The 72089-nt window shown below is 39.1% G+C and overlaps 2 protein-coding genes and 2 pseudogenes across 2 annotated transcripts; 1 reads left to right on the forward strand and 3 right to left on the reverse strand.

Moving 5' to 3' along the window:
* Nucleotides 1-16932: 16932 nt before the first annotated feature.
* LOC140759967 (cytochrome P450 71A9-like) lies at nt 16933-19134 on the reverse strand (annotated as a pseudogene).
* Nucleotides 19135-19198: 64 nt separating this feature from the next.
* LOC140759971 (small ribosomal subunit protein uS4y-like) lies at nt 19199-20325 on the reverse strand (annotated as a pseudogene).
* Nucleotides 20326-34150: 13825 nt separating this feature from the next.
* On the forward strand, nt 34151-35423 carry LOC140761939 (uncharacterized). The gene is made up of 2 exons (XM_073099486.1): nt 34151-34322; nt 34812-35423. Exons 1-2 carry the CDS (start codon nt 34211-34213, stop codon nt 35255-35257), a joined length of 558 nt encoding a protein of 185 aa, XP_072955587.1. The 5' UTR covers nt 34151-34210; the 3' UTR covers nt 35258-35423.
* An 868-nt stretch (nt 35424-36291) lies between these two features.
* On the reverse strand, nt 36292-38524 carry LOC140760984 (pentatricopeptide repeat-containing protein At5g66520-like). Its single transcript, XM_073098128.1, has one exon. The coding sequence runs from the start codon at nt 38491-38493 to the stop codon at nt 36406-36408; it is 2088 nt and encodes a 695-aa protein (XP_072954229.1). The 5' UTR covers nt 38494-38524; the 3' UTR covers nt 36292-36405.
* Between the last annotated feature and the right edge of the window lie 33565 nt (nt 38525-72089).

Genomic DNA, 72089 nt, shown 5'->3' on the forward strand with positions numbered 1-72089 from the left:
CCCCCCTATTTGAGACCCCGTGGACTTAGCTATTGAGGCTTGATTGTTGTCGTAACAGCGTGAACGAGTAGTTATTTGGTATTTGCAGTGGCGGTGAGTAGTCTTATCCCCTAGACGCCTTTATCAAATTAGGTTATATTATATATTATTGTACATGCATGTTTTGGCCTCCAGCATGATTATATGACTTTATCTAGATATGATTACAGTCGAGCATATTTTTATTATGCATCTAATTAGGTTGATATTGGATATGAGTATGATGATGATAAATAGAGATGATGAGAGATGATTATACTGTTATGATGTTATGTTCAGATGATCTTTAGCATAAGTATGCGTCTGATAGACTAGCATGAGTATGCATATAATAGATGTATGATTCGAGATTGCATTGCATTATTTTTTCTCTTGATTCCTATTCCACCTAAATTTTTATTATGCATTGACTTGTTATCTTATTGAATATATGCATATGATCTGTCATTTAGAAGGAAAGCATGAAATATAATTGATAGGATAGTTGATAGAAAGCTTGAGGATGCCCGAGTGGGCACAAGGGTTAGGACGCGCTTGGTGGATGATTGAGATATTGAGAAATTGCATATGATTGCATTATCATCTGATTACCTGATTATCGAGTGGTCAATATACATCATATATTGTTGCATTGATATCATAACATGGTCATGGTCGGCATGCATCATATGTCATATTTGAGAGAGAGTTATAATGATAGTATGTTATGGACATTTGTTTACTAATTATCAAGGATTATATACTTTTATCAGTTATGACATGTTATCTACTTTTCATTTATATATTATTGAGGATATATTCATTCATGACATAATGCTCTTTCTGATTCATATTATCTAATACATGATTTACTCTTTGTTTGGCATCACTAATTCGGGTAAGGCCTATTCACTGAGCCTTTTGCTCATGACTTTATTTATTTCTTTTCTAACCCCTTTAGACATGTGGTACGTGATAGCGACTTGAGATATCTTGAGGAGATATTATAGAGCGAGGATGAGGTGAGCTATAGATGTGAGATGGTATAAAAGATAGTTTAACCAGATATTGAGTTGTACCATTATTTGATATTTGTACTTTATTGTATCAGATGATGATTTGTATAGTCCATGTCAGATTATAATGCACTTGTGTAACAGTTGTTTAATTATATCTTGATGGTTTGTTGTGGCCTGTGTGGGTCCTGCCAGATTCGGTAGTGGTCTAGTGTATATCATTATGGACTTGGATATTCATATTTTAATAGATTTGTTTGGTTGATAATATGATATATTTGGTATTAGATTATGTGAGTATGAATGTGTTAGTAGGTATTATTTGATAATGTCATAATTGTATGTGCACAGAAGTGTATCTGTGCATGACGGGCCCCGCCTGTCCTGTCGCGTGCGCCGCGCGTGCTGTGTGGGCACGTGGGCGTGCACGTGCCCGTGCTAGGCGGGGGCATTACAAGAAGACCACTCCGCCCACAGTAAGAACTCCAACCATCGTCTCGGTATCTCTCCAACAAAGCATCTCAAATACTGCTCAATGCCTCGATTGACCACCTCGGTTTTTTAATCGAGTCCCCTACAATCTAAAAAACTCAGTCCAAAAGTCACTCATAAATATACGATCACAATCGAAGATAATCGTGCGTGGCATGCCATGTAATCGAGCAGCATATCTAACAAAAATTTCAGTCACCGACTTGGTTGAAAACGGATGTGACAATGCCGAAAAATGCGCATACTTGCTAAATCTATCAACCACTACAAAGATAACGGAATAACCACGTACCAGTGGAAGACCCTCTATGAAATCTATCGAAATGTCCTCCCAAACATGATCCAGTATAGGTAAAGGCTATATTAATCCAACTGGTTTCAATGTGGTTGCCTTAGCCCTTTGACAGACTTCGTAAGCACGGACAAAACTCCTCACATCCCGCCTCAATCCTAGCCATGTGCGACTCTGAGATATCCTCCTATAAGTCCTCAAGACACCTTTATGACTAGCCTCTAGAGTTTGGTGAAAGTGCTCCAATAATTTCTGTCGCAATCCATCATTTGCAGGCACCCGAATGCATCCGCGATCCAACAGCAAACCGTCTCGATTCTCCAACTCTGGATGGCGCTCCAAATCATCCATCACCTCCTACAATAATCTCAAAATATCTGGATCAGATGTACATGCATACCTCAGCTCCTCAAGGAAGGGAAAGGTAGGAGAAGAATAAGCTGCAAGCTCGGCGGTATCGGGTTAGCGCGATAGTGCATCCGCTGTTCTATTTTCCATTCCTTTCTTGTATTAAATTTCATAATCATATCCCAGCAATTTTATGACCCATCTTTGCTATGCCGGAGTGTGTATACGCTGTCCCATTAAGTATGGAAGGCCCCTTTGATCAGTTCGGATAATGAATCGTCTATCGATCAAATAAGGTCTTCACTTTGTTATCGCATGTAAAATTGCCAACATCTCTCTCTCATAAGTTGGCAATTGCTGAGATTTTTTAGATAAAGCCTTACTAAGATAGACAATGGGATGTCCTTCTTGCATTAATACAGCTCCTATGCTAACACTCGACGCATCACATTCTACAATAAACTCTTTAGTGAAGTCCGGTAGCGCTAAAATGGGTGCTGTCGTCATTGTTATTTTTAGTTTTTCAAAGGTTGTAGTGGCTTCATCCGTCCATCTAAAAAAGTCTTTCTTCAACAAATAAGTGAGAGGAGCAACGATCTTGCCATATCAGGCGTTGAATCGACGAAAATATCCGGTCAGCCTTAAAAATCCTCTCAATTATATGGTAGTAGTATGAATTGGCCAAGCAGTCATACATGCAACCTTTTGAGGATCCGCCGCTACATCATCCGCTAAAATGATGTGGCCTAAATATTCCACTTTTGGTACTCCCCATAGGCACTTGGACTTCTTGATCTTTAATTAGTTTTGCTTCAACAAATTCAGCACATCCTCCAAATGCTGCTAATGCTCCAATTCATTCCTACTATACACCAAAATGTCGTCAAAAATATAATAAGACATACCTTCGCAATAGAGGACAAAATATATCATTCATGAGGCCCTGAAAGGTAGCTAGAACATTAGTGAGACAAAAAGGCATCACCCGAAATTTGTAATGCCCATCCAGAGTTCGAAATGCAGTTTTATGCACATTTGCCGGGTGAACTCTAATTTAATGATACCCGACTCTCAAGTCAAGTTTGCTGAATATGATCACCCCTGCTAGCTCGTCCAACAGCTCCTTTATAACCGGAATGGGATACCGGTCCTTGACAATAATAGCATTTAGTGCCCGATAGTCGATACAAAAACGCCATGTCCCGTCTTTTTTTCGCACCAATAGCACGGGAGATGAGTACGAGCTATGAATGAGGCCTTGCTCCAACATCTCGGTTACCATCTATGAGATAATTTCTTTTTGCACATATGGATACCGATATCGCCTCACATTCGTCGATGCAGCCCCGGGTACAATCTTTATGCGATGGTTCGCCGCTCTCCTCGGTGGTGACTTCTGTGGCTCCTTTAATAGTCCAGAAAAGTTATCTAATAAATTAGACAATTCAACTCCTACTGGTCCTAATTGAAGAAGATATGCCAAATCATATGCACAAGGCAGCCCCATCATAGGCTGCATCACAGGAATCAGCGAAGACCGAACACCATCAAGCCGCACATCTTTGTTTCCTTGTTTATATTCCATTCATATGCTTCGAAAATCAAATGTGATGGGTCCCAAACTATGTAACCACTGAACACAAAGTACAATGTCTGCTCCTCGCAACGCCAACGGATACAAGTCCATAATGATGTCGTGTCCCTGTACTCGTATACTAACCCGACAACACAAGCTCTCCGCCTTTAGCTTTGTGCCGTCTCCAATAGCAACGTCAAATCCCATGTTTGGTTCGGCATCCAAACCCAATCTCCTCACTAACCTCTCGTCTAGAAAGTTATGTGTACTCTCTAAATCAATGAGGATGTGCACACAATGCTTTGTAACGAGTTCATCTACCCGTAACGTCCTCGGCATAGAAATATCTAAATATGCATGCATCGATATTTCAGCTTAGATATCTTCCTCCACGCCCTCCTCAATAGCCTCCTCTGGACACTCTCCATCATCAACAACCTCATCATTCTTCTCAAGACCGTCAATAAGTATCACACTCCTGATCGGTTTAGAACACTGATGACTGAGGGTGAAACGCTCATCACATCGAGAGCAAAGGCCCTTCGTTCTTCGCTCCTCCACTAGTGCAGGTGTGAGAGTTCAAACGGGGGATCTAGTGCCTCCTCTAACATCAAAAGAAGGTCTCAAAGGTGGTCACGATCTAGTGTTCGCAGCTACTATTTTTGAACCCGTATAATTTTTAGCTGGTGTTCTAGGTGCAAACCGCCATCTCAGTTGCCCCAATTAGTTTTCACTGCCATCTTTAGAGCCCTATACTTTTGTTCCATTCTCACGGCCTTCTCAAAAGCTTTCTCAAGATTAGTAGGACAGAGAGCACAAACATCCGCTTGTATCTCATCCCGCAGCCCTAAAATAAATGTGTTCATCAATGTCTATTCGGGCCAATGTGGCTCACAACGACTAATAACTCTTTCAAACTCAGCTTGGTACTCTGATACGATCGTCCTCTAAACCATCTTGCTTAATATGGCAGCAAAATCTTCATATGCCGTCGTACCAAATCTGCGTGTAATCCTCTTACAAAAATCAGCCCATCTGGTAAATTTACCACCATGAATAATCGATCTATACTAATGCAATGCCGTTCCTTGGTGGTGAAAACTTGCCATTTGGACCTTTGCATCTTCCGCTGTACCTTGATAATCAAAATATTGTTCAACTTGAAATACCCAATCCGTTGGATCACCACCTTAGAATTTCAAAAAGTCCAAACATACGGTTCTCTCTCGAATAGCGTTGTCGAGTTCGCAAAATATCCTTGGTTCAAGTCTAAACTTTTATGCATGTTGATCACCTTCTCTAAATCCTCGAGCACGTCCATCACCATCTCCAAAGGGATCAACCTCATTCTTAAAGTGCCAATCCTCCTCATCGACGAAGCACACTGGTGTTGCATGCCTCTCGGGTTCCACCATCGCCGATCTTTGGTTTTGTAATGGAGGTGGGGGATGATGTGTAGGCATAGGTAAGACGGGATCATTAACACTCACATGTCGCACCTTGACCTGTGGGGTATTAGTTCGATGAGGTCCCAATGCTGGTCCTTCTTGAAACTCCTATCGTCGTCGAGGAGAAGATGAACCCAATCAGTTCATGATATATTTCTTAAATTCATTGTGATCCTTTTGCATTATGTCAACTCTATGCAACAATGTTTAGAACATGCCCTTAAGTTCATCCATCACCCATGGATGTTGGTTGATTCGGTCCTACCGTGGCCGCTCCAAAGAAATCGGCCTCATGGTTAGCATCATTGTGGATTGAGTTTTTTCTTATCGATGTGCTCTCTATAGGTCTCCTTGTTGATATCATCTTTTTTTGTTTGAATCATTAATGGAGATCTGAGGTTCGCCTGACTCTAATACCAAATTGATGAGTTCTCATAGCAAAGATAGGCTACGCAATGATTCTTTCAAGATCTGGATGTATTATATGAATTAGTCTACGCAACTGTGGGAAAATATTCGTCAGATATTCTTTAGTAGTAAGAAAATTACGAAACTTAACCATTTCTGTCTTTGATGGGCCTTCACAAGCTCCAAAAGGAAGAAATAAAAAAAGAAGGACTAACAAAATTTGTTTGATAAGTTTGGAACCCCACAAATAAATTATGTTAGGGTAATTCGCCACACTCAAGACGGAGAAGAAGGTGAGTGATAAGAATTGATAGATTCGCCACTAAACCAAGTTTTAGATGAGAATTTTGTAACTCTTAAGCAACAGAATTTCTGAACTCATTTCATGTCCATTCCATTTCCAAAACAAGCCTTTTCAAGGCCAAACAAATTACACTTCCCAAAAGATAATATATGGCCACTAAACAATAATAAATGGCTAGCACACTTACAAAGTCAAAGAAACTAAAAAGACACTAAAACATGAAAAAAAAATGGAAACTTAATCCATATTCTTCTGATCCTAAAATGGGCTAAATCATGCACAAATGTAACCCAAGTTAGTTACTCTTAGAAATGAGCAAAGTGGTCCCTTTATACTTAATCTCTTATTTGTTCTTTGCCAAGTCTTCTATACCGTCCATTTTCTCTACAAGGAGTTGTTCAAGAGTAGTTTGGAAAGCCTTGGACTTAGAACGAGTAATTGGCCCAAAACTAGGAGCCAATGACCCAACATGAGGCACATGAGTCTTGAGATGAGTTTGTGTCTGCCCTATGTACTCGATTCAGTCTAACTGAGTATGAAGACTTTCAAGCAATCTTGACTAAGCTAACTCAATGGACCACAGTCCTAGCTTATCAAGAAGAGTTTGAGAGAATTTGCAACTGCATACCGGGTTGGTCATCCTCAGCCCTCCATAGCACCTTCATTAGTGGACTTAGGTTCGACATACAAACGGAGGTCAAGGCCATAAGGCCTAAGCGATACGATTCGGACTTCACCGATGTCATCTCGAGCATGGATACACTTTAGGAGTATCTTTGTTTCTTGCTTTAATGTTTAATTTCTAAGAAAATAAGTTTTCTGTAAGTCACATTTGAACGCGGGTGGAGTGTGTTCGAACACGGTTGTAAATGCGATTGTGAACGTGGTTGTGAGAGTGTGCATTATGCGTTCGAACGCCACGTTCAAATGCACTGTGAACGCTTGCATCGCGTTCACAAATCTAGAGAAATGGAAAACAGGCGTGTTCGAACACCTGTATCGCATTCGCAAATCCAGAGAAAAGTGAACTCGGTGCGTTTGAACGCAGTCGAGCACGTTTGAAATTGTATTATTTAGAGTTAATTTTGATTTATTTGGTTAGCCTCTAAAAAGGATGTGGATGGCAACCAGAGGTCATTATTGAAGAATTGAGTTTTGCCTTGCCTCCTTCATCTTCTTCGCTCTCGTTCTCTCAATTCCCGGTGACGCCGCTTCTAATCTCCCTTGACCGGCCAATCACCCTAGACCTTTAGGGGTGGCCCTCTCCTCCCCCTACTCCCAATCTATTCAACACTTGCCATAACCCTTCCATCAACCATAACCTCTCCACCACCACTTTTCATCGATGCCACCCCATAAACGCCGACCCGCCTCCAACCACCACCCTGATATTTGTCCACTAATAGGATGATATCTTGAGATCCCCACATCCGATTCGCCTGAAACTTGATTTATTGGAAAGATCTTTTCTTGGGCTAAAACATATACAAATTTCACGTCGATCCAACGGCAGAATATTTTGGGATCTTATTATAAAGTTCCATGCCAAATCTAGTCCAGATCAGAGAATTGGAAGAGATCGAACCTTAGCCTAAGGGGAGATCATATCACTAGGACATTATTGGAGGCCTTTTTTTACAGCGACCATGATGGAGGAGAAGGTCAGGGAGCTACAAAGAATCCCAACCGGCTCCATTGAGCAATGCTGGATTTGGTCTCGCCACTCGACCTCAAGAGAGGAAGTCCCTACCACCTAGTGCTCCTCTCACCGACTTTGGAGAGCAATGAAAGAGCTTCTCTCGACGGCTAACCACAATACAAATCGAGGAAAGGATGACCAAGGGTTTGTGCTTCTATTGCGATGAGAAGTTTGCTCTAGGCTACAAGTGTGGAAAACAACCTGCCACAATCATGTTCCTTGGAGGAGGTGAGGAGGATGAAATGGAGCCGTGGGACAATGAGAAGGAGGTAGCGAATATGGAGGCCACGAACCACGAGGATGAGGTGCATGCCGAGTTGAGCTTACATACCTATTTGGGCTCGCGAGCACTTTGAACCATATGGGTAGAGGTTTCGATCAAGAAGCACCGAGTTAAGATACTAATTGACTCAGGTAGCACACATAATTTTCATGGATGCGAAGTTCGTGGGACAAATTGGGTTGGGGTGACTCCAACCATCGGATTCGATGTAGCCATCGAAGATGGCACAGTCTTGCAAACCAATAGTAGGTGTGATGGAGTTGTGGTGCAGATCCAAGGTGAGATATTTCAGTTAGACCTACACCCATTGGCGCTCAAGAGGGCCGACTTGCTCTTAGGAGTTCAATGGCTTTAGGGTTTAGGCTCAATCCTAGTTGATCTTGGCATGATGCGGATGGACTTCGAGTATGAGGGGAGACCAATTTGACTCGAAGGGTTGTGGTCGAACCCTAGGGATAGCCATCAAGCCCTAACTAGGTTACCACAAGCTGACTACCATGGCTTGTTGATGCGGTTGGTCTCAACCACGGAGGAACCAAACACAAGTAACATAATAGCTGCAAATTTGGACTCACTTCTCCAAGGGTTTGATCAACTCTTCAAATAGCCGCATAGATTATCGTCGATTCGAGACCCCAATCATCAGATCAAGATCACACCGAGAGTCGGTCCAGCGAATGTGAGGCCTTACCAGTATCCACATGCCCAAAAGGATGAGATCACAAGGCTAGTACTAGAGATGTTAGACCAAGGCATCATCCAGCCAAGCCATAGCACCTACTCTTCGTCGGTGCTACTAGTGTGGAAGAATGACAACTCATGGCGATTCTGCATGGATTACCGAACACTAAATACCATCATCAAGTTCCGGTATTTGATATCAATTATCGAGGAATTATTGGACAAGTTAGCTAGTACCACCATCTTCACCAAGCTAGATTTGCGAGCCGGCTATCACCAAATCAGGGTCCGGGTAGCCGACATTCACAAGATAGCCTTTAGAACCCATGACGAGCATTACAAGTTCCTTGTAATGCCCTTTAGCCTAACCAATGCCCTAGCAACTTTTCAAGGGTTGATGAACGATGTATTTTACCCACTCCTTTGACGGTACGTTTTGGTGCTTTTTGACGACGTCCTCGTTTATAGTCGATCGAGAGTGGAGCACCTACACTACCTATAGACAGTCATAGAGATATTACAGGTGCACGGGCTAAAGGTGAAGAAAAGCAAGTGCCTTTCGGGGTAGCCACGAGTTGAGTACCTAGGGCACTTCATTTCTTCCGCAGGTGTGGAGGCTGATCCTACAAAGGTAACTAGCATGGTGCGCTGGCTCCACTGACCGCCCTACTCCATAAAAGTGGGTTCGAGTGGGATGACAAGGCAGAATGCACATTTGAAGAACTTAAGCAAGCCATGACTGAGGCGCCCATTTAGCCCTACTAGATTTCACCAAGACCTTTGTTATCGAGTGTGATGCATCTAAGTCAGGGATCGGCGCAATTTTGATGCAAGAAGGGCAACCCATAGCCTACATGAGCAAGGCCCTCTCACAATGGTCGCGCCAATTGTCGACATACGAGCGAGAGATGTTAGTCATGGTCCACACTGTTAGCAAGTGGCGCCTATACCTGATCGAAAAGCGGTTCATAGTGTGCACCAATCAAAGAAGTTTGCCCTACTTACTTGGGCAAAGGATCCACACTCCAATGCAAAAAAGGTGGCTCTCCAAGTTGCTCGGGTATGATTATGACTTGGTTTAAAAAAAGGGTTCAAAGAACGGTGCAGTCGATGCACTATCGCGCCAACCTGACGCTGCTGAGCTAGCCACCCTATCAATTCCAACCCTCCCCTTGTTGGACTGAATCAGGGATGCCACACCTTGAAGGACCTAAGCCTAGTGAAACTTGTGGCTCAGGTGACTGAAGATCCATCAAGTCAGATAGAGTACAGCACGAGTGGGCCACGAGGGCATCTTTCGGACTCACAAGCGACTATGCCTCAATTGCTGGTGGACCTGCACGAAGAAAGATCTGTGCAACTACATCCGCACCAAAGCAGATTCGAGTCGACCAGCTGGCCTTCTCCAACCCCTCCTCGTGCCCGAGTAGATCTAGGAAGATATTTCAATGGACTTCATTAAAGGCCTACCAACCATCCAAGGGCGATCGGTTGACATGGTGGTGGTCGACCTCCTCTCCAAGTATGTGCACTTCTCAGTGCTCACCCACCCCTACATCTCACAGAAGGTCGCGGAGGTGTTGCTATCACGATCTATTGTGTTTGACCGAGATCTAGTGTTCACTAATTAGTTATGGTAAGAATTCTTTCGTCTACAGGGCACGACGTTCTAGATGAGCTCGACATACCATCCACAGACGGACAAGCAGATAGAGGTCTTGAACTGGTGTTTGGAGTAATACCTACGGTGCTACACCAGAGAGCAGCTAAGGCGGTGGCTCCACTTTTTCCCATGGGCAGAGTGGGCCTACAACACTGCCCACCACTCAGGCATAGACACCACACCGTTTAAGGTAATTTATGGTAGGCCGCCACCTACCTTGGTGTCCTACACACTGACTCGAAGGATGAAATGCACGAACATCAAGGAAACCCTTATGGATAGGGATGCTCAGATCTGACGGCTAAAGGCTAACTTGGCAGTTGCACAGAACCGGATGAAGCAGATCTACAATCGACGACACCAAGATCGAACGATCGCAATAGGAGATTGGGTACATCAAACTCCAGCTCTACCGCTAGACATCGATTCGACCCATCATGAACCAAAAGCTGGCACATAGGTACTTTGGGCCATACCAAGTGATTGAATAGGTAGGCAAGGTGGCCTATTGACTTGATCTTCCAGATGACTCGCAGGTGCACCTAGTGTTCCATATTTTAGCTTTGTGAACCCGAGTTGTAGCTGAGACAGTTGTTGTGACCAACATACTCGATCCAGCCACACATGACCAAGAGCCCTTGCCATTTTGGGTTCTAGCCAAGAGAAGGATTCGAGTAGATGGAAGATTAATCACATAAGTACAAGTGGAGTGGTCCAATAGACCAACGGGAGATTCGACTTGTTAGTCTGAGTTCGAGTTGATGCAGCGCTTCCCAAACTCCTCACCTTGAGGACAAGGTGGTCAGAAGCACAGTGTTGTGATGTGATTTAGGTCCAATTGGATAAATTCATAGGGACATTGGGCTTGATCGATCAAGTCTATTTATTTTTTAATTATTTTATGATATAAGTCTTTTAGGCAAGTCTAGTTTAGTCATGTGAGCTATTAAGGCAAGTCCAAATAAGTCATACCAGCTCTTAATATAAGTCTAGTTAAGTCAAGTAAGCTTTTAAGACAAGTCCAATTAAATTATGTAAGCCTTTAAGGCAAATCCTAATTCGTGTTGTGTCAACCTTTAGGACTAGTCCTAGTGGGACTCGTTGTAACCAATCTCTATATATAGATGGGCTAAGCTCCTTTATTAAGTATCTAAATATTGAGAAAGTATTCTAGCCTTGAGTTTATCTTACGAGTAAGAGTAAGATAACCTAGGAGTAGAAGTAAATTAATCTCCTTTCATCATAGCTATCACTACCTATCATCTTCTTCACCATCACCATCGCCATCATCCCTCCTTCCACCCTCTCTATCTACCATCATTCAGCCTAATCAAAGCTGACACTTATTGCGAATCATCTCTAGTATAGTAGTCCATAACATTATGGCTCACATTTGAGATCTCAACATGTTAATCAAAGATAATTAGCAACCGTTTTGTTAAGCGATAGGCAATTTACTATCAATCAGTGAGAGTCATACTCTTTAGGGTATTTAAGTAAGAAAGAGAAGGATAAGATGACATAGACCTAGTGGTACTCGATAATGCAAGGTGCAGGCATCCATGAGCAATGGCTCATGAGTTTCGCATGGTGGTTTGGAGTCGAGGGTTTGGATGGTAGTAGTGATATATGATATTTACTCATAGTATGGGGCTTATGATTGATGTCCTTAGTCTATAATAGCGGATAATTGATCATGCTGTTCATTAGGTGATGGGTAGATGATTCTCTCACTAGGGTTTACCCTCTTTTGGGAGTATTTGTTTGGTTGTGTATGGGTATTGATGTGGCCTATGAACTTGAGCTTAAGTAAAAGACTTGATAGTCTAAAATAGTATTTATTCTATTGTTTGTTGTTGACATGGCCTATGGCCGTTGCTCAATATGAGCTCGAGTTTGAGGACATGGTAGTTTGGATTGATGCAACCCATATTGGATTACTAATACATGTGCGCATTCGATAAACATGATGAGTATGTGGTATTGATGCATTGATTTTGATCATGATGTGCATATTTATATATTATCTATTAATGCATCTTTGTTTATACTGCTTTCAGACTATAGAAGTGGACATTTGCTAGGCTTTTATGCTCCCAATCTTTTGGTAGAAATACTTTTAGATCTGTAGATGGACCCGAGTTCGTAGAAAAGTTGATTGATGTGATTCGGACTAGATTGGATCATCTCGAAAGATATTGGGCTTAATAAATCAAGTCTAGTTATCTTATTTATTATTCTTATGTGGTTTAGTCAAAGTCTTAGTATGTCGGGATTTTATTTAATTAGCTAAATCTAGGTTTGTCCAATTTTGGAAAAAATATTCGCTAAATATTCTACAGATATCTGAATAATATCAAACTAGTTGGATAAGATCACCAACCTCCAGATGTATAACTTTGGTATTCACGACTTCTCCAGATTCGAAATATATTTGTGACAAAATGAAGGTTTAATCCGAGAAGATAAAGAAGATTGGTTTAGTTAAATTTGTTTTAGACTTTTTGATTTAATCTCTATAAATAGGGTCTTATGGCTTGTATCTTAGGCATGCTTGGAATGAAAGATTAATTGGATGTTGCCCTGGCATCTCTCTCAATTAGGCCATTGGCCTCTACATCTCCCTCTTTTCTCTTCACTAACTAGTGTCATCTCTTCTGTTGGCAAGGTCTCATCTAGCTTCTAATCTCCCTCTGCCACCGATTCCCCTAGTCCTGTAGGGCAAGCCCACTTCTCCCCCTTCGTCTTTCTATTTTAACTGTCTCTATCTCTCGTACAGTTTTTACCATAGTTGTAGGCCAATCATAGCTTTCAACCATCTATTGCCATCGCATCCACAAACCACCACCACCATCATCTATTGCCGAGCCACCTTCATCAACTAAGCCTCCACTCCATCATCACATCCATCCTATACCTAGGAATCCCTGCCTCCACCCACGGATTCCTAATCTCGTATAGATCCAAATGTCAACCACTACGAATCAGATCAAGCCGGTTCGTAACAATTGGTATCAGAGCATGTCTTCCTCGAACCAGATGCTGACCACAAGAAAGGCAACACCAAAACATCATTAAGGCAATTTCGAGGATACTAAAGAGATGCCATTTCATAGACGAGGACTACTTCTCTCCTTGAGGACAAGGTGAACGAAAGCTTGGTGGAATGATGTGATTTGGACTAGATCGGATCACCTCAAAAGACATTGGGCTTGATAGATCAAGTCTAGTTATCTTATTTATTATTCTTATGTGGTTTAGTCAACGTCTTTGTATGTTAAGATTTTATCAAGTCTAGTTATCCCAGTGGCTCTAGAGCATCTTCCTAATGATGTTCGACTTCTTACACATGCGGTTGACCTTTTAGATAGACGAACACTTGATGAGATTAGATGGAGTCCAAATGTAGTCATACCTCACGTTGCAGCCACTAATTGGTGTACTAAGCACTGAAGAGCTCTCCTACTTCCTATAGCTGGCACTGATTGTACCTAAGGCCGGTTCAAGCTCAAGTAAACCTGTTGATTTGGTTCAATTATTAACTGACTTTTCTAGACTATTCGAGGCCTCGATTGGGCTACCTCCTGCTAGGCCTACTGACCACCAAATTGAGATTGTGCCAAGGGCCAAACCGAACAATATTTTGCCCTACTAGTTACTCACATGTACAGAAGAAGGAGATCTCAAGGCTAATTGTTGAGATGTTGGAGTAGGGTATCATCTAGCTGAGTTAAGGTGCATATTCTTTAGTGGTCTTACTAGTGAGGAAGAAGGATCGGAGTTGGCATTTCTATCTAGACTAAAGGATCAGTACCCTATAATGGTTATTGAGGAGCTACTAGATGAGTTGACCGGGGCATCATACTTTAGTAAGCTCAACCTTCGTGTTGGGTACCATCAGATCTGAGTCTGAGTGGAGGATGTTCATAAGACAGCATTCCGGATCTATGACAGGCAATACAAGTTCAAGTCATGCCTTAGGTTGACGAACCCACTGGCGACGTTCTAGGGCCTGATAAACGATATATTCTGACCACTCCTCCGACGGTATGTATTAGTATTCTTTGATGATATTCTTGTGTATAGTAGGACCTTGTTACGAACCAGATGTAGAATGATCTAGATGTAAGAAAATTATGAAAATTTATACGAAGGTAGCCTTGGAAGTTAGGGTTCTAATGAATCTAATTTCATGAGAAATTGATGTCTAGATGAAATGATATTAATAAAATAATAGAGAAAAGTCAAATAGGGTAGAATAGTAATTAACTGACGTTGCAGTGGTCGTCAAAGGGTGGTGGACGACCATAAGATAAGATGGCTGCTTGTGGTGGAAGGTGGCTAGAGTCTAGAAGATCGGGATGCTTCTACGGCTATGATATACTCTTAGAAAGATAAAGGCGATCTAACGGCTACGATAAAAAGTAAGGACAAAAATAATAACTTGGCTAAACTCAGATTACTTCAATAATAATTATCAACATATGTCCACTCCTATTTATTGGAGTAAAAATCCCTAGCAGATCAGATACACATGCGGGTTATCCAATTTATTTGAAATTTAAACAATAAGATAAAATTCACTAACTAACTTGACTCAAGTCGACTTGACTCGACTTAACCCATGTGGTCGGATCATAATAATCCACCATGCTTCCAACACCTCATCTTCAAGGTGACTAGTCTCTCACGTCCTTATACTTGTACAACTTGTTATGCCAATTAGTGGATTCGGGTTCATCTTCCTTGAATACGCCTAGGAACATGACGTCGGCTGGCTGGCGCTTGCATTTATGATTGGGGGTAAATCGGTCATTATAGTAAAAACACAAGACTTTTCTTCGGTGCTCTTCCAAGTCATTAGGTACAAAGTGGCATAAGATCATCTATTGGTTAGGCTGAGTCGGGGTAGATGCCGTCTCTAGTGGATTGTGGGCTTGGGTCATCTTTCTTCTCTCCTCCTTATGGAGAGCGCTGGATGGAGTACCTCAATCATATTATTTTAGCCGAGAGGTGATAGCCGACTCGGGCAAGGTTGCTTGCATGATTAGTTGGCCACGACCGAGGACCCTCCAAGAGCTACGCAATTTTTTTGGCTTGACAAGCTGCTATTGTCGGTTCGTGGTAGGAAACAGCAAGATAGCAGCTCCACTCACATCATTGCTAAGTAAAGACGCCTCTGAGTGGTTTGAAGAGCCAACCCAGGCCTTCGAGGAGCTGAAAGCCATCGTGACCCTTGTGTTAGCATTGCCCAATTTTACAAAACAGTTCATGATTGAGTGTGATGCCTCCTAGACGGGGATCTGCGTCGTCCTATGCAGAAGGGAAGACCTATAGCTTATATCAACAAGGCCTTATCTGAGATATCATAGCAGTTTCCACTTACGAGTGTGAGATGCTTACCATTCTACTACAGTGACCAAGTGGCGACCTTATCTGATTAGACGGTGGTCTATGAGTCGGATAGATCAATGGAGCCTCTCCTATTTCATGAGTCAATATATATGTACTCCGACACAACAAAGAAGGGTCACAAAATTCTTAGAGTATGACTATGAGCTATAGTAGAAGAAGGGGGCAGAGAATTAGGCAATGAATGCACTATCCTACCAACTGGGTTTTTCATTTCTTGAGAACCTCCAAAAGCAAGTACAGCTAATCAGGAGATGTTGAGGTTATTGTAGGAGTTGGCAAACAACCCAACAAGCCTATCAAACTAAAATTTCTACACCACTAGGCTCACCTGATCTTGAGAAAAAGCCAACAAAATTGAGGTTAGCCCAACTAAGTGGATGGTGTGCCACATCAAATCATGGGACTTGTAGAGTTAGATTTCTTTGGATCGATAGAAAGTCCTTCAAAATATTTGTGAGTTAAATTCTGGGATTTATCCCAAACATTTTTGAGTGGTTCTCATTCACAGTAGACTGAATACAACATTGTTTTTTCTTTTTTGATGTAACGACTGAATACAACATTGATCCGTCTTTTTTCATATTAACCACTGTAGCACCGCAAGGAGGGCCTAAAGAATGGCTCAACGATAAGATCACCATCTTCATGAGCCCTCTCAGCATGATCCTAAATATGCAGGTTTTGAATATTTGAAATCTCTTTGTGATCAAAGTCCACATTGAAGTGGAAAATTGTATTGGTAAAAAAAATATGGAAAGCGATTAATAAATATGCACGCCATCAAGGAATAGACAGTCTTGGTGGTGAAGAAGCTACTTCAAAGAAAAGATTATGGCAAAAAGATTTTCAATGCCCAAGTTAATAATAGAGCACATTTGTGAGAGAGCAGCATAGTTTTAACTATGTAACTTGCTTTCAACTCTAAAACAATGAGAAAATTATCGACATACATTAACCGCCAAACTATATAATCATTATAAATTGTGAAAAACATTACATAATTCTTAATAATAGAACTCTAAAAAAATAATATCAGATGCAATAATAAATAGACGAGAAGATCATAAGGTGCCTCCTTGTGTATTCCCCGCTATCCATTAAACCAATAAGAACACTAGTCTTCTGGCTAACTGAAGGAAATTGCACATACTGAGAGGAGGCCACATGAATGTTATTTTCCCACTTCTAATGCCTATCGCACATGATTATGGCATCATTATTTTCCATGAACGAACTAGTGATACAGTTTAGAATTAAATGCATACACACACACTTTCATGTGCATAAGTCTAATGCAGCCAAGGTTTAGCTGTCAGGTAAAGAGGGTTCTTCCTATGCACTGTGATACCCACTTCCTCCTCTAAATCCAAGTTTTCCTTTCTCATACCGAATGGCAACTCCCAGTCAAAACAATACAAAAGATTAGCCAACACCAATTCAACTATAGCTACTCCAAAATTAATGCCTGGGCAAATCCTTCGACCAACTCCAAATGACACAAACCTAAAATCATGCCCTTTAAAATCCACGTCATTGTCTACGAATCTCTCAGGCCAAAAATATGTTGGATTTCTCCATGCATTTGGATCCATTCCAATGGCCTTCGCATTGATGAAGACTGTTGTCTTACTAAGGATTGTGTGTCCTTTAATCATGCAATTCTCTGTGGTTTCTCGTGGAAGTAGCAGTGGAGCTGGTGGATGCAATCTTAAGACCTCTTTGACGACTAGCTTCAAGTAGTTAAGATGTTTGAGGTCATCTTCTTCTACTTTCCCTTTATTGCCAATAATACTTCTCACTTCTTGTTGTGCTTTGGCCATCACCTCTGGATATCTCATGAGCTCGGTCATTGTCCATTATAGTGTTGCGGACGATGTATCAGTTCCACCAAGAAAAAGAAAAATATTCTGCAGTTGGAATGAATTGTAATGGTCTTTCTTTCATCTAAGCCACTATATATTTTTCAAACTTCACGAAATTGGTGGACCCAAAATAACTACAATCATCTAAGATACCTTACTTACAAGAGTTCTTTGTTTTGTGTTAAAGTAAAACTGTAGTTGATGTTGTCAATTCAAATAAAAATTGCTATTCATGCATAATTTGGAATTTGTACGTTAACAAAACGAAAGCAACTTATATGCATTGAAATACCTAAGACTAATTGTAAGTTTGTATCTGTTAGAGAGTTTTTGACTGTTCTAAATTACTTTTTTTCCGTAGTGATACATGTAGAAAGGATTACAACACCATATATATACACCAGTAAGTATTATTTCACATATATTGGAAAGTTTATCCAATTCTATATTTAGTTTTATATCTAAATAATACTTTCAGTTTAAATATAAAAATAAGTAGGTAAAGTAAAACAAAAAAAAAAACTAGGGGTAAAGTTAATTTAGGTTTAGGGTGTAAAATATAATTTCCCGTAATTATAAACATGTGAACTAAAAACAGCAATACATGCTGCAGTACAGTCTAGGAAACGATGCGCATGATTCACTCACCTCAAATCGTTAAGTATGCTATCAGAAACCTAATCCTAGTCACATGAAACTAAAATTTAAGAGAGCAGAATGAGAGAGCCATACCGATAGTATACCCTTGATGTGATTCCTGCTGCTGATGGTTTTCCCATATATTGGATCCTTGTGTAGCCTAAGTAAAACATGAATAAAATCGTCTTTCTGAGTCTCCCCCACCCTACTTGTCTTACTATGCTCCTCAATTACTTGATCATAGAACTCATCCAACTCTTTAAAGTTCCTCTCCAACCTCCCTCTCATACCACTCACTGCATCTATCCACCCTAACCAAGGGAAGTCATCTGCTGCCCAGAATCCTCCCAACAACTTCTGCATCTCTGTTAGTATCCTATTGAATCTTCTATCACTTCCGTCGTAATCTCCGAACGCAATGCGCAGTATTATTTTACTCGTCAGAGATATCAGCATCTCACTGAAGTCGAAGGGAGCGTTCGAACAAGACATTCTTGTGATGTTGGTGACTAGCAACGCGACTTCGTCTTCCCTTATGGCACGAAAAGATTGTACTGATTTCAAGCTGAGCAATTCCGAGATGCATATCTTTCGTGCTTGCCTCCAATACTCGCCGTAGTTTGCGAAAGCTATGTCTAGGGAGCTGTAGGTGATCTTCGATGCGGCATACAGTGCGGGCCGCCCGGAGAATGCGATATCGTGGGACTTGAAGACCTCGCGAACTGCATCGCTGGAGGAGATGACAAGAGATGGGATGGAGCCGAGTTGGAGAAACATGAGATCGGCATGCTTGATGGCGAGCTCATGGAGAGAGTGGAGAGGATGAGAACCGAGTTGGTGGAGGTTTCCAATAAGGGGAAGCCTCCTTGGGCCTGGGAATGGGGATGAATTTTTTCTCTCACTAGCTAGCTTTCTAGAGAGAGAAAGAAGAAGAACAACAAAGAATAACAGCAGAAATATGGGCAAGAAGAAAGAACTTTGGAGAGTCATTTGTGGTTATGGGTCGGATGGTCCGAAGGAGTTGTAGTAAGAGAAAGAACGGAGAAGAGAAAGATTAAATAAGACGAGGTCTGCAGCCTGTAGGGAAGGATAAGAGAGAATAAAAGAAGAGATAATCATATCTCAAGGTGGGAAGTGCAATACTTTTCTTTTCTATTGGATTATAAATTTATTCAAACATATAATCATATGGGAAGTGCCATACTTTTCTTTCCTATAGGCTATGTCCATCAGCAATAACCAGAACGCAAGCAAGTGGGACTCAATTTGGGTCCACTTTTCACTGAGCTAGTTCTGATCTTGTGACACTAACCGGTAGAAAACATTGTATATTTTCAGTGCGTCTATACTATATGTATAACCTAAGCAAAACCAAGCCTATCGAGTCACGTCGGTTGATCAATGTATGGTAGTAAAAGGTGGAAATAAAGGATATTATTAAAAAAGTGGTGCTTGAAAATGGGAAATTGACAATTGGTGATTGATGGGAAAGAAAAGAAGTAATTGGCTGTAATTATGAGGCTATATCTAGTACCAGATGCTCGCTCCTCATCTTCTTGGTCACCCTCACCACCTGCTGCCTTCTTGGCTGCAGCCTTCTGGTTCTTTCACTTCACTCTTTCGGGACGACCTCCATCACGAGGACTTGAGAGAGAAAAGTCTAAGTGCTTCTCAGAATCAACTCTGGAATGTTCACAACTTGGCCCCCACCCTAATGTGGCGCTGCCTAATAAGCACCCTAGCATGGTGAATAGACTTCGCCATCCCGGGCTTGAACACCTGGGTTTGGAGACGGCGCTCGAGGAAGTTCTTAATGATGAGGGCAAGAACGTAATCGAGCTTGTTCTGTTCCTTATTGAGAAGTCCTTAACGATTCATGCGCCACAGCAGAGCCTCTCCCTCAAAGATACGACGAGGATTCTTCTCGTCGAAGGTGAGAAGCTCCCTCGCGGCATTACGGATGTGGCTTAGAGCATATTGGACTCTCCACAACTCGCGCTTGCATCATAGTTCATACTCTCCAACTAGCTTTAACTCAGCGTCGAGCCATTCCTTCTCGTATGGGCGACGAGGCTTCTTGAAGGTCTTCCCATAGTTGCGGTAGAAGCTAACATGCACCATGGCTAGCTACGCCGCCGTCTCTTTTCCTCTTCCTCCTCCTCTCCGATGCAAGAGAGATTAGAGGAGATTGGAGGTGTTAAGTATTTAAGGGGGTTGTCCTCTTAGCCTATCGAATATATATATATATATAATTTTGAGCTTCTCGAGCCAAGCCAGAGCGAGCGGCTCTAGCTCAGACTTAGCTTGATATTATTTTTGAGCTTCAGTCGAACCGAGCTTGAGCCAAGCCTGAGCTGCTCATCAAGCTTGATAGCCCTAGTAACACTCGCTCCTAGCAAATGTGATATCTGTGACATGACAAATGGACATTAACATAAAAAAAAACTTATACTCAAAATAATTCATCTCAAGAGTAAATCATGTTATAATTCAATTTTAGCATATAAATATCTAAATTTACACTAACAATACTAGATAACTATATAATATAACAAGATCCACATGGCACGAAAAACCACTAAGTTTACGACTAATATATGAATAAAAATATAATTAAACCTATTTAATATTTCTTGGTATACAAATAAAGTATAATTTAATATAATTGATATAAATATATAATATCAGTATAACTCAACTCCCATATAAATTATCACGTATACCACTTACTTATAGCTAATTTTCTCTTTGTTATGAATTGTCTGGTTACGATTTCTAACTTGCTACTAGATATCACACCTCTAAGATTTAGCAACATAAATAGAGGCATGACATAAGTACTTTATTTACCTAAGCTTTTAAATAATTATTAAAATGATTAGTTATCTAATCCACTGCAATATTTAAATTAAAGGGAATAAAAGAAAATTAACTAAATAAGGAAATAAAGAAAAAGAAGCAAAGACTATACAATGTTAGGTTCGGCCTAGTGCTGTAGCCAGCAGCCCAAAAGAGAGGAAGGAGAAAGAAAAAGTGAGGAGGAGGAGGAGGAAGCTGGGCCGTGGCGGCTGCCTAGCAATGCGACGGCACAGTAGCTGGAGGAGGAAAGGAAAAGAAAGGTAAGAAAGAAGGAAGAAAGGTGGCCGAGGTGAGGAGAGATAGGGAGAGAGATAGATAAGTGAACAGAGGGGAAGAAGAGGGTTGAAGGTGGCGCTGGGTGGAGCTGTGGTGGTGTCGGTGAGAGGAGGTGGTGGGTGATGGTGATGGAAGGTTTAAGTAAAGGAAGAGAGAGAAACTAAGAAAGAGGGAGAGATAGAGGGTAGTACGAGAGAGGGATAGAAAGGAGAGAGAGGGAGATCGAAGGAGAAAGAGAGTGAGAGTGGGAGGTCTCAACTACTATCTAATTATATATACTACCATCCTTTTAGTTATAGATTGACAGGCAAAGAACACATTGCCTTTTTCTTCATCGATCTGATGCACATAGTTAGCTTGCTGCTCCTTTTTCATATGCCCAAATTTATTACAGCTTCTCAGCTTTGGTTTACCTTTTAATCAACATACACCAGAATGAGGTTTGCCACAAATTTGGTAGATTGTTTTAGGTGTATCAGTGGACTATTTTAAAGCAATACCTACCATCTTTATCTTCCCATTTCTTTTTTTCCTATTTTGATAAATAAATTATTTCAAGCTAGCATATTAGAGTATAGAAAGAAAGAAGAAAAGGAAAAAGATGAGTGGCAGAAGAAAGACGATAAGTAGACGAAGAGTATGATAACATTTCTTTATGTTCCTAATAGTTAATTTGATAAAAAGAAAAGATAGAAGAACCTGACTTGTAACGAAAAGTTTAAGTGGGCTCAAAGTGATAAAAATCAAAACCGCATGTGTATTTCATGCAAATCACCCTTCTAATTTTTTTTTGCGGCTATTAATAAATAATAACAATTTATATTCCTTGGATCTAAAACTGTGGTGTAGAAACCTAATTAAAGGTAAAAATGACAATTTTTTTAATAATATAAATTGGACAATTAAATCAATCCTCCTAAGAAACAGGTTATAATGGGGCTAAACATTGCGCCTATAATAGCCTATTTAGAAAAAAATTTAACCTCAGCTTTCCTTAATCTCAGAGAGTACAATGGTCTTGGCTTCCTAAAAGTAAAACACTAAGAAATTCAGAGTTTTAGTGTCATAAATAAAGGCTGAACTTGTCGATGTTTAATTTAAATACAAAAAATACTAAATTCTTCAACATTTAATGTTATCTACGAAAAAAGTTAAGTTATTTTGAAATTAAATATGAGGTGCGATCCATTTTAGTACATAAATATTAGGAGATTCCTAGATTAGTTAAAACTCTACTTTTGTTGAAGAAAAATGTTTGTATATAATTACAATTTAGGGATTGAAAAATAATACTCATATGGTATGTTATGATACCAATTAAAAAACATAATAAACGCCCTAGAAGATAAGATCTATCATACTATCGATAATAATATGCGAATAATAAAGCATGAAAAGACAATCACAAACACAAAAAAATTTGTGTAGAAAAATTTCAAACCGGATAAAAAATCACGAATCTAAACCTAAATCGTAGCTAATTCTCACAACTTAATCTGTACTAACCTTACTTGCTAGACCCTACAATACACTATTTCTTGTGATAGGTTTTCAAACATTAGTGATGCTCAAGATTAATCCTTCTGTCTTAGTGACCCTCGAGATGTAATTCTTTTAAATCTGATGTAGATGTGCTGCGTTGAACGATTCAGCATGTTTCTAACACACTTTGTTAGAGTATCTTCTTATTATATTAGTTATTTATTTTTATTAAAATAAATTTTTTAAAGGTCGCATTCGGACGCGGAAAGAGGCACATTCGAACGCCTTTACGAACGTTTGCATTAGTTTACAAAATCAGAGAACGCGAAAAGTGCGTTTGAATGCAGTCGGGCCCGTGCGAATGCCTTCATCAGTTAGCATCTATAAAGAACGTTTTTTGTGCATTCAAATACGGTCGAGCACGTTCAAACGCGATCGGCGGGAATCGACTAGAATTAGGATTAATAATTATTATTTTGACTTATTAGCTAGCCTCTATAAAAATATAAATGGTAGCCAAAATCATAAGAAAGAGATAAATACATTGTTATTTCTTCTTTGACTTGACCGTTTCCTAAGGAAAAGATAAATACAACAATTATGAATTTTGGTGTGGATAAAGCTCTGGGCTTCGGCCATTTTCCTATAATGGCAATAAATCGCTATGTTTTTCTAAAACAATAAGAAAAACTCCCATGCATTGAAACACATTGAACTGAATAACCTATCAGTTCAAGACTAGATCAAAAGCAACGACTTAACAATTGAACATGTTGGTACAAAATCAAACGAGAGGAATTAGACCCGTGACTTGAAGCATGTTGATATAGGTAGATCTTTTGATGTACTTGATTTGTTAGAGTTTATTTTATTACTAATATAGTATTAATATAGTTTCAATTTTATCATTGCTATGTTTGTGATATATCCATTTCTGATATTCTATGTTAGTAGCTAGTATTGGTAATATCATTTAGTATTATATGTGCACATCAAACTATGACACGTCATATTATGCAAAATCTTAAGATATGATGTCTATTTAAGTATGACTATTTTGTTAATGGTGTATACTTTTATTGACATTATTATAGACAATCTCGAGATATGTTTAGAGGCATACTAGGTTATTATTGATGTTGGTGTGGTTTTTCAAACTTATTGTTTGAAGCATATTGTGAAAAAGAAATTATTTTGAGGATCGATAATGAAAATAATGTAATTGAATATCACAATTTGTAATGCTATTTTCTTGCTACACTACCACATCTCGATCCATGTCGATAGAAATTATTATCTTTATAATCATGAATTGTCCTATATCGATTATGAAAAAAAAATTATCATGATTCGCAGATAATGACTATATTAGATCGGATTGTATCTAAAGTGCTATTTCCTAATCATGCTCTTTTTAACTATGGCCACATTTAGGTTTTTTTAATAAAAAAAATGTTTAACATGAGATTTTATTTTATTATTTATTTCTTCTTTTTTAAATCAATACTAATACTATTACTATAGTTTGTTAATTACAATTGATGACACTCAAATGGGAGAATGTTAGAATTTCATAGCAAATCTCGTCATTCATTAGAGCTTAGTGGTTGTTAAATGCTGAAATTACTATTGAAGTGATAGTGTGCTAGTGTTTTATATATATATATATATATATATATACATCTTATTCAACAATATAACAAAACTGTAGAGAGGATGATATAATGGGAATATTATATTTCTATCCCATTAGTTGATATAAATATGGATTTGGAAAACATGGTTGAACAAAATTGATTTTTAAGACATATGATTAAGCAATATTATTAAGTGATATCTAATTAGGCTTATGAGCACTTATTATTCTCTAATATGGTTGAGTGACACAATGTAAGTCTTATCCAATACAAACTCATAATAGGTTAACTAATTAGTTTATTATACAACCATACATATATACATATATATTAACTCCAAAACTTTCATTTGCTTGCCCCATTGAAAGTCATCAGTTGAGAGAAAGAGGTACTTGATCTCTTCTTCTTTTTTTCTTGAAGATCGGAAAGAATTAAAGATGAAAAATACAAGTATGATTCCTATTTTCTTAGTATTCTAAATCTTATACATAGATCAATATAGCTTTTATTCAATAATATGTTCAGGTAGACTTTCAGAATCATTGAATTTATAGCTAAACGTCTTTGTTGAGATAGAATCTATTTCATATCTTTCTATACTACATGTACACCAACTTCATCGTTGACAACTATCTTCATCAGTCCAATATAATTTTTAATCCTTTCTCCATGGTGATTATTAGGATCAGCGCAAAAAGATTAAAATCCCTTCTAAATATAAATTAGCAACAAATCCCAATTTTGGTGGCCAATTTTGAAGAAACGTAATATGAGGATCTTCAACAGAAAAAACGGTTCAAATACTATCTCAAATAAATACAGCTCAAGTGAGAATGTTTTACCCACTTTTATAAAATAGATTTTTTTACTCAACTCTATATTTAATTTTTTATCTTGTACATATACTTATATATTTCATTTTCTTAATGAACCGTAGTTAGAGAAAAATTTTAGCTTATGAAAGTTTTAGTTCTTCGAGTTTTGTTAGTTTAAAATTTTGAAATTAACAAGGTAAAGAAATTTTAAAACTTCAATTATATATAATCTTAAAATTTTAATTATTGTATTAAAATAGTCATGACAATTATATTCTAAATAAATGTAAAGAATGATTTTTCTAGGAGGTAATGTAGAGATGATATAACTTGAGCATGTTTTGATCTAAGATGGTATGCGCTAGTCAGTATGAGCACATGCCACATGTACGCCAACAAACTATTGTACACATTAAATGACTTCAATCACACCTCAAAGGGAATACAAAAGTTGTAGAATGCAAGCAAGATCAATAAAAATCATCATATGTACACAATTAATGTATTAGCACATATCATGTGCTCAGACCAACTCATGATGTACACAATTAATATATTAGCACATAACGTGTGTTTAGACCAACTCATGTGTGGTCGACCGATACCGAATCTTAACTTGATTTTACACCCTAAACACCCAAAAATACTTAATAGCTGAAGGTTGAATATGAATATAACAAAAATAAATAAGCTATCCGGTGATAAACACCTCTCTAATTCTTTCCCACCTAACGAAAACTTTCTATTTTGATCAAATAGGAATAATGCCATTCTTACTAAGCAGTGTCAATAGACTTTGTATAAATCAATCAACAATACATGAAAAAGCAAGATGGCAAGGGTCAAAAAGGTCAAGAGAAGACCTTCCACTCTTGGAAGGGCTTTGGATAAAGAAGAATAGGCCTTTTCAACATATGGCTTGGAACTGTCGAGGGAGTGGAGGCTCCTCGATAGTTCATAATCTCTTGGCTATCCTCTATAACACCCATGCCTCTATTGCATTTCTCTCCAAGACAAAATGTAATCAAGCGAAAGAAGATTATGTCCTCTCTTCCCCTCAAAATCCATCATATTGTCAGCTTTCAAGGAAGAGCCGACGGGCTCTAGCTGTTATGGGACGACAATACGTCGCAAATATTTTAGAGGACTCTAGCTCCTTCATTTTTGCAGTTATCAAAGGATAGTCTGTGTAACAACCTGTCCTAAATAATAATAATAATAATAATAATAATAATAATAATAATAAAAATTAATTAATTAATTAAAATATTTTGGGCACGACGTGTGAGGCTGGCCTCGTGCCCATGCAAGCTGCATGAGCAACTTGCGTGGAGGGTGCCATGTGCCTTAGCTATCGTTGCCGCAGCCAATCGGCTTTGGCCAGCTGGCCAGGGCGGCCCCCCGTAGTCGTTGCCCATTTTCTCCATTGCCTCTCTCTCTATCTATCTCTCCCTCTCCTCTCTCTCTCCCTCTCAAATGCTCTCTCTCTCTCTCTCTCTCGTTCTTCTCTCATAAGCTTCCCTATCTCGGTATGCCAACGCCGGCCACTTCGGACCACCGCCGTCACTTCCACCGTTGTGCTATCGACACCGGTGAGCCTCCTCCTCCTTCATCCTCTTCCTTCTTCTCTTTCTCTCTCTCTCCCTCTCTCTTTTTCTGTTTCTCTCTATTTCTCTCCCTTTCTCTCTCCCTACTACCATCGCCTTCGACCACTCGACCCGTAGCCGAGAAGCAACCGATGGTCCCTCATCCCCTCCCTTCTCCTCTCTCCCTCTCTCTCTCCCTCTTTTTTTTTCTCTCTCTCTCTCATTCTCTCACTTAGGCTCAGATTCGCCAGAGCAGAGCCGCCGGTGAGAGATCAGTCGCTGGCTAGCCACCAACGGCCGATACCCTCCTCACCAGCCCGAATCGGACCTTCCTTCCTTTCTCTCCTTCCCCTTCCCTTCTTCTTCTTCTTCTTCTCTTCTCCTCTTTCTCTCTCTCTCTCTTCTTCTTCTTCTTCTTCTTCTTCTTCTTCCTCAGCTTCTTCTCCTTTTTCTCATTCTTCTTCCTCAGCTTCTTCTCCTTTTTCTCATTCTCTTTCTGCAACAGTGCTGGTCTCATCCAATACTGGGCCGAGCCCAACATTGGTAACATTGCTTTTATTATTTATTTTATTTTATGTTTGTTTATTTATTTAGTTAGGTATTGCTTTCTTAATTAATGCAGATAAATTATTTTCATAATAATATATATTCTTCAACATGATGATTATTAATTATAATTAATATAATTAATGACTAATTAGGTTATAACTACTGTGCATAAATATAGGTAATACTTATATTTATTTATTTATTTATATTAGATTTATGTACTAATATTCATAATACATGCATTTTAAGTAATTTTAACAATTTATTGTATACTATCGTGTGTAGAATAAGATACAAGTCTTATTAATTAATTAATTAATTTATTTATTATTTTGCATAATTAAGTAATTACTATATACTTTTTGATTAATCAAGATAGAGTAAGAATTATAAAATTTATTATCAAATAGATTTTATCTATATTTATATCTTATTTATAATTATTTAGCTTTTACTTTATAATTATATATTTAGAATTTTTAAATAAAAAGAAACAAACCTTTCTCCTTATGTTATAACTAGCATTTTATGATAATAGTATGTTTTGGTATTTGAATCATACCTATAATGTAAATCTGGTTATGTACAAAATAAAAGAAGTGATTCCAAATCTAACAAACCTTTAAATTCTATTTGAACTAATTCTAATCGGATAAATGACTAACTAATGCGACTTAAATATTTTTAAACTCCGAACCTCCTTATTTGAGACCACGCAGACCTTGTTAGCGATGAGTTGTCACTCAGTTGATTAACGGATATGAGGGATACATGGTTTGCGTTTTCTAATCTAAAATGAGTAGTCTTATCCCCTAGATGTCTTTCTCAAAATATGTTATATTATATATTATGTACATACATGTTTTGACCTCTAATATGATTATGTGACTTTATCTACAAATGATTGCAATCGAGTATATTTTATCTTGCATGTAATTAGGCTGATCTTAGATATAAGTATGATGATAATAAATAGAGATGATTAGAGATGACTATACTATTATAATTTTATGTCCAATTGATCTGTAGCATGAGTATGCATGTAATAGATTAGCATGGGTATGCATGTGTTGACTACATGGTTGAAGACTACATCGCATTATTTTTCTCTTAATTCATATTCCATCTAAATTCCTGTTATACATTGACTTGTTATTATATTAGATATATGCATATGATATGTCATGTAAAAGGAATGCATGAAATATGATTGATAGGATAGTTGATAGAAAGTGTGAGGATATCCGAGTGGGCACAAGAGTTAGGACGCGCTTAGTGGATGATTGATCGCTCGACATATTCGTGATTCTATGGCCTTACGTCTGAGGTTGTTAGCCTATGTGCGCAGTAGATATTCGGACACATGTCGTTCACTAGGACATATGTGGTGAGTTATCCTCACGTATTTCTATCAACTCTAGAAGGGTGCCCGGTCTGGATGGATGTTGATACCCTAGCAGGTCGCAGAATATGGTTATATTTGAGATATACTCCTTGCTAGTGACAAAGTATACTCTGAGCCTTCGGGCATGATGTTGAGACCAAGTATCGGGTATTGACTATGCATAGTGGTCTAGTATGATGATAGCATACAGAGATGACATTGATGACTAAGATGTTGAGAAATATATATAATTTTATTATCATCTGATTACTTAATTATCGAGTAGTCAATATACATTATATATGGTTGCATTTGATATCATAGTATGATTATAGTCGGTATGCATCATGTGTTATATTTAAGAGAGAGTTATGACATGAAGATTTGTTTATACATTGTCGAGAATTATTTACTTTGATCAGTTATGATATAATATCTACTATATATTTATATATTATTGATGATACATTCATATACTCATTCATGACATGATGTTCTTATGTGATTCATATTATCCAGTATATGATTTATTCTCTGTTTCTGTTTGACATCACTAATTCGGGAATAAGGTCTACTTACTGAGCTTTTTGCTCATGACTCTTTTTATTTTTTTTCTAACCCCCTCAGATATGTGGTACGTGATACCGACTTGAGATATTTTGATTAGATATTTTAGAGCGATGACGAGGTGAGCTATAGATGCAAGATGGTATAGATGATAGTTTATATAGAAATTGAGTTGTACTAGTATTTAATATTTGTACTCCTTTATATTAGATGATGATTTGTATAATATAGGACGAATCATAGTATACTTTTGTATTAGTTATTTTAGTTGTATTTTCATGGTTTGTCGTGGCCTGTATAGATCCTGCCAGATTATGTAGTGGTTTAGTGTATATTATTGTGGATATTCATATGTTAACAAGTTTATTTAGTTAATAGTATGATTTGTCTGGTGATAGATTATGTGAACATAGATATGTTAGCAAGTTTTATTTGATGATGTCATAATTATATGTGCACAGGAGTGTATCTTTGAGAGACAGGCCTCGCCCGACCTATCACATGCGTCGCGCATGCCATATGGGCGTGTGGGCATGCACGTGCCTATGTCGGGTGGGGGCGTTATAGTCTGGCAACAACAATTGGTTCTTAGACAGTATTTACAGTAATCCCCACCTTAAAAGGCAACCTCTCTCTATCTCTCAGGCATAGAATCAACTTCCTCACAAATAGGGACCTTCCTCTCTATGCAAACAATTGCATTAGTAGTCCCTCCAAAAATGAGGGTGGGTCTGCCAATTGCCATTCTCAACTCAAAAGATTTGCTAATCACATCGCCAAGGCAGACCTCATCGATCTAGGTTTCTCATGGCTAGCTTAGACTTAGTCCAATAGAAGAGCTTGTAATTCTCTCATCCAGGAGTGGCTAGACCTTGCCCTAGCTACTCTCACCTAGTCCTGCCTCTTCCCCTTGGCTCGAATCCTCCACCTTCCAGCAGTGTCCTCAGATCATAACCCATTATTAATGGAAACTCTCCTATCTTTTAAACCTTCCACTAGAAGGTTTAGAGTGGAAAATTGGTAGTTCAGGGTTGAATCTTATCAAGCATTCTATAGAAGTTCTTGGAGAAAATTTTTTAACCCAACTACCACCCTCTTAGGCAACCTAGACAAGTTAGCAAACCATATCCGCAGCTAGGCAAAAAAAGATGTCGGTTATCTCTCCTCTCAAATCAAAGGATTAGAGCATAAACTCCTTAGTCTTCAATTGGGTCTGACTACCATTGACAAGCTAAGGAAAAGGGCCTCAGTTCCCTCCTTGAGGACCTTTACCTCAAGGAGGAAATCTTTTGGAAAAAAAAGCCAGAACTGAATCGCTAAAATGCAGAGATCGTAAAACTAAATTCTTTCATGCTTCTACTTCAACCAAGCGTTGCAAAAACTTAATCTCAAGTCTCAAGCTAGCCTCAAGTGATTGGGTCTACACCCCTGATGGCATAACAAAGGCTTTTGTCGATTATTTTAAGAAAATCTTTACTTTCTCAAACCCAATTGAGTTGAACACTATACAAACTTCCCCACTGAGATCAAAAAAATCCCTAAAGAGGCCATTGATGAGCTCGCGGCCTACTTTTCTAATGAAGAAATAGAAGCCATTCTTATGAGTTTTGGGCCTGATAAAGCCCTAGGACTAGACGACTTTAATGCTAGATTTTTTTTCGTTTTCTTATGATGTTATGAAACTGGCCTTCTATATTTCTGTAAAAAAATTCTTCAACTCTGAGGGCTTGGATCAAGGAATAAACCATTCATCCATAGTACTAATTGCAAAAAGAGCTGACACAACTTTTGTGAGAGATTTCACTCTATTAGTCTTTATAATGTCTTTTATAAGACTATTGTGAAAATCTTGGCTGGCAAGATGAAAAAATTGCTCCCACCCAAACTGCTTTTGTGCTTGGAAGACAAATAGTTGACAATCACATCATTGTTCAAGAGGTGGTTAACTTTTTAAAGACCTCGAAGAGTAAAGCATTCGATAGAATGGAATGGAGCTTCCTTGAGGACCATCTCAAGTTTCATGGGTTTCTTACTCAATTCAATCGTCTGATCATGGGGTGCATCACTTTGGCAACCTTTGAGGTCATCGTCAATGGCAAACCAAGTTGCAGCTTCACTCCTGCCCGGAGATTGCGACAAGGATGTTCCCTCTCGCCATTCTTCTTTATTATCGGATCTGATATGATTTCAATTCTTCTCAAAGAGGCTTATAACCTCAAAAGATATACAGGGATCAAACTTGCCCAAGGCGTTCCTGCTTTAACCCATCTTTTTTAATGCAAACAACTTCCTCATCTTCGATAAAGCTAATGCTACCAAGGCTGAGCAATTGAGTAGCATCCTTGATAGGTATGGTGTTGTGTCAGGCCAAGAGGTCAAAACGAGGTGAATCAAAACCTAAGAGCACGAACTCTTCTCTTGGGACACAAACATTTGGGTAATCCCCTCTAGGCTCATAGATCAAAGTACAACTTTGTGATTGAGAAAGTCCTTGTGAAGCTAGTTGATTGGAAGTTTAAGATCCTCTCTCAAGCTAGAAGAACAATCCTAGTGAAGTTTCTACTAGGCTCCATCCTAGTTTACTATATGGCAGCAACAAGATATCCTAGAGCTCTTTTAAAGAATGATCCTAATGAAGTATGTGCTAAGCTCCATCCCGAACTGCTCCTTCTAGGAGGCCAAAAATCACAACGCTCGACTTGGTCTTGGTCGGCCATCTTAAGTCTCAGATCTCAATTTAGGAAGAATGTGATATAGGATATTGAAAAAGGAGACTCTATTCATCCTCGTTTTGATCCTTGGCTCTAATTTCCGACATGCCAACTTCACCCTTCTATCTTAGTGAGTCTAACAGTCAATGATCTAATCTTTGGAAATGAGTGGAACTCGCACCCAGTCAACTCGCTCTTTTTCCTATAAGAGATAACCTTGATCTATAGAACCTTACTAGTATCTTCGTGGACAAGAAGGACCGCCTTATCTGGAAGCCATTGCCCAAAGGGAATTTCACCTCTAAATATGCTTACTATTCTCTCTCTAACGGAAGTTGGTTGAGCTTCTCCTCCTTGACACGTGCACAAAGTCTTCCAAAGCTAATATGGAACAACAAAGCTACCCTGCTGAGAGTGAAGATGTTCATCTAGAAATGCTTGGTTGGGGCCCTTTCGGTCAGACAGACTCTTCACCGCAGAAGCAAGGAAATCGACTATACTTGTCTGTTCTATTCTAGTGAACCTGAATCTTTAGAGCATGTTTCCTCCAATGCAACTTTGCAAGGGTGGTGTGGTTTATTAGCATACTAGGTCTGAGATCAAGCAATGCTACCATTCCATTTGAAGATTGGATTACTATTATTACATCAACGTTGAACGACTACAAAGTCATTGCTTACTATTTCAATATTCTTTGGAGCATTTGGATGTCAAGGAACAAGCTTACTTTTGGAGGCGAAAAACCTTGTCCTCGACACGTTATCACTACGGTAGATTCTACTCAAACAGAGGCTCCATCACTACTGAATACATCGGATCCCTCAATGCAGTCTATTGCCTCCACCTCCTCTATGGATGGTCGGACGCTGCATGGAGGGGCTCAAACGAGGGTGGCATCGGCTCTACCCTTTTGGTTTTCCCCTTGGACATTCGCCTAGGGAAAGCTCTCTTCTTGGAAAATTGTCACAGTACTTTGCATGGTGGAGCATAGATGCTTCACTCATTAATCAAAAAATCTCTCACGAGGGCAAATGGGAGAACGATCTGGTTATTTGGTGACTATCTCAATCTGATAAACATGATTAATGGTAGGGATGAATAATAGATAGACTGGGTAATTTCCCCTCTCACTAATGACTACCTTAAGTGGATTAGAGAATCTACTTCTATTAAGATCTGTTATGCTAGTAAATGTAACAATCTTGTGGCAAACAACTTAGCTGGTTGTGCTTCAACCAATTGGGTTTGTAAGGAGTGGATTGATCCACCTCCTGACTTCTCTTGTAATCTGCTTTAAGCTCAATGAAAAGGTCTCATGACCTATTTTTCAAAAAAAAAAAAAAAGAAAAAGAAAAAACAAAAAACATATGACTCCGAGCTTGATTTACCTTCCCTTAGTAGCGTGAATTTTAGTAAACGAATAATAGAGCTAAAAAAGCTAGCCAATGAGAAAGGAATTAAAGAACTAGATTATGGGTTGCACCTTAGAGAAAAGATATATGAAATACTAAGAACTTAACATTTCATTAGGGTAACAGTGCTTAGGTATATCTTATATGAGCTGAGGTTCCTATCTCTTTTTTTTTTTTTTTTTTAATCTTTTCTTTATTATAAATATAGCTATTGTGATATACGCTTTCTCTTCTTAGCATTTCTGAAAAACTAGATCTGATGCACAACTTAAACAAACATTTAATTCAAATATTTAGACAATTTCCATGAAAGGAGAAAGGGATGAAGTCACAGCCATGCTTAAATGTTGCGTGGAGCTTCTGCAATCAGATTTATTTGCTTCCGTAGGCATTGATAGAAATACTGCCATAGAAGTCCATAATTATCCTAAATCACATCTTTCCAAGTTCCATGCATTAGTAAGTCCTACTGAATTGTTAATTGTAGTTACGTGAAGCAATTTAACTGCTTTTTAGTTGTACAGCCACGACAAAGTTGCGTCTAAGTCATCGCATAGGGTTTAATCAGTAAATAAATTGCTGGAACACATTAAGTGAAACAATAACACTGGCACTCAATTGCAGATGACCAATCATTAGATAGACTTTACTTATATTAAGTTGAGCTGCGAGCCAACACACACAATTAACGTTGATTACAAGGCATTTAAAGAAGACTTGGAGATGAGAAGGCTTGACACTAAGATTGGAACTCCTCTCAAGTCTCTCAACTACTCCCCACTTCAGACATGGAGCTCTCTTTTTCCCTTCTGCTGCTGATGCTCCTATTCTCCAATCTCCTACTGCACACTTCGACAGCCCTTTCCATGCAATCCAAGGAAGAACTCAAACAATTCAAAGGCACTCTTTCCTTCTACTTCGTCTTGTTTTATATATCTGTTGGAATTGCTCTGTATTTTGATTTGCAGAAGCTTTTAGAAACATGTAAAACTTCATCTCTGATTGGGATATAATTCTTGGATATAAGGCAATAACATCTACCTATTATTGCTTACCTTGCAGCTCTTTCATTTTCAGGTAAATTTCACTTAAAGGATTGACCTGAGAGGAAAAGAAAAAGATAAATTCAGTACATGCTTGCCTAATTATACAGAACAAAGCTCTTAATAAGTGTCTATATATTCTATTTGATAAAGAAAAAAATGTGTCCTGCTCTCCTAGGGATGATTTGTTCCACTGACTCTGTTAAAAGTGCTAGTTCCAGCTCTATTGTTTATCTCTTACCTATTTTTTTAAAGAGATCCTGCATCATTAGCATAGGAAACTTGATATGGAAGATGATGTAGCAATCTATGTAATTTAATGATATACTTAATGTCGAAATTGCAGAGGAAAATGACCTTTATCGTACCAGCCAACGCAATGAGATCTTCCATCCCTTGACCGGTTTATGTGTCTTGAGGAAGGCACTCACAGATCCACTGAAGCTGGGTCCTTGTGCAAGATCAGATGCATGGAGTTACACTCCCCAGAACTACTTGGTGGTCAAAGGCACATATTACTGCGTGCAATCCATTGGGGTCGGCCAACCGGTGAAGCTGAGCATCATATGTACACCATCGGACTCACAGTGGTTCATGAAAACCTACTCAGAGAAGACACACCTTTCGACAGTGCTGCCTGATGGAACTAAGGTGTGCTTGGACATCGATGGCGATGGTATGGTTGTCTCCAATCCATGTAACGGCTTTGGTAGCTCTGGAGCTAGTGATGCAGATAGCCAATGGTTTGAATTGGTCACTGAATACAAAAGAACCCCTTTAGGAATGGAGTAAGAGTGACAAAGTTGTAGTTGTAATATATGGCAGTCAAGGAAGGGAGGAGAGCAATTGCGAGATGTAAAAGTATGTACATATGTTTGGACTTTGGAGATGATGTGAATATGCATGTAATGGGGATAAGCATGTATGAAATAAATTGGCATGTGGGATCTAGTACGAATGACATCTAGTATTTGAGCAATGAACTCTAGATATTATAAAGTTTGCTGCACCTAGGACAAGTAACAATCGGAGGAGGATTAAGGCTTCATTAGGAATTAAGATAATGCTGATCTAATGATAAATCCTATGCTGAAGCTCAAAATATCCAGGGATTAGTTCATCCTTGCTTAAGAAACAAAATGGGTAGTCACCTGTTGGACATCCTCCTATATATAAAAAGTACATTACTTGATGAAATCAGATGACATCAAAAAATCACAAACGTAACTATGAAATCAGATCATTAAATTTAGAACTACCAGAAAGCATCTCTAAAAGAACAAAAATAATTACACCATTTCATTCTGATGTACAGAATGTATCATACCATTTTAGCCTCTTGTTTCCAAGCTTCCCTGTGAAGGAAGAAGCAAATAGAGAATTTTCCCTGTGCTCCATCCCACATAAGAATTCATCTTCTGGAGAAAGTAACCTCTGTTTCCATTTAAAGGAATTAAAAGACCATCTAGATGAAGTCACAAAAGGAGAACTAAGCTGAAGAAAGCTCTTCCACATCAGTGTTGCCCGAGTTCTGGTGGAGAGCTGCGGAAGAGCTGAGAAGCATTGTAGCAGAAGCTAATTATTCTAGAAAAGGTTAGAAAGAAACAAGCTCGGGTATATTGCAGCTTCATGGAGATCATAAATCTACAGATAGTGACCTAGATATCTTTCTTCAAACCAAATTCATCAAATGAATAGTTTTCTTCTGAAGCAGGTTACATCGGTTTATACTGTTCTTTTAACAGTTTGAGTTGTTAAAGCAGATAGATACCTTATGTTATCAATAATAACAACAATTTGCCAAATATGAGAAAAGTACAGAGATCAACGGCCAGCTTGATATATTGCTTGTTTATATGGTCAATTTAGTTACAGATTAACCACCTATGATGTAGTAACACTATTATCATTTTAACATCAACAAAAACCTTTTCATGGTTTCACCAATAATCATTGCAGGAGCAAGACCCATCTTTAAAATGATGGAATCTGTTTCGATCCCGGACAACAATCTCTCTCGCATAAACCTTGGAGATCAACTTAGTTGCTATATGGCAATCCATACATACTCTAAGGTTCTTTGACAACCTAATAGTAGCTCCAGGAGGAGATTTTATAAGACCAAAAGCAATTGCTAGCTTCTCACTATGATGGGACACTGACACTTCCTTCTCATCTTCCTCGGCATCTAGTCTTGCATCAGCATTATTAGGAATATATCCAACGACCTTAATTTTTGTAATAATCTCGTTTACTTTATCATATATCTCCTTTGACTGAGGGTGTGCACTGTCTTCGGCAAAGAATTCAAAGATCGTACCATCCAGCTCAATTAAACTGCATCCTGGAATTTTCTTTATTCCCTTTTCCTTCATTAGGTTCCTCACCCTAATTGCCTCCTCCAATTTCCCAACTGATGCATAAATGTTCGAGAGAAGTATATAATCTCCACTATGTCGGGGATCCAATCTAACAATTTCCTTCAAGGATTCCTCCCCAATTTCAATATTTTTGTGAATTTTACAAGAAGCCAGCAATGTTCTCCAGACAACAGCATTCGGCTCAATAGGCATGCACTTGATAAATTGATATGCCTCATGAATAAAACCAGCTCGACCAAGAATATCAACCATGCAACCATAGTGTTCAATCTTTGGCTCAATATCATATTCTCTACTCATGCTATCAAAAAATTGGCGGCCCTCTTCAACTAGACCTGCATGACTACAGGCTGATAGAACACCAATAAAAGTCACCTCTGTTGGCCTCAAATTATCTTTAAGCATCGAAGAGAATAAATCAAGAGCTTCTCTTCCTCTCCCATTATTTGCTAGTCCCCGTATTAGCACAGTCCAGGTCCATGCATTTCGCATCTGCATCTTGTCAAAGGCCTCAAATGCATTCTCTATGCATCCGCACTTTGCATAAAAATCTACTACAGCAGTGCCAAGAGTTACAGTCATATGCAACCTCTTTCTCTTTATGTAGGAATGCACCCACTTGCCTGTCTCAAGAGCCCCCAAAACAGCACAAGATGAAAGAACACTGACCATAGTGATTTCATTGGGATCCACTTCAGCAACCTGCATTTCGTGGAAAAGAGCAAGAGCTTCCCGGCACTGATTCGACTGGGTATAACATGAAATCATTGCGCTCCAAGCAACCACATCCCTATAAGGCATTTCATCAAACAAATTCCGCGCCTTCTCAACCTCCCCACATTTTCCATACATGTCCACCAGTGATGTGACCAAATTCTGATTACCCTTCAACCCATTTTCTTCCACATACCTACAAATCCACTCCCCTAAATCCAACACCCCTAACCGACCACATGCCGTCAGTACACTAATCAATGTAACCTCATCAAAAGCAGCCCCCAGCTCTAACATATAACGAAACAACTCAACAACCTCCGTCCAGTCTCCAGCTCTGAAATACCCTGCGAACATGGCATTCCATGTAACAATTCCCCGCCCCGGCATTTCATCAAACAGGCGCCGCGCAACAGAGACCTCCCCACAACTCGCGTACATATGAATCAAGCTATTCAACACAAACTCCTCGGACCCAAATCCACATTTCAAGACATGGGTATGGATCTGCTGGCCATGTCTAAGAGAATTGAGCCTAGAGCAAGTTTTTAGGAGGCAGGATAATGTGTGACGATCGGGCGGGACGGAGTGGTCGAGCATGTGGAGGAAGAGGACGAAGACGTCGTCATGGGAACGGGAGCGGAGGAAGGCGCGGATCAATATGTTATAGAATTGGGAGTTGCGGCGAGGATTGTGGCGGAAAAGCTTGAGGGCGTAGCCGAGGGAGTCGGGGAGGACGAGGGCGGAGGACTCGAGGAGGTTTTCGGCAATGGAAGGATGGCCGGAAGAGCCGGTCTTGATGAGGTGGCCGTGGATTTGGCGGAGTTCGTGTTGGGTTTTGCAGCGGTGGAGGAGGAGGGTCTTGGGATTTGCTGGGAGGGGGGAGACGGGCGGGAAAGAGGGAGCGGGAAGGGTTGTAGCGATGACGGCCATTTGGTTTCTTGCTCGATTTTGAGTCCGTTGTAGATTTAACTTAGATGACTCGGATGCTTACACTTTGTTGGGGTTTTGACCAAATTAGTCCTCTCCCAATTTTTTTTTTTTTCATTAGTCAAGATGACGAATGCTAGAGTTGGACCAAAGGTTAAATATGTAACACCCAAACGCTAAATATGTGCATTGCATGAGCCCACATAGCACATGTATTGTATGAGCCTACATAGTACATGCAAGACACTTGACAACTTGATTAATTGTCAAAATTAAATAAATTTATATCAACACTATAATTTATCCATAATATCTATAATAAAAATAACTCATCTATGAATATCAACAACATACTAATAACCCAAATAGGGCCTCATAGGCCACAACATATCATCAAGAGCATCTCACTATTACATATATACAACAATAATATATACATAATACATTAAATACAAAGTTACGTGTTTATAATAACAATAAGAATAAATACGTCATTTTGAAGGTCAACTGATACATCATATAACATGACTTATCTAGTATACAAAACTAACTACACTCTACTTCTCAATTGCAGGTAAGATCTCTAAAGGAGTACTCTGCCCCATTTGTTCAACTAAGTTTTTGAAAAGGAGAAACAAAAAGAGTCATGACTTAAATGTTCAGTGAATAAACCTTACTCCGAATCAGTGATGCTAAACAGAGAGTAAATTATGTACTGAATAATATGAATCAAAGAGAAGTATCATACAATAAATAAGCACATATGCATATCCTCGATAATATTGGATGTAGATTAGATATCATGTCCTAACTGATCAAGAATACAATTCCCGACAATATATAAGTAAATCTCCATGTCATATTATCATTGCCATATTCTCAAATATAACATATATGATATATGCCGACCATGACCATGCTATAATATCAAATGCAATTATATATAGAGCACGATAACTATTTGATAATTATATATATATATATATATATATATATATATAATGATAATTGAATTGTATGCATTCTTAGTATCACAATCATCACTGTCATCTTAGTATAATATCATCATACTAGACCAATATGCACAATCAATACCTAGTATTCGATCACATTATCTTGCCCATAAGCTCAAAGCATACTCTACCATATGCTAAGGGTATATCAGTCATAATCATACCATATCATACACAAATATCCATCTAGATTGGATACCTACTAGTTAATAGAAATCACATTAGTGTTACTCAGCACACATATGCTCTAGCGAACGGTAGGTGTTTAATGTGTGCACTAGACTCAACTAATCTCGGACATGGGCTACGAGATATCGCATATCAGTGATCATAATCATCACATCAGGCACCCCTAACCTTGGCACTTACTTGGTTACCTTTATACTTTTTCTATCAATTTTCTTATTATTGAGATTTATGTGTTTCCTTCTATATGATAGATCATGTGTATATATCTAGTACTATAATAAATTAACACATATCAAGAATTTAGGTGGAAGAGAAGTCAAAAGAGATATGATACGATACAATCACCAATCATACATGCATCTATCATATGCATATTTATGCTAGTCTATCATATACATACTCAGGCTAAAAATTATCTCAACATAAAATCATTACAGTATAGTCATCTCCAATCATCTTTCAATATCACCGGCATATTCATATCCAAGATCAGTCTAATCAAATGAATGATAAAATATGTTCAATTGAAATCATCTCAAAATAAGAATATATAATTATGCTAGAGGCTAAAATATGCATATACATAATTATATAATATATCATAATTTGAAAAAAGTATTTAGAAGATAAAACTACTCACAACAACTGTAATTACCAAGTGACCACTCTTTTACGTTTGCTACAACAATGATTAGTACTCATTAGAAAGGTCCATGGGGTCTTGAACAGAGGGGTCGAAATCTAAAATTATTTATAATAATATATCAGTCTTTCCACTAAAGTACTCGTCCAAAAGATAATTTCTTATTGTAATCATATATTATTAATTCTAAATGTTATGTTTGGTTTACAATTGATATTTTATTCTCCTATTACTATTAATTCCTATATTGTTTTTATTATTTATTATCATAATTATTTTATATAATAGTATCATTATTTAAGACATAATCATCTACATGTTATTATCTTTGATAATTAAGAAAAATAAAAATAAATTACTTTTTAATGCAAGTACCTACGTATGAATATATTCACATAACTCTAATAATTACTATACCTAGCTAAGATTAATATAGTAATTATATTGCATGTATTTTGCTAATCATGGTATAATTAAATTTATTTACTAATCATGGTATAATTAAATAACTTTTACTAATCATGGTATAATTAAATTTATTTACTAATCATGGTATAATTAAATAACTTTTACTAATCATGGTATAATTAAATAACTAATAACATAATTTTAAAAAATTAAAAAATATATTTACATATTGCTGGGCTCAACCCAGCACCTTAGTGCTTCAGGGTCCTGGGCCGAGCCTAGTACCATTGTAGCCAATAGGTCAAACTTAGGAGAGAAGAAGAAGAAGAGGGAGAGGAAGGAAGAAGAAGAAGAAAAGGGGATGGGGCTGGGCCGCAAGGGAGGGAATAGCTGCTAGTGGCAACTTAGTGGCCGACCTCTCGCCGGCGGCTTGGTCCTCCGGCAGCCTCGAGAGAAGATAATAAGAGAGGAAGAGAGGTGAAAAGAGAGAGAATGAGAGAAGGAAGGAAAAAGAGAGACTTACTGATGGTTAGGAGGGTCAACGGTGTCTCTTCCCAGCTGTCGGAGGTCACTGTAGAGCTAGAGAGAGGAAAAGATAGAAAGAATGAGAGAAAGAGAAAATTGGAGAGAGAAAGAGAAAATTGGGGAGAGAGAGAGAGGAAGAAAGAGAGGCTAGGATGGTCATGTGGCGGTAGAGTGGCTGATGGGCTTGGTCCCACCTCCACGCATTGCCGCGAAACCAACTCAGTGGAGGTGTGTGGCACCTCCACTATGGTCGGTTACGTCATTCCCAGCTATTCCAATTGCCTTAATGAACTTGCACGGATGGGTTAGTACACTTAAAACGGTTACAAAATTAGCGCTTTATGTTCAATTTAGACACTTATCAATTACACAATTTACAGAATACATCTTTAATAATGATGTTTAATTTCTTTAATTACAAACTAGCAGTGTGGAATGGTATTGGCCTCCTGTAAATAAAATACTAATAAATTTAGCGTTTTAGTGACATAAATGTTGAGCTTATTGACGTTACTTTTAGTAAGAAAATGTTTTATGAGCGTCTATAGGAAAATAAATCACTTTTAATATTAAGTTTACAGTGTAGTCTCCGTAGATAAATAAAATTTAGGGGAAAACTTAGTTTGGTCAGAAAAAACTTCAAAGCACGACATTCATACCTAATGCATGTGAACTGTGAGCATATTACATTTTCTTTAATTACCAGCATGGTGTAATTCTGCTTTACTGTTAGCTAGATGGATGCTTCTCTCATGGCACTTTATGCCCTATTGATAAGGACCCTAATAGTGCAAATTATCAGCAATTGACACATTAATTTGCACTATTAGGATGCTTATCTGCATGGCTCCTAAAGTGCAACTTAATGTTGCGGTACTATTAGCCACGATTATCACCTCAATGTTTTTGGAACCGGCCCCGATGAGTGTGTAACAAATCCCTTATTAACAATAATAAGTATGGGTAACCAATAACTGATTTAGTCAAAATTAAAAATTATAACCATGTAGAACAAGTCAACAATCCAAGAAAGCAAAACAGAATTCCCCGTAAAACCCAACTTCCTAAAACTCCAAATTTAAGCACCCAGTCTATAATGATCATCTTTCTAACCCCACGATCACTACGAGTCTAAATCTATAGACAAAACTATATTTTGACTCATGTAAAGAAAGTTAAGATTATTGTGGATTTCCAAAGTTAAGAAGTAATTCGAGATCAAACGATTAGATATTGAGTGCTTCTGAGATTGAGATAAATTCAAGATAGAGAAAGAACCTATCGGGATAGATCGTGGAAAGGGGAGGTCGAAGAGGCGTGGTGGTGATTGGCTAAAGGTTATGGTATAGTTGCGGAGATGTCAATAGTGGAAGTCGAGGTAGTCAGTAGGAAATGGATAGAGAAGTAGGGTCGTTCCTTAGGCTCAATGGGGTGCGACTAGGCGAAAAGGAAGGCAGCAATGAAGATCTTAGATGATGACTAGGGTTTTAAAGCTTAGAGATAGTTGAATAAGGAGGAGGAGAAGATCATGCAAATTAACTTCAATAATCTAAGAGAAAAATTCAGGTGCACATCACATCTATTTATACATGGCTCCCTAATTTGATTAGACTTGACAATAGGATCAAACAGGCTCTAGTCTTGTTGCCTAACATAAGCAAAAAAACTTAATTAAAACATATAAACTAGAGTTCCTTGCCATCAGGGGTTTGAACGACCTTGAGGGTGTTTGAACGCTAATTTATTTTCTTAGCTCTTGGGAAATTGTTGTTCGAACAGGCATTGGGAGCATTCAAACACTTATTTAATTTTCTACTCTCGAGAGAATGCATTCAAACGCCTGAAGGACTGTTCGAATGCCAATTTATTTTGTTGCTCTCGAAAAATTTGTGTTTTAATGCCTAAACGGCAATTTGAATCCCAATCCCAAAATTAGGTCTTTCAATTGTTGGAACTTTATTTCCTTCTACAAACAAACTATTAGCTAACTATTGCAGTCCACTATGCTTTCCCACCTTTTCCTCAAGGTGTAGAGTACGTAAACAATCTATCATTATCTAAAGCTCACTTGTCCTCATTAGTATCCTCATGACCATCTATCTACATCACGCTTCCCATCGTCTTTGTACACCGTTGATCGGATATCAAGTGCATGCCATAGCGAAAGCAAATATGTTTTACTCGTCGCTCCTCCACCTACACAGGTGTGAGAGTTCGGACAGTAGGTGGATAGCCTCCCTTCACGTCAGCTGAAGGCTTGAGTAGAGCCTTTGGGCCTAGAAAACTTAAAAGCACACTGAAAAGCATCATATGAGGTGGTTGATGCAAAGCTTTGATGCCTACTTGGATCTCTCCTTCTAGCCTCGACATGAAAGAACTCCATAGAAGCGCATCCGGCCAAGTCGAGTTGCATCTACTACTGATTTTCTCGAACTCCTCTTGATAAGCATCAATAGTATTTTGTTGCACTAGCTTCGTGAGTAAGGCATCAAAATCTTCATATCCTTCAGCTTCGAAATGTTGAAAAATTTCAGCACTAAGCTCCTCCCAACACTCCAACCTATCGTTAGTAGAAGCCAATTTGTACCAATGAAGGGTAGGTCATTATAAATGAAAATTTGCTAGCAATACCTTGGCATCTTCCACAGTTCGTTGTAAAGCAAAAAATTGCTCAGCATGACAACCATTCAATAGGGTCTTTGCCTTTAAATTTGGAAAAAATCGATGTTTTTCGTTTGGGTGTAAATACCCGATCTTCCATAGGCGGACGCCAAAGTACAGGTCTATAAGGAGGGTAAAAGCAGCATGGCTTAGGCACAACATTTGCCATCAATCTGGACAAGGTGAGTTTGGATGAAGAAGTGGCTACTTGAGATCAGGAGGGGCATCAAGCAGCAATCTATCTTCTCATTTGAGCTAACTTGTGGGTTAATATGTGCAATGGAGTCTAAAGTTGATAATCTACACTCATTTTTTTAGCAATAGTTTCTACCATCATCCTACAATAGTTTTTTTTTGTTGGTTTGTATTAAAATACTTACTACTATGTGCTGCTTGTGTGTTGCTATGTGAGATTCTCATGTAGGTTGGAAGAGCTAGCACTGGCAACATAAAATTGTTACGTGATAAAACTAAAATGGCAGAAACAAAAGAAGAGCCCATAGTCAATTTGCATTATATATTAAATATGTATGAGCCTAGCACTCTCAGCAAATGATACTATCACTAGTTTGGTAATATGTAAAAAAATGGCATAGAAAGATTTAAATATTTAAGCCCAACGTGATAAATTCATGAAATACATAAGTATCCTCATTATATATAATATAAGATATGCATCAAATTATATTAACTAGTATTGTATGACTTCTATGCATGCTAGATTTCTCTACACACAAGTTTGCCAATTACACGTGACACTAACCCTATAAGCTATTATGTATACTATGCTTGACACTAGACCCATCGATCACTACTCATACTGATCGCAAATGATAACCCCAAGAAGAAGGGTAGACCATAGCGGTAAAAATATTTGCTCACCACTCAACAGACATTTGATTAATTATCTATCATTATGGACTAAAGAATTCATTCGTAGAATATCACCGAAAGTACTAAGAATACAGCATGTTAGTACGAGCATTTACACCATAGAGCTATTGCCTACTAGGCTAAGAAAAGGTGTCCTCACTCTATGCCTATCCAATGCTACTAGATATATATCATCTTACTCTCATACCTCTAACCTTAACACCGCAAGGGGTTTGACATTTATCAATTGATAATATAATCACACATCTAAGCCCAATGAATGCCAGGCCTAGTTATTTGGGGTTCATACACTAACATGTGAAGTATGAGGGCTACTATATAATATTATAATTTAATTATCCTACCTATTATCTTAGCAGGAGAGAAATCGGATATTGTCGACATATAGAGATCACACCTTAAGATTGTGCACAAGTGCTAGTTGTATGCTATTTTCGCAAGCAAGATATCAACAATATATATCAATATTTAGACAAAGGAAAAATATTCTCATATTGAATGTGAAAATAAGCTAACCCAAAAGGAGATCAAGACAACATGACTCTGACTAGCACACTCGTACATACTCCAAAAACATAGCTACCTAGCAATCAAACTCTGGCTCAAGAGATTGAACAAGCCACCATAAGGAGTGGAGGAAAGCAATTGAGGGGTTAGAGTTGCTGACATACATGGCACGAGGCTGCCGATTAGGTCTCCTAGGCAATTGCAAGGGCTTCCTAAGGCCACAACACGAAGCAAGATCAAGTCCTGTGGGTGCGCCTCGATGAGTAAAACTCACTGACAAAGGGAGAGCCCAACCGACAACCACAAGCTCTTCAATTCATCGGGAAGACTACAACGAAACCCAAATAAAAGAAGGGAAAGGAGGGGAGCTTATCGAGTGACTCATAATGAGGTTGGCACCAAGGTCTCAGTGTTGACGACAACACCAATCGGGGGAGAGAGAGAGAGAGAGAGAGAGAGAGAGAGAGAGAGAGGGGGGGAGAGAGAGAGAGAGAGAGAGAAGGAAGGAAGCATGCGATGCTCGGCCGGAGGGGAGTGCACGCCGCATGCCATGCCAGTAGCATGCTGCATAAGGACAAGGGAAAGGTGGTAAAACTCGACTCCTTTTATTTTAAGGTATTACATGTACTTTGGTATATGTGTTTTGGTGTCCTTTGTCAATTTCTGACAAAAAGGGGGATTATTATGAGTTCCATGTGATGATGTATGATGTTTGACAAGTTTGACCTTTATTTGTTTGGATGATTCATCTACTCGATGCTATCTTTTTGAATTAGATGTGCTTTCATATATACATATATATATATTAATATTACATGTGCTTACATATACATCTATTTGATATCTTCTAGGCCTTTTGAGAAGAGAATGAGAATTATACCCCTATCAAACATCATTACTGAATGAAAGGACAGAACAAAATTTTAAAAATTAAATTTGAAGAAGAGAGTTAAAAGAACAAAGATTGGTTTTACAACCTAGAGGGTAAAAGACACTTCGCTTGCACCAAGTGGTCTTGAGAGAGATTAGGAAGCCTTGAATTGTGGCCTCCAAACAAACAATCCTCCTTTTTATACCCTTTCCATAGAGACCAGCAAACAATAGAGACAATCATATCCCATGCTGGTCTTGTCTTCGAATTTAAATTACTTAGCTTCTTCCAGACAACCAATAGTCCAAAAGAGCTTCTTGATTAAAATTAATGTGGAGAGATTCTGCTATAATAACCTGCATTTTAAGAAATAATAAATAAAAGTTCATACACGTAGTTTTTATTATCTGAGTGAGGGTGTTTAAGCCCTTACAAGCCTGTTCAACCTATAAACCTTATTCTCCGCACCCTCACTTCATAACCTCGAGGTTGTTCAATGGATACAACTTCACTAATCTCACCCTACAAAAATGTGCTTTTCACATAAAGTTGATACCTTACAATCTCTACGAGCTGCAAAATGCAAGTATTAGTCTAATAGTATCCCAACGTGCAACAGGGACAATTAACTCTGTATAATCAATGCTAGCATGTTGTGAGTACCCTTTTGCTATAAGATGAGGCTTGTATTTTGAAAAAACCCCTAGACATACGTATGTATCTAATCTCTAGGCAATGATATCGTTCGTTCACTTAAGTAAAAGTCGGAAGAAATATTAAAAACAAAAGTAGAGATGAACACCAAGATCTTAACGTGGAAAAACCCAAACGGAAAAAAACTACGGATCCAAACTCGGATCAAAACCAATCACTAGAATAGTAGTAGTTACAAGACTGACTCACTAAACAATCCGTCGATCCAAACGACTTTGTTCCTCTCAGTCTTGCTCGCTAGAACCCACGATTCACTACTTCTCGTGATTGAAGTCCAACCTCAGTAGCCTTCGAGATTGATCTTTCGTCTAGATAGCCCTTAAGACGAAAGATTTAGATTTGTAGATGAGAAGTATATTGTTAGTTGAAGAACCGATGTAGCCTCAAGAAGTCTCCTTCAATAACCTTCTTCAACCACCCTCGAGATAGGCATCACAATCCTTATATATGATCTCCAAGATAGAGCCAAATCCAAGTCTTATCCGTACTCACAAAAGTCCAAGATTTTCAAACTTGTGGCCCGGATGCGTTCGAACGGTATGACTTGATTTCATCAACTTTGCTCCAATAATTTTGCAATTCTTCAAATCAGAGATTTTTTAGACTTGTGTAAAGCTCATATACATGTAAAAAATACACTTAGAATATTTTGTACATAATTGCCAATAATTAAAAACTTAACAATCTCCCCCTTTGGCAATTTGTGACAAAACAACTAGATTATAAGATATTACAAAGAATTCAAAATGAGCATTCAACAAGTCTAGAAGATTTCGTACTTCAATCCCTGCAATAATAAAAATATACCAAACCGATCAAGTGAAAATAACTTGAAATGAATAACAATCCAAACACAAGTTATCAAGCAAGCATAAGTTCAAAAATACTTAAGCAAAGTTATTATGCAGTAAACATAAACTAGTAAACTCTAATAAACTCCCCCTACACCAGTAAACTCCTAAGCTTTAAACTCGCGTCTAAACTCACCACACACCACACACTACACACTCTCCCCCTTTTTGATACAAATGCCAAAGACTAGAAACTCGAAGGGAACTGACGATGAAGAATCGTCAACATGGAGTCGAGGTAGGTGACGAAGGCAGCCTTGGTTTCTTAGTAACTGTAGCTTTTTTTAGGCATTCTAGAAAAGAAAAAAAATCGCAAGATTCAACATATGCCCAAAGCATACAAAAAAAATAACAAGAAATCCAAAAATTCTAGAAACTATGAAGACCCTAAGTGAAATCCATCTTTCACTTGAAAATGCTAAGTTATCACGTTTAATCGTACAAGAAACATCAGGATATTAACTTTAACGTGATCAAAATTCAAAACCGCACGAAATCAATCAAGATCAAGAGACTTTGGAGATGCACTTCTAGAAATTCAAAATAGATTCAAGACATAGAATATGACAATCAAATGAAATAAGTCATACACAGATTAATCAAATCATCAAAAATATATATAATCAATTCTAATGCATCACTCAAAATTAAATTAATCTTGATTGATCATAACAATACGCATATGCAAGATGAGAATAGATAACATGAAACAATCTTCTTAAACAAATTTTTTTATTTAATCAATGATGCAACACAGTAGTCAAACCGATTTAGTATAGAAAATTTTGCACTTTTCGACTTATTCTCCATAACATGACAGGAATTTTTCCTATAATTTTTTTACTGAAACATATAGGTGCAATGATGGCTTTCACACATGAGTAGGTAGCCCTTTTCTTGTAATACAAATCAAACAATGTGCAAAAAGATATTCACATATATTATTCATTTTTTTTTTGAATTTGCAAATTATGTACTGAGTCAAACTGGACTCTAAACAAAACGACTTTCACATAAACTCATTGTAGCCCTTTTCATTGATCTTTTATGAACATATTTTTGATGACTAAGTATGAAGTCAAACTGTGCAAATCAAAGTCAATAGTGAGCTATTTAAAAATATAATTCATGATATCATGCTTACTTAAGAATACACATACGTTATGAGTGCATTAAATTTGGTTTCATTATTATAGAAGTAGAGGGAGTGACAAAATCAAAATTGATGCAATATACTACAAGATGACAAAATTGACTATAATAACTCATAATCAAGAGAAAAATCATATTTCTATGTCAAGAATATATTTTTGAACTTAGAAGTGCATCAAAATTTTTATAAACAAAATAAAACTCTTGACAAATCTGAAACCTAAAAAATAATTTCAGAGTAAAAGAAAACCTAAAAAAAACGAAACGAAATAAAAAGAAACTCGCAAACTAAAAAGAACACAAATCCCAATAAAATCAGTTCGAAGCACAAATCCCTAAAGAAGTACGAAGATACTGAAATCTCTATAAATCCAAATGTTTTATAAACAAATCTCCCAATTGTTTCTCTGTCTCAACATGTTCCAATGCTATTATTTTGTCTTCAACTAACTCGCGTATAAAATGATGTCGGATGTCTATATATTTTGTATGCAAGTGTTGAACATAATTTTTCGATATATTAATAGCACTCATATTGTCACAATAAAGCACCATAGTATCTTGTTCAATGCCGTAATCTTTGACCATCTATTTCATCCATAGTAACTGAGAACAACAACTCCCTATTGCAATGTACTCGGCCTCCGTAGTAGATAAAGATATCGAGTTTTGTTTCTTACTGTGCCAAGCAACCAGATTGTTTCCAACATAAAATAATCCATTTAAAGTACTTTTTCTATCATCACATGAACCTGTCCAATCAGAATCGGTATATCCCGACATGATAGCACCTGAAATACAAAAGACTCCCAATCATGCTCCTATATAGTGTCTGATCAACACTTTTTTCTGAAATGTCCTTACCAAGTCATGCATAGCATTAACCCAAGAATCGTTTAACAATGCTTCCTTCACATTTTTAGGTTCAAAAGAAGATGTATAACAAGTAAATGATACCTCACTTTGGATTTGTCATCTTGTCTTCATTGGTTCATTCGCATCTCCGATCACTTGTGACAGTGGATGATTTAGTTTCACTCTGGCAGATGGTTTTAGTATGGTGCAGTCATCTTTGTTCATTTCAACCATGTCCTCGTCTTGTTTCTCAATTTCCAATTCAAGCTCCTTTCCAATGTCTTCGTCATGTGTACCTACAGAAATAAAAATAGGAGTATGAAAATGCTTCATGTTCACTAACGAAAGGTTAACTCATCACTAACCAGATCCAATGGGTCTCACATAAGGGGTTCAGGATATGAAAATGCTTAACTAGGAAGAAGTCAGTCGTTTATCCAACTAGAATTCGTTCATATAAAATATAATAATTTATTAAATTTAATAAATTACTGGGTTTATAATATATATATATATATATATATATATATATAATTATGATAACCTTATTCTAATTGCATATTAGACATAATAATTAATCTCTTTGGATAAAAAACCATAAAAGAATCAGATATACAATAATATAATTAAAAAAACATGTACATAAAATAACTAAGTATAATTCAATTATTTGGCAATGGCTACTTTTACTTAACTAGTCACTAGTTATACATAAAATAATTATTATTTGTTTATATAAAAATTAATGATCATAGCTTAGGATTTTATTTATGAAAAATAATATATATAAAAATAAGCTGCTAGAAATGCATTATATATATAAATACATATATAAATATACATGAAAACTAATGGAAACATATATAATTTGATTATTTTTAATAAACTAAATACATTAATCTAAAAATGATAATTAAGCTATAAATACCAAAATACTTATAATTACAAGTAATTATATTTATCCTACTTATGCTCAGCTAATAGTTATATTAATTAGTATATATACATCTTTAATTTAATTAAATGTTTATTTAAATTTAATGTAAATACAACAAATAATTTAAAAGAAGAAAAAAGGAGAAAAAGAAGGGAAGGAAGGAAGGAAGAGGAAGAAGAAAGAAGGAGAAAAAGAAGAAAAAAGAAAGAAAGGAGAAGAAGAAGAGAAGAGAAGAAAATGAGGAGGGAGGGAAAGAGAGACTCACCTTGGTGGCGGTAAGCCGACGACGGCAGGAGGGAAAGAGAGGGAGTGCTGGGGAGAGAGGAGAGTGAGTGAGTGATTGAGAGAGAGAGAAGGCGGCGGCGGCGCCAGCAACCGGTTGTAGCAACGGCGGTGGGGCGCGTGGCAGCCCCTCCCCCACACGTAAGCTGTCTCATGTAGCTACATGGGCCTGAGGCCAGCTACAGTCACGTCATGCCCATAAATTTTTATATTTATTTATTTTAAGGTTGGGTTGTTATAGTTTAAAGTTGTGATGTAATACTTGAAGAAAAAAAAAAGTGGAGCTAGGACAAAACAAGTGAAGAAGCTCACGCTAAAATTCTTGAGTGGGGAGATAAAGAAGAAGGTCAAGAAACTAGTATAGAAGATGGCACATTTGAAGAAGGATAAATTGAGCAAGATGACACATTTGAAGAAGGGCAAATTGAGCAAGGTGATGCTATTGGCTCAGGACATATTGAGCAAGGTGATGATAGTGGCTCAGGTTCACCAGCCAAAGAAATAGTGTTAACTCCAATTCATGAAACTAGTTCAGTTCAAGGGAGGATCAGAAAAGAACTAGTGTGGTGAAGGACTATGAGAGCGGTGATTGTTTGTTTGAGGAAGAAGAAATAAGGTAGATAGTCATGTTCACAACTTCACCGGATCTAATAACATTTAAAGAGGTTGTAGCAAAGAAAATAGGAGTAATATGGAGTTACAAAACTAAATTAAACGAGAGGGAAGAAGTGGTCAAATGTGTTAAGTTTTTAATTGTTGGCAATTGTGTACAAAATATTCTAAGTATATTTTTTACATGTATATGAGCTTTACACAAGTTTAGAAAATCTTTGGTTTGAAGAATTGTAAAATTATTAGAGCAAAGTTGATGACATCAAGTTATGCCGTTCGAACGCATTCGGGCCGCAAGTTTGAAAATCTTGGACTTTTGTGAGTATGGATAAGACTTAGATTTGACTCTATCTTGGAGATCATATATAAGGAATGTGATGCCCTATCTCGAGGGTGGTTGAAAAAGATTATTGAAGGAAACTTCTTAAGGCTACATCGGTTCTTCAACTAACAAGGTCATTCTCATCTACAAATCTGAATCTTTCGTCTTAAGGGCTATCTAGACGAAAGATCAATCTCGAGGGCTACTGAGGTTGGACTTCAATCACGAGAAGTAGTGAATCGTGGGTTCTAGCGAGCAAGACTGAGAGGAACAAAGTCGTTTGGATCGACGGGTTGTTTATTGAGTCAGTCTTGTAGTTGCTACTATTCTAGTGATTGGTTTTGATCCGAGTTTGGATCCGTGGTTTTCTCTCGTTTGGGTTTTTCCACGTTAAAATCTTGGTATTCATCTCTACTTTCGTTTTTAATATTTCTTCCGACTTTTACTTAAGCGAACGAACGATATCATTGCCTAGAGGTTAGATACATACGTGTGTCTAGGGGTTGTTTCAATTGGTATCAGAGCAGGTTCTCTCACCCTTTAAGAGAGATCAGATAGGCATGGATTTTCATAGAGATGGACCATCATTTATTAGACCTCCTATTCTAGATGGATCAAATTATGGATATTGGAAAGCTAGGATGAGAGCTTATTTGAAGTCTATAGATGAGCGAGTATGGATGGCCATTGTGAACGGTTGGAGTCCACCAATGTACATGGTGAATGATAAGTTTATTGAGAAACCGATTGAGTTATGAGATAAGACAGATTATAAAAAAGTTGGCTGGAATAGCAAAGCAATAAATGCAATTTTTAGTTATGTTTCCTCAGAAGAATTTAGAGGAATTTCTACTTGTGAAATAGCAAAACAAGCCTAAACGATCTTAGAAACAACTCATGAAGGAACTATGGCTGTAAAACTTTCGAAACTTTAGAGGTTGACTACTAGTTTTGAAACTCTACGTATGGAGGAGAATGAGACATTTGATGAGTTCTATGCAAAGCTGAGTGATATAGTTAACTCCAGTTTCAACCTAGGAGAGAAAATTCCTGAAAACAGAATTGTCCATAAGATCCTTAGGTCTCTTCTAGAAAGTTTTCAGGCAAAAATTACAGCTACTGAGGAAAGTAAGGACATCGATTCTATGCAAGTTGAACAATTGGTAGGAAATCTACAAACATTTGAGCCCAGTCTTTCAAAACCGAGGAAGTCCAAAGGGATGGCCCTATCCACAGTTGAACAAAATTTAGAGGAGTCTGATGATGAAGGTGATTTAGATGTTGAGATGTTGGCCATGTTTGTCAAAAAGTTCAATAAATTCTTTCGGAAGCCAAACAAGTTGAATGTTGAAAAACTTGAAAAAAGTAAAGCCTTTGTGAAAAAGAAGAATACTGTGAGTTCGAATACAGGTGGTAGCAAGAACAATGTCAAACAGAAAAATAAGAATTCTGAGAATAAAGTTCGATATTTTGAATGTTCTGGTTTTGGACACATTGCATAAGAATTCCCTAATCGTCTTAAGAGGAATGGTAAAGCTATGAAAGTTACTTGGGATGACTCAGAGGAATCTGATGATGATTCTGAAAAAGACGAAGAAAACTTTGTAGCCTTTGCCTCTTCTGTACTTAATATTGACTCTGTTGTTGATACTGATAGTACAGATGATCTTGATATATTACCAGCTGAGGAAGATGAATTTGAAATTCAAAAGGCATATAATGACTTGTACCTGGAGTCGTTTAAACTCAAGAAAAGCAATCTTAGACTACTTCAACGACTCAAGGTAATCGAATAAGAAAGAATTCAATTTGAGGAGAAGTACAAATTGGAACTTGAACGTGTTAAAGACCTTTCTAAATAACTTGACAATGCGAAAAATAAAATGAAGGCTGATGAAATTGAACTAGAGCGATTGCATAAGGAAGTGACATTTCTAAAAGGGAAGAACAAACTTGACGAGATTCTAAAAGCTCAGATCTCTGGAAAAGACAGGTATGGTGTTGGATACACTGGTAATTCAAATAATAACAAAACTGTCTTCGTTTCTACAGGTATACAAAAGAAAGAATACCTAAAGCCATCAACCGCATTTACAAAGCAATCCTGGATGAATGCTTCTAAACTAAATTTGAATCTACAAACTGGTGAATCGTCAACGGCACTAAAGGTAAACTTTAGTCACACTCGTAGACAAAAGATGAGTAGAAAAAGGTTTGTTTCGACATGCTATCATTGCGGCATTCTAGGGCATATTCGACCTCATTGTAAATTTTTGTAAAAACCTAGAAGTGCTTTCATTTATGGGATGAAAACAAAAACCATATGGGTCAAGAAAAGTGATTTGAAATGTTATGTTGTGCATACAGAATTTAAAGCTTTAAATTTTGATTTGTGGTATTTAGACAGTGGTTATTCAAGACATATGTCGGGTGACAAGTCCTTATTTTCTAATCTCGAAAAACATGAAGGGGGAGTTGTGACATTCGAAGATGGTAATTCATCGAAGGTAATAGGTAAAGGAAAGGTAAGTACTCCAGGGATTCCTAGTCTCGAAAATGTTCTTTATGTTAAGGGCTCGAAAACAAATCTACTAAGCATCAGTCAATTTTGTGATGAAGATTATGAGGTAAAATTCTCCAAAAATGATTGTACTATTCTAGATCATAATGGTAATGTTATATGCTATGGATCTAAAACATCTAATAATTGTTATATTGTTGGAACTTCATATAAACTGAAATGTAACAGTGCCTCTTTCGACATTGCAGATCTTTGGCATCAACGTCTTGGTCATGTGAATCACAAGAAATTGTTTAATCTGTCCAAACAAGAAGTGGTAAGAGGAATACTTAAGATGAAGGGAATGTCGAAAAGAGTGTGCGGTTCATATCAAATTGGAAAACAAATTAGGATCTCACACAAAAAGGTAAATGCAGCTACCACTGACCGTGTGCTACAATTAGTCCACATGGACTTAATGGGTCCAACAAAAAGGGAAAGACTTGGAGGTAAATATTACATATTCTTAATGGTCGATGATTACTCCAAATATACCTGGGTTGCCTTTTTACGTGAGAAATCTGAAACTTTTAAAATTTTTAAATCATTATGCTTGAAATTGCAGAATGAAAAATTTACTACCCTAGTTAGGATTCGTTCTGATCATGGTAGAGAATTTGAAAATGAAAATTTTTCCATATTTTATAATTCTCTTGGTATTCAGCATGAATTTTCAGCTCCTATAACTCCGCAATAGAACGGGATTGTGGAAAGGAAGAACCGAGTTGTGTAGGAAATGGCTAGGGTTATGCTTTACGCTAAAAAGATTCCTCAAAGGTTTTGGGCAGAGGCTGTCAATACAGCGGTACATGTTATAAATCGTGTTTATCTAAGACTAGGTACAAAAATGACTGCTTATGAAATCTGCAAAGGTAAGAAACCTAGTGTTAAATATTTCCGAGTATTTTGGTGGCAAATGCTATATCTTGCGTGATTGAGAACATATGACAAAATTTGACATTAGGAGTTGTGAGGGCATCTTCCTAGGGTACTCTAATACCTACGGTGCTATGCTAGAGAGCAGCCAAGGCTGTGGCTCCACTTTTTACCATGGACAGAGTGGGCCTACAATACTACTCACCAATCAGCCATAGACACCACACCGTTTGAGGCAGTTTATGGTAGGCCGCCTCCTACCTTGGTGTCCTACACACCGACTCGAAGGATGAAACGCATAGATATCAAGGAAACCCTTATGGATAGGGATGCTTAGATTCGACGGCTAAAGGCAACTTGGTAGTTGCACAGAACCGGATGAAGCAGATCTACAATCGATGACACTAGGATCGGATGGTCGCAATAGGAGATTGGGTACATCAAACTCAAGCTCTACCTCTAGACATCGATTCGACCCATCATGAACCAAAAGCTGGCACATAGGTACTTTGGGCCATACCAAGTGATTGAACAGGTAGGCAAGGTGGCCTACCGACTTGATCTTCCAGATGATTCGCGAGTGCACCCAGTGTTCCATATTTTAGCTTTATGAGCCTGAGTTGCAATTGAGACAGTTGTTGCGGCCAACATACCCGATTGAGCCACACATGACCAAGAGCCCTTGCCATTTCGGGTTCTAGCCAATGGAAGGATTCGGGTAGATGGAAGATTAATCACACAAGTACAAGTGGAGTGGTCCAACAGACCAATGAGAGGTCCGACTTGTTAGTCTGAGTTCAAGTTGATGCAGTGCTTCCCAAACTCCTCACCTTGAGGACAAGGTGGTCAGAAGCGTAGTGAAGTGATGTGATCTATGTTTGATCGGATCAATTCACAGAGACATTGGGCTTGATTGATCAAGTCTATTTATTTTTTAATTATTTTATGATGTAAATCTTTTAGGCAAGTCTAGTTTAATCATGTGAGTTATTAAGGCAAGTACAAATAAGTCATAACAGCCCTTAAGGCAAGTCTTGTTAAGTCAAGTAAGCATTTAAGACAAGTCCAATTAAATTATGTAAACCTTTAAGGGAAAATCCTAATTCGTGTTGTGTCAGCCTTTAGGGCTAGTTCTAATGGGACTCATTGTAACCGATATCTATATAGTGGGACTCATTGTAACCGATATCTATATAGAGGGGTTAGGCTCCTGTGTTAAGCATCTAAGCATTGAGAAAGTATTCTCGCCTTAAGTTTATCTTAGGAGTAAGAGTAAGATAACCTAGGAGTACAAGTAAATTAATCTCCCTTCATCACCGCTAACATTGCCCATCATCTTCCTCACCATCACCACCGCTACATCCCTCCTTCCACCCTCTCTATCTACCATCATTCAGCCTAATCAAAGCTGACACTCCCTTATTGCGGATCATCTCTAGTGGTCCATAACATTATGGCCCACACTTGAGATCTCAACATATTGATCAAAGATAATTAGGCAACCGTTTAGGATATTTAAGTAAGAAAGAGAATGATAAGATGACATAGACTTAGTGGTACTCGATAATAAAAGGTACGAGCATCCATGAGCAGTGGCTCATGAGTTTCGCATGGTGGTTTGGAGTTGAGGGCTTGGATGGTAGTAGTGATATACGATATTGACTCATGATATGGGCTTATGATTGAGGTCCTTAGTCTATAGTAGTAGATAATTGATCATGCTGTTTGTTGGGTGATGGGTAGATGATTCTCTTGCTAGGGTTTACCTTCTCTTGGGAGTATTTGTTTGGTTGAGTATGGGTATTGATGTGGCCTATGAACTTGAGCCTAAGTAAAAGACTTGATAGTGTAAAATAGTATTTATTCTATTGTTTGTTGTTGATATGGCCTATGGCCATTGCTCAATATGAGCTCGAGTTTGAGGACATGGTAGTTTGGATTAATGCAACCCATATTGGATTACTAATACATGTGCGCATTCGATAAAATGTGGTACTGATGCATTGATTTTGATCATGATGTGTGATGCACTTAGTTAGGATCTTTTTTTATTGCATTAGGTGTTTATTTTTATTAAAATAAAATTCATGTAGGTCGCGTTCGAATGTATGAGGGGATGCATTCAAACGTCCTTGTGAACACCTACATCGGGTTCGCAAATACAGAGAACGCATATTGTGCGTTCGAACACAGTCAGGCAAGTTTGAACACCCACTTTTAAATGCCTGTATTGCGTTCGCACATCCAAAGATGGAGCTTTTTGAGTGCGTTCAAACGCGATCTGGCATGTTCGAATGCGATCAAAGGGAATCCTCTAGAATTAGGATTTTATATTGTTTTAGGACTTGTTGACTAGCCTCTATAAATATGTGGATGGCAGCCAACTTCATTATGCTATTGGATTATTGATTTTTCTTGCCTCCTATCTTCTCTCTAGACTTCTCCCACCTCCCTCTTCACTAGCCTCCCTCTTCACCATCCTTCCACATCTACAGTTGGCAAGGTTTCTCCTCGCTTCTAATCTCCCTCGTCTATCAAGTCACCCTTCTTTGGAATCTCGAGGAGACCTTTGAGAAGGCCGTGAGGATGGAACAAAAGCATAGGGCTCTAAGGATGGCAACGAAAACTAATTGGGGTAATCGTAATGGGCGGTTTGCACCTAGAACATTGGCTAGAAATTCTACGGTTTCAAAAATAACGGCCGCGAGCACTAGACCATGGCCACCTTTGAGACCTTCTTTCGATGTTAGAGGAGGCACTAGACCCCCCGTTCGAACTCTCACACCTATCCAGGTGGAGGAGCGAAGAGCGAAAGGCCTTTGCTTTCAATATGATGAGCGTTTCACCCTCGGTCATCGGTATTCTAAACTAATTGGGAGTGTAATGCTTATCGACGATCTTGAGGAGGATGATGAGGAGTGTCCAAAGGAGGTCCATGAGAAGGCCGCTATGGAGGGTGTTTAGGAAGATATCGAAGCTGAAATATCGATGCATACATATTCGGGTACTTCCGCGCCGAGGACGTTACGAGTAGACAGACTTGTTAGAAAGCATTATGTGCACATCCTCATCAATTCGGGGAGTACACACAACTTTCTAGATGAGAGGTTAGTGAGGAGATTGGGTCTGGATGCCGAACTGACTATGGGATTTGACGTTGCTATTGGAGACAACACAAAGCTTAGGGCGGAGAGCTTGTGTCGCCGGGTCGGTATATGGGTACAAGGACATGACATTATTGTGGACTTGTATCCGTTAGCGCTGCGAGGAGTAGATATTGTCCTTGTTTGTCAGTGGTTACAGAGTTTAGGACCCATCACATTTGATTTTCGGAGCATATGGGTGAAATATAAACAAGGAAACAATGATGTGCGGCTTGATGGCGTTCGGTCTTCGTCGATTCCTATGATGCAACCTATGGTGGGGCTGCCTAGTGCGTATGATTTGGCCTATCTTCTCTAGTTAGGACTAGTAGGAGAGGAACCTCAAACTAGTTCAAGTACTACTATTGAATTGTCTAATTTATTAGATAACTTTTTTGGACTGTTTGAGGAGCCATAGGAGTTGCCACCGAGGAGAGAGGCGGACCATCATATAGAGATTATACTCGGGGCAACACCAGTGAACGTAAGGCCATATCGGTATCAACATGTGCAAAAAGAAGTTATCTCAAAAATGGTAGCCGAAATGTTGGAGCAAGACCTCATTCAACCAAGTCATAGCTCATACTCATACTCATCTTCTGTGCTATTGGTGCGAAAAAAGGATGGGATATGGCGTTTTAGTGTCGACTATTGGGCACTAAATGCCATTACCATCAAAGACTGATATCCCATCCTGGTTATCGAGGAGTTGCTGGACAAGCTTGCAGGGGCCACTATTCTTAGTAAGCTTGACTTGAGGGCCGAGTATTATCAAATTAGAGTTCACTTGGCGGATGTGCATAAAACTGTATTTCGGACTCCGGACGGGCATTACGAGTTTCGAGTGATGCCTTTTGGTTTCACCAAGGCCTCATAAATGATATATTTCGGCCTCTATTGCGAAGGTATGTCTTGGTATTTTTTGGCGATATCTTGGTGTATAGTAGGACTGAATTGGAGCATTGGTGGCATTTGGAGGACGTGCTGAATTTGTTAAAGCAAAACCAATTGAAGATCAAGAAGTCCAAGTGCCTATGGGGAGTACCAAAAGTGGAATATTTAGGCCATATCATTTTAGCGGATGGTGTAGCGGCGGATCCTCAAAAGGTTACATGCATGACCGCTTAGCCTATTCCTACTACTACCACCGGATTGAGAGGATTTTTGGGGCTGACAGGATATTATCGTCGATTCATCGCCGGATATGACAAGATCGCTGCTACTCTCACTTCGTTGTTGAAAAAGGACTTTTTAGATAGACGGATGAAGCCACTTTAGCCTTTAAAAAATTAAAACAGCAATGACGACAACACCCATTTTAGCACTACCAGACTTCACCAAAGAATTCATTGTGGAATGTGATGCGTTGGGTGTTGGCATAGGAGCTGCTTGCCTATCTTAGCAAGGCTTTATCATAAAAATCCCAGTGATTATCGACTTATGAGAGAGAGATGTTGGCAATTCTGCATGCGGTGACAAAGTGGAGGCCTTATTTGATCGGTAGACGATTCATTATCTGAACCGATCAATCCTACCGATCAAAGGAGCCTTCCATAGTTTATGGGACAACACATAAACACTCCGGCATAGAAGAGGTGGGTCACAAAATTGCTAGGATATGATTATAAAATTTAATACAAGAAGGGAACTGAAAATAGAGCGGCGGATGCACTATCGCGCCAACCTAATACCGCCGAGCTTGTAGCCTATTCTTCTCCTACCTTTCCCTCCTTGACGAGCCGAGGTATGCATGTACATCTGACCCCGATATTTTGAGATTGTTGCAGGAGGTGATGGATGATCCAAAGCACCATCTAGAGTTGGAGAATCGAGGCAGTTTGCTGCTGAACCGTGGATGTATTCGAGTGCCCGCAAATGATTGATTGAGACAGAAATTATTGGAGCACTTCCACCATACTCTAGAGGTTGGCCATAACGGTGTCTTGAGGATTTATAGGAGGATATCTTAGAGTTGCATGTGGTCAGGATTGAAGCGGAATGTGAGGAGTTTTGTCCGTGTTTGCGAAGTCTGTTAAAGGGATAAGGCAACCACATTAAAACCGACCAGATTATTACAGCCTTTACCTATATTGGATTGCGTTTAGGAGGACATTTTCATGGACTTCATAGAGGGTCTTCCGCTGGTATGTGATTATTCTGTTATCTTTGTGGTGGTTGATAGATTGAGCAAGTATGTGCACCTTTTGGCATTATCACATCTGTTTTCAGTCAAGTCGGTGGCTGAAATTTTTATTAGAGATGTTGCTCGGTTACATTGCATGCCACACACGATTGACTCGTATCGTGATCGTGTATTAATAAGCGACTTTTGGACAGAGTTTTTCAGATTGCAAGGGACTCGATTAAATTTTAGTTCCACCTACCATCTACAGATGGACAGCCAAACCGAGGTGGTTAATCGAGGCATTAAGCAGTATTTGAGGTGCTTTGTTGGAGAGATGCCGAGACGATGGTTGGAGCTTTTACCATGGGCGGAGTGGTCTTATAACACTGCCTACTATAGTAGCATTGGTTTGACTCCATTTGAGGTGGTGTATGGATGCACAGCTCCGACATTACACGTTTATAATTCAGTGGCATCTGTAGACCGGACAGAGGTAGATTTAGCGTTGATGGATAGAGATACTATATTGAGGAGGTTGCACACTCATCTTAAACTTGCTCAAAACCGTATGAAGTAAGTTTATGATCATAGCCATAGGGAGTAGGAGTTCGACATCGGCAGTTGGGTGTTTGTGAGAGTGCAACCATATCGACAGGTGACATTGCGTCTAATGCATAACCAAAAGTTAACACATCTCTACTTTGGTCCGTTCTAGGTATTGGAGCGTATTGGACCGATTTCATATCGTTTGGAGCTGCCGGAGGGGTCGAGAATGCATCCTATCTTTTATGTTTTATTACTGAGGGAGTAGATTAGAGATCACAAGGTAGTTGGATCGATTCTACCGGAGCCATTGGAGGAGATAGAGATCGTAGAGCCAATTCGAGTATTTGCTAGATACCGACGATGACATGGTACTAGATTGGAGATGGAGATTCTAGTTGGAGACTAATATCTTGGAGCGTTTCCCTGACTTTTCAACTTGAGGGCAAGGTGAGGGAAGCGTGGTGGGTTGATACACTTAGTTAGGATCTTTTCTTATTGCATTAGGTGTTTATTTTCATTAAAATAAAATTCCTATAGGTCGCGTTCGAATGCAGGAGGGGTCGCGTTCGAATGCCCTTGTGAATACCTACATTAGGTTCGCAGATATAGTATTGTGCGTTCGAACGCCTGTATTGCGTTCGCACATCAAGAGATGGAGCTTTTTGAGTGCGTTCGAATGCGATCGACGGGAATCCTCTAGAAATAAGGTTTCATATTGTTTTAGGACTTGTTGGCTAGCCTATATAAATATGTGGATGGCAGCCAACTTTATTATGCTACTGGATTATTGATTTCTTGCCTCCTGTCTTCACTTTAGACTTCTCCCTCCTCCCTCTTCACTATCCTTCCACATCTACCGTTGGCAAGATTTCTCCTCGCTTCTAATCTCCCTTGTTTGTCGAGTCACCTCTCTTCTTTGGAATCTCGACCACTTTGTTCTCTTCGTCTACTTCTCTTAATCACATCCACAATCCACCTTCATCTCCGTAACCATCCATAACCCTAACATCCACTCCACCGCCACCACCATTACCCACGTTATTCCATATTTTTGTCCCTTCTATAGTTCGAATCTACAAAGGGCATAAATACAAAAGTTGTAGATTAGGGCAAGTGTCGGATAGATTGGAAGAAGGGGGAGAAGAGGGTCGCCCCTAAGGGTCTAGGGTGATTGGCCGGTCGAGGGAGGTTAGAAGCGGCGTCGCCGAGTATTGAGGGAACGAGAGCGAAGAAGACGAAGGAGGCAAGGAAAAACTCAATTCTTTAATAATCAATAACGACCTCTTGTTGCCATCCACATCATTTTAGAGGCTAACCAATAACTCAAAATTAACCCTAAACAATACAATTTTCGCCGACCGCGTTTGAACGCGCCTGATCGCGTTCGAACGCACCGAGTTTGCTCTTCTCTGGATTTGCGAACGCGATACATGCGTTCGAATGCGCAATCGAATATGCCTATTTCCCACTTCTAGATTTGCGAACGCGATGCAGGCGTTCAGAGTGCGTTCGAACGCACAATGCACTCTCTTCACCCACATTCACAACCCCGTTCACAACCGCTTTCGAACGCGACTTATAAAAAACTTATTTTCATAGAATTAAACACTAAATCAAGAAACAAAAACACTCCTAAAGTGATCCATACTTAAGACGACATCGGTGAAGTCTGAATCGTATCAATCCACCACGCTTCCGCAACCTTGTCCTCAAGGTTTGAAATTTGGGAAGCGATCTATGATATCTATCTCTAGCTCCCATTTAGACTCGTCAGTAGATTTGCCCAACCACTCAATCATCACTTCAGTCTCTAATCTGGACTCGTGGCGTCTTCTCCTGCGGCCTAAGACTCGGACCAGTTCAGTGGAGCCATCTTCCTCCATTGGTTCGGGTAAGGCCGAACCCACCACATGGTTAGGCACGATCTGGGTTTTCAATGCCAATACATAGAAGACCGGATGTATCCTGGTTCCTTTAGATAGGTCCAACCGGTAAGCTACTGGACTGATTCGTTGTAGCACTCGGTACGAACCATAATACTTGTAACCTAACTTTTGGTTCAAAATTGGCCTTAATGTGGATTGCCGATACGGTTGAGCTAGAACGAACACCCATTGATCCATCTCAAATTCTTGCTCATGCCGGCCTTTATCATGAGTTTGTTTCATGCAATTTTGGGTTGTTGCTAGGTGCATCTTGAGCTATCTCAAGGTTTCATCTCGATCAGCAAGTTCCAAGTCGAGCTCGGTTCTATCTCCCACCGCGAGTCTATCGTAGGTACGCAAGACCGGGGGAGTGCGCCCATAAACCACCTCAAAGGGGGTAATGCCGATGCTAGAGTGATGAGCAGTATTGTATCACCACTCGGCCCATGGAAGGAATTTAACCCAATCCTTTGGTCGATCCGCCACAAAGCATCACAAGTATTGCTCCAGTCCACGATTCACCACCTCGGTTTGTCCATCCGTCTCGGGATGATAAGCTGAACTAAGGTTGATTCGAGTCCCTTGCAATCTAAAGAACTCGGACCAAAACTCACTGATGAAGATGTGATCCTGGTCTGACATGATCGTCCTAGGCATCCTATGCAAGCGCACCACTTCCTGAACAAAAATTTCAGTAACCCTTTTTGCTAAAAACGGGTGAGATAATGCTATGAAATGAGCATATTTGCTTAGCCTATCCACCACAACAAACATCACCGATTGTCCTCGGACCTCCAGCAACCCTTCGATGAAGTCCATGGAGATGTCCTCCCAAATATGCTCCGGTAGAGCTAGTGGTTGCAACAACCAGCTGGGTTTGAGCGTCTCCAATTTGACTCTTTGGTAGATTTGGCATTCACGCACATATTTCTTCACGTCCGACTTCATCGTTGTCCATGTACAGTTTTGGGCCAACCGCTTGTAGGTATATAATACCCCTTCATGACCTGCTATAGGAGTATCATGGAAATGCGCTATCAATAATCTTCGTAGCTCTTCATTCCGGGGTACGTTGATTCGCCCGCGCTCTAGTACTAACCCGCCGTGCTCCTCGTGCTTGGGGTGGCTTGATGGGTTCTCTTTCAGCTCCTCCATAAGTCAGACCAGATCACTATCCTCTACACTGGCTCTCCGCAAATCTGAGAAGAAAGGAAAGGTGGGTGCCGAGAAAGAAGCGAGCTCCCTCGCGTCCCATTCGTTTGGAAGTTCAAGCCGCAGTTGACTTCCATCCAACAATACTCTCTAGTCATTCCTTCAAAATGTCAATGTGAGGTTTGTAAAATCAAATGTCACGGGCCCCAAGCTTCGAAGCCATTGGGTCCCCAAAACAATATCGGCACCTTGCAAGGCCAACGGATAGAGATCCAATATGAAAGTTTGGTCTTGCACTTTCAATTCCACACCTCCACAAATAGAATCCACTCGCAATGTGGTGCCATCTCCAATCGTCATATTGAACCCTTCCGTAAGTTCCAACTTGAGCCCAATCTTCCTAAGGAGCCTCTTGTCAATGAAGTTGTGGGTGGACCCGGTATCAATCAAGATTCTCACTGTGGTTTTCTTGACTATACCATTCACCCATAAGGTCATTGGCGCAGCTGTCCCCGAGTAGGCATGGAGCGAGATTTCGGCTATCATGTCCTCCACAGGTTGCTCCTCATCTTCTTCTCCTTGATATCTAGCCCCACCTTCATTTTCAGCTGCAAACTCATCCTCAGCCTCCTCCAATCCGTCGATTAGCATCACCGATCCTATTGGTTTAGCGCAACGATGCCTAGGTACAAACTTCTCATCACAACGGAAGCATAGGCCTTTGGCTCTTCGTTCCTCCACTTGAGCAGGTGTGAGTGCTCGTCCCGGACCTCTAGGTGCGTACTTCACATCTTGGGATGGCTTCAAAGATGCTCGAGGAGGTACCACTGCAGCAGCGGTTCTCGGTACTCTAGTCATATTTCCCGCTGCTATGGTTGGTTGAGCTTGAGTGTGGCTCCCTTGGCTCGTCCAACTTTGTTTCATGTGTAACTTTATGGCCCTGTGTTTGTCTTCCATGAGCACCGCATCTTCGAAGGCTTCCTTTAAGGTTCTAGGCCTTAAAGCCCTCACATCGGCTTAAATGTCTCCCCGCAGCCCAAAGATGAAGGTTCTGCGAAGTTGCTGATCTATCCATGGTGGATGACATCGGCTACTTATCCTCTCAAATTCTTCTTGGTATGCCTTAACCGTGGTCTTTTGCATCGTCTTTGAGAGGAGAGCATCAAAGTCTTCATACCCCGACGCTCCAAATCACCGTGTGATATCAGCACAAAATTCAGCCCAAGTTTTGATAGCCTCAATAGCATTGGCTACTCGAAACCAATGAAGCGCCGCATCTTCAAGGTGGAAGCTTGCAAGCGTCACCTTGTATTCTTCTGTCATACCTTGGTATGCAAAGAATTGCTCCGCCCTATACAACCAATCGATCGGATTACCACCGTTGAACTTGGAGAATTTGAGACGCATGACTTGTCTACGGATGCTGTTGTCTCGTTCTGGATCATGTCTAAGTCCTTGTCTAACCAGGGGAGGATGCACCATGAAGGGTTGATGATCCCTCCTTCAGTTTTGATTAACTCAACATGGTTCCGGATCATATTGACCCGCCCATGGATCTTGATCTCCAAGGTGGTCTCCATAGTGGTTCGCTCGTCGGTTAGGTTCACCTACAACTGGGCCTGGTGGAACTATCCGTGCTTCCTCTGCCCATAGGGTGGTGGTAGCAGCGGCTCTTGTGGTTGCAAATTCTGAACCGGCGATGGTGGGTTCATGGAAGTAGACTCACGTCGTGGGGTTGATGGTGCATTCCCGTTTGTCATTGCTTCCCTTGTCGCCCTTAATTCCCACATCATCTCCATCATTATCTGGTTGTTGATGGCCATTTGTTCGGAAAGAGACCCCAACACGGCTTGAACACTAGGTTCTTCCGTATTCCGATTAGATTGGGTGGTTCCACGGGTGGAAGTCCCCGCAACCATTTCTCCCTCCTCTATTAGAAGAATCTCTTCTTCATCATCTTGCCATACAGCCATGGCTCTGGTGGTCATCATAGGAAGCGCTTGTCCGAGGAACGGTGCTCCTCTATTAGGAGAATCTCTTCTTCATCATCTCGCCGTGCAGCCATGGCTCCGGTGGTCATCATAGGAAGCACTTGTCCGAGGAACGGTGGCTCTGATACAAAGCTTGATACGATCTTCCCTTAGGCTAAGGTTCGATCTCTTCCAATTCTCTGATCTGGACTAGATCTGGCACGTAACTTTGAAATAAGATCTCGAAAGACGCTACCATCAGATCGACGTGAAATTTTGATATGTTGTAGCCCCATAAAAGAACTTTCCAATAAATCTAGTGTTAGGCAAATCGGACGTAGGGATCTCGAGATATCGTCTGATTAGTGGACAAAGGTCAGAGTGGTCTATTTAGGATCCGTGGATGGAGGCACGTGATCCTAGATGATGGTGGTTAGTGGAGGACTGGCGTTAATGGGATGGCACCGGTGAAAAATGATGGAGGAAGGGTTATGGTCGATGGAAGGGTTAGGACAAGTGTTAGATAGATTGGAAGAAGGGGGAGAAGAGGGCCGCCCCTAAGGGTCTAGGGTGATTGGCCGGTCGAGGGAGGTTAGAAGCAGCGTCACCGGGGATTGAGGGAACGAGAGCGAAGAAGACAAAGGAGGCAAGGCAAAACTCAATTCTTTAATAATCAATAATGACCTATGGTTGCCATCCACATCCTTTTAGAAGCTAACTAACAACTCAAAATTAACCCTAAATAATATAATTTTCGCTGACCGCGTTCGAACGCACCTGATCGGGTTCGAACGCACCGAGTTCGCTCTTCTCTGGATTTATGAACGCGATGCAAGTGTTCGAACATGCGATCGAACTCGCCTATTTTCTACTTTTCTGGATTTGCGAATGCGATGCAAGCGTTCACAGTGCGTTCGAACGGGGAGTTCGAACGCATAATGCAACCCACGTTCACAACCCCGTTCGCAACCACGTTCGAACTCACTTCACTCGCGTTCGAACGCAACTTACAGAAAACTTATTTTCATGGAAATTAAATACTAAAACAAGAAACAAAAACACTTCTAAAGTAAATCCATGCTCAAGACGACATCGGTTAAGTTCGAATCGTATCATCATATATTATCTAGTAATGCATCTTTGTTTATACTGCTTTCAGATTATAGAAGTGGATATTTGCTGGGCTTTTATGCTCACAATCTTTTGGTAGAAATATTTTTAGATCTGTAGATGGACCCAAGTTCGTAGAAAAGTTTATTGATGTGATTCAGACTAGATCGGATCACCTCAAAAGATATTGGGCTTAATAGATCAAGTCTAGTTATCTTATTTATTATTCTTATGTAGTTTAGTCTAAGTCATAGTCAGCTTTATGTAATTTTGAAAAAACATATTCGCTAAATATTCTACAGATATCCGAATAATATCAAACCAGTTGGATAATATCACCAACCTCCAGATGTATAACTTTGGTATTCACAATTTCTTTAGATATGGAATATATTTGTGATAAAACAAAGGTTTAATCCAAGAAGATAAGGAAGACTGGATTACTTAAATTTATTTTAGACTTTTTGATTTAATCTCTATAAATAGGGTCTTATAACTTGTATCTTAGGCATGCTTGGAATGAAAGATTAATTGGATGTTGCCTTGGCATCTATCTCAATTAGGCCATTGGCCTCTATATCTCCCTTTTCGCTCTTCACCAACCAGTGCCACCTTTTCTGTTGGCAAAGTCTCATCTAGCTTCTAATCTCCCTCTGCCACCGATTCTCCTAGTCCTGTAGGGCAAGCCTACTTCTCCCCTTTCGTCTTTCTATCTTAATCGTCTCTATCTCTCGTATGGTTTTTACCACAGTTGTAGGCTAATCATAGCCTTCAACCATCTATCGCAATCGTATCTGCAAACGACCACCACCATCATCTAATGCCAAGACACCTTCATCAACTACTCAGCCTTCACTCCATCATCACATCCATCCTATACCTAGGAAACCGTGCCTCCACCAACGGATCCCAAATCTTGTGCAAATCTAAATCTTAACCACTACAAATCGGATCAAATCGGTTCGTAACAATTGGTATCAAAGCATGTCTTCCTCGGACCAAATGCTGACCATAAGAAAGACAACACCAAAACATCATGAAGGCAATTTTGAGGATACTAAAAAGACGTCTTTTCATAGACAGGGACTACTTCTCACCTTGAGGACAAGGTGAACTAGATCGGAATACCTCGAAAGACATTGGGCTTAATAGATCAAGTCTAGTTATCTTATTTATTATTTTTATATGGTTTAGTCAATGTCATAGTATGTTAAGATGTTATCAAGTCTAGTTATCCCAGTGACTCAAAAGCATCTTCCTAATGATGTTCGACTTCTCACACATGCGGCTTACCTTTTAGATAGATGGGCACTTGGTGAGATTGGATGGAGTCCAAATTTAGACATATCTCATGTTGTAGCCACTAATTGGTGTAATAAGCACCGAAGAGCTCTCCTACTTCCTACAGCTGGCATTGATTATACCTAAGGCCACTTCAAGCTCAAGTAAACTTGTTGATTTGGTTCAATTATTGACTGACTTTTCTAGACTATTCGAGGCCTCGAATGGGCTACCTTCTGCTAGGCCTACTGACCACCAAATTGAGATTGTGCCAAGGGCCAAACTGGACAATATTTTGCCCTATTAGTTACTCACACGTACAGAAGAAGGAGATCTCAAGGCTAATTGCTGAGATGTTGGAGTAGGGTATCATCCAACTGAGTTAAGGTGCATATTCTTCAGTGGTCCTACTAGTGAGGAAGAAGGATCATAGTTGGCATTTCTATCTAGACTACCTTGCGTTGAACACCAACGTCGTCAAGGATTGGTACCCCATAATGGTTATTCAGGAGCTACTGGATGAGTTGACCGGGGCATCCTACTTTAGTAAGCTCAACCTTCGTGTTGGGTACAATCAGATCTAAGTCTGAGTGGAGGATGTTCATAAGACAGCATTCCAGATCTATGACAGGCACTATGAGTTCCAAGTCATGCGTTAGGTTGACGAACCCACCGACGACGTTCTAGGGCTTGATAAATGATATATTCTGACCACTCCTCTGGCAGTATATATTAGTATTCTTTGATGATATTCTTGTGTACAGTAAGACCTTGTTACGAATTAGATCTAGAACGATCTGGATGTAAGAAAATTGTGAAAATTTATATAGAGGTAGCCTTCGAAGTTAGGGTTCTAATGGATCTAATTTCATGAGAAGTCGATGTCTAGATGAAAAGATATTAATAAAATAATGGAGAAAGGTCAAATAGGGTAGAATAGTAATTAATCGACGTTGCAATGGTCGTCGGAGGGTGGTGGACGACCGTAAGATAAGGTGGCTGCTTGTGGTGGAAGGTGGCTAGAGTTTGGAAGATCGGGATGCTTCTACGGCTATTATATACTCCTAGAAAGATAAAGGCGATCTAACGGCTACGATAAAAAGTAAGGACGAAAATAATAACTTGACTAAACTCAGATTACTTCAATGATAATTATCAACATATGTCCACTCCTATTTATAGGAGTAAAAATCCCTAGCTGATCGGATACATATGCGGATTATTCGATTTATTTGAAATTCAAATAATAATTAACTAACTTGACTCGACTTAACCCATGTGGTCGTATCGTAATAATCCACCATGCTTCCAACACCTTATCTTCAAGGTGACTAGTTTCTCACGTCGTTGTACTTGTACAACTTATCATGCCAATTAGTGGATTCGGGTTCATCTTCCTCGAATACGCCTAGGAACATGACGTGGGTTGGCTGACGCTTGTATTTATGATTAGGGGTAAATCGGTCATCATAATAAAAATACAAGACTTTTCTTCGGTGCTCTTCCAAGTCATTAGGTATAAAGCGGCACAAGATCATTTGTTGGTTAGGCTGAGCCATTAGTGTAGGCTGAGTTGGGGTAGATGCCGTCTTTAATGGACTGTGGGCTTGGGCTATCTTTCTTCTCTCCTTTTTGTGGAGAGCACTGGATGGAGTACCTCAATTATATCATTTTAGCCGAGAGGTGGCAGCCGACTCAGACAAGATTGCTTGCATGATTAGTTGGCTGCAACTGAGGACCATCCAAGAGCTACGCAATTTTCTTGGCTTGATCTCTCCTCCTTGTGGAGAGCACTGGATGGAGTACCTCAATCATATCATTTTTAGCCGAGAGGTGGCAATCGACTCGGACAAGGTTGCTTGCATGATTAGTTGGCCGTGATCGAGGACTGTCCGAGAGCTACATAATTTTCTTCGCTTGATAAGCTGCTACTGTCAATTCGTGGCAGGAAATAGTAAGATAGTAGCTCCACTCACATCATTGCTAAGTAAAGATGCTCTGAGTGGTTTGAAGAGCCGATGCAGAAGGGAAGACCTATAGCTTATATCAACAAGGCCTTATCCGAGATATCATAGCAGTTTTTAATTACGAGTGTGAGATGCTTGCCATTCTCTACTACAGTGACCAAGTGGCGGCCCTATCTGATTAGACGATGGTTTGTGATTCGGACAGATCAATGGAGCCTCTCCTATTTCATGAGTCAATATATACATACTCCGACACAACAAAGATGGGTCACCAAATTCTTGGGGTATGACAACGAGCTATAGTAGAAGAAGGGGGCAGAGAATAAGGCAATGAATGAACTATCCTACCAACTAGGTTTTTCATTTCTTGAGAACCACCAAAGAGCAAGTACAGCTAACCAAGAGATGTTGAGGTTATTGTAGGAGTTGGCAAACAACCCAGCGAGCTTATCAAACTAAAATTTCTACACCACTAGGCTCACCTGATCCTGAGAAGAAGCCAACAAAGTTGAGGTTAGCCCAAACATTTTCGAGTGGTTCTCATTCACAGTAGACTGAATACAACATTTTTTTTTTGATGTAACAACTGAATACAACATTGATCCGTCTTTTTTCATATTAACCATTGTAGCACCGCAAGGAGGGCCTAAAGAATGGCTCAACGATAAGATCACCATCTTCATGAGCCCTCTCAGCATGATCCTAAATATGCAGGTTTTGAATATTTGAAATCTCTTTGTGATCAAAGTCCACATTGAAGTGGAAAATTGTATTGGTAAAAAAAATATGGAAAGCGATTAATAAATATGCACGCCATCAAGGAATAGACAGTCTTGGTGGTGAAGAAGCTACTTCAAAAGAAAAGATTATGGCAAAAAGATTTTGAGTGCCCAAGTTAATAATAGAGCACATTTGTGAGAGAGCAGCATAGTTTTAACTATGTAACTTGCTTTCAACTCTAAAACAATGAGAAAATTATCGACATACATTAACCGCCAAACTATATAATCATTATAAATTGTGAAAACATTACATTATTCTTAATAATAGAACTCTAAAAAAATAATATCAGATGCAATAATAAATAGACGAGAGGATCATAAGGTGCCTCCTTGTGTATTCCCCGCTATCCATTAAACCAATAAGAACATTAGAGAAGGGATGCAGTCGAGTTGGAGAAACATGGGATGGCCATGCTTGATGGCGAGCTCATGGAGAGAGTGGTGAGCATGAGAACCGAGTTGGTGGAGGTTTCCAATAAGGGGAAGCCTCCTTGGGCCTGGGAATGGGGGTGAGTTCTTTCTCTCACTAGCTAGCTTTCTAGAGAGAGAAATAAGTAGAAGAACAAAGAATAACAGTAGAAATATTGGCAAGAAGAAAGAACTTTGGAGAGTCATTTGTGGTTATGGGTCGGATGGTCCGAAGGAGTTCTAGTAAGAGAAAGAACGGAGACGAGAATAATTAAGTAGGACGAGGTCACCAGCAGGTAGGTAGAATAGGCTCGACTC

Source organism: Typha angustifolia, chromosome 1, assembly GCF_048772165.1.
Source record: "Typha angustifolia cultivar Huaian chromosome 1, ASM4877216v1, whole genome shotgun sequence".
NCBI classification, from domain to species: Eukaryota; Viridiplantae; Streptophyta; class Magnoliopsida; order Poales; family Typhaceae; genus Typha; species Typha angustifolia.

Bases quoted from the DNA above. Each gene is read 5' to 3' on its own strand.
- LOC140760984 (XM_073098128.1), bottom strand. From the start codon at position 38,493: ATGGCCGTCATCGCTACAACCCTTCCCGCTCCCTCTTTCCCGCCCGTC.
- LOC140761939 (XM_073099486.1), top strand. From the start codon at position 34,211: ATGGAGCTCTCTTTTTCCCTTCTGCTGCTGATGCTCCTATTCTCCAAT. The intron at 34,323-34,811 runs GCACTCTTTCCT...TCGAAATTGCAG, and splicing joins AGAACTCAAACAATTCAAAG to AGGAAAATGACCTTTATCGT.